The sequence below is a fragment of the Carcharodon carcharias genome, chromosome 7 (genome assembly GCF_017639515.1).
Source record: "Carcharodon carcharias isolate sCarCar2 chromosome 7, sCarCar2.pri, whole genome shotgun sequence".
NCBI classification, from domain to species: domain Eukaryota; kingdom Metazoa; phylum Chordata; class Chondrichthyes; order Lamniformes; family Lamnidae; genus Carcharodon; species Carcharodon carcharias.
The window spans coordinates 19,612,169-19,673,116 of record NC_054473.1 but is presented as its reverse complement, the minus strand read 5'-3'; the positions used below and the strand labels follow the sequence as shown (position 1 = coordinate 19,673,116).

Below are 60,948 nucleotides of genomic sequence, written 5' to 3'. Positions count from 1 at the left end.
CATAGTACGAACCCAGCATTATTGAAAGCAAAAGCACTGGCCTACTACACTTCTTAAACAGAAACTGTTGTAATTTCTTGTGCTCACATGGTTGCCAGTGCGATAAAATTAACATATGAATTAGAAGCAGGCCATTTGGCCCCTTGAGCCTGCTCCGCCATTCAGTAAGACCATGGCCGATCAGATTGTGGCCTTAACTCCACATTCAAGGCCCCGATAATCTTTAATTGACCGAAAAAGAACTTGTTTTTGTACCACATGAACATATAACCAGGAACAACTGAAAAGTGTGGCCCACACGAGTCATAAATGCATCTGCTACAAAAGTAATACAAACGGCCCCAAAACAGAACTGTATTTCTCTCAATGTTGTTGAATAGAAAGAAAGAATGTTAACCACCATTCTCATAATAAAAAGAAGAATAAAATGGGATACAAATTCAAATTTTATTTTAATTTTTATGTTGATTAAAATACATGGACAAGCTACCAATATACAAATCTTCAATGACAAAATTAGACAGTTAAGGTCATGGGAACCAGAAATTGGAGTAGAGAATAAAGATAAAAATTCATACACTTTGAGGGACTGAATAATTTGAGGGCAAACAAATGGTTATAAATTCTTAGTTTACTTTTTTCTAATGGAAGCCAAACTGTTTGTAGCAAAGCTAAAGTTGGTTTTTGTTTGTGTTAAATAACCAAGATTATGTTCTAGTCCCACTCATAACCTTGCATTTGTTACAACAGTACTAAAAAACATAAATGTGTAGATCGTATTATAACACAATGATCACAATAATTTTTTTGACTCTATTGCACGTTCAATCTAGGCACGCTATAATAGTTCCTAATAAAGCTTCCAAGAACATAGGATACTAAATTGGATACAAATACTCTCCTCTACACCCCATCAGAGCTGTCAATGATCAGATCAACAAGATAGGTGGGCAGATATCAATTCTCAGGTCTAGGTTTAAACATTATTTGGGCCATGCCACTATAAATTTCTTGGGGCATGCATAACTTGCCCAGTTTTCTCAAATGAAAAAAAAGTTACTCTCATGGTATTCTAAGAATATTTATAGTTTTGCTGTTGTGGGAGGAGGGGTGGAATAACATAAATGTTTGTACCCTCCCACCCACCTCCAAACAGTCACTGCATTGCATAATTACATTGAGTAATTTATTAAATAAATTGGGGTAATTTGAAGAGACTTAAAGTGACTGTCTTTCAAGGGCTTCCAATAACTGTGCCAGACACAACACAGTAGCCTAAACTACAATTGTTTGTGCTTCCTGATGTCCAACAGAAGCACATACAGTTCTAGGAAAAAGGATATCTGTACACCCTTTCACCATATCATAACTTCCAGTGCAATGGATCCAACAGATGAGAATTTCATGTGTAAAAAAACAGAAAAAGCTCATGAAAACCAGCAAATCCTACCAAGTGACTCACTTTTAACAGTTTCTTGATTGAGAACAATAATTATAGATCAGTGGCACATTTTTCGACTTCAGTGCCATAGGGAGGTGGGGGGGGGGGGTCGTCATGGACTGAAGTTGAGCAATATTTATAAAAGCAGAAGCACATGCACGTCTCATCAAATTTGATGTTAGAGATTAACAACTCCAAACAAGCTAAGAAAAAGAGCCACAAGAATTAGGACTCCCAAATTCCAGAAGGCCCGTATTAGTTTAGTGGGAATTAGCATTTTTGAAGTTGCTTTTCAAAACTACTAATGCCTGGCAAGAATTTTTTTTAAGCAGTATTTTTGTTCCCCCGTTTCATCCTTCTCTCCACTCCACTCCATTCCTTCAGTGACAGGAGGTTAAGTGCAAGCTCCCATTTGCAGAAAGACATCTGTTGAACACAAGATTCAATGCACTGCCAAGGACAGATGTGCCATACTGGCATCTACCACTTACAATACCACATAATACAGAGATGCACATTAAGTTTAATTAAGAATGCCTGATACTCCAAATGTCTTGCAAGTCCCCAAGTGACAGCTTGCAATATTGTACATGTACAGGTACTCACATATGCCCCCAGATTTAAAAAATTGAAAGAGGCACTTATGTCTTCAACACTAGTAAAATATCTGTATACATTCTGTTTACTGTTGGGCACACTGAGATTCAACAGTGGGCTGAGATGACACATGGATGACTGGGTGCAACTTTGGCCGTTTAACTTGCTTCTTCAGTTTCAGCTCTTTTGTTTCTTCATCCACTTCTTCCTCATCTGGCTTTTCTAGCTTCACATCAGCCCTGGATATCCTACAGGCAGAGTATTCAAATAATCTTCCGAATTAACGGTTCAAACATGAAACAGGTGGCAAAAATCAGAGATTTATCCAGCATCAATTCAGAAGCAACTAACAGCAACACGTTACATCCAACACTAGAGGTCGCATTCCACAACATTTGGGAATGTTTGAATGTTTTTAGATTAGGTGATATAAATTTCTAAAAACAAGTTAGAGAAAACACTGGATAAATCTCCAAGCCTGTATACAAAAGCAATTAAAGACAATTTTTATAGAAATTAATTATACAGTTAATGACAGTATAGTGATTTAGAAAAACAATACCATTTCATAGGTCTGCTGTAATTTCATAATTTAACTATGAACTGGAAGGTAACCTGAACTGGAAGATGACCTGGCATTCAATTTAGCCCTATAATCCAAGCACTAAACAGATGGATCTAAATCGCACAGAAATTAGAACACAAAACAGGCTGACCAATCCAGGTTGGTGGTTATCCTCTACACAAGCAATAATCCTACTCTCATTTGGATGGTCCCATATCCTTTTAACCCATTTCCCATCAACCTATCTAACCTGCTCTTAAATGTCGACATGGTTCCTGCTTCAATGATGAAATTCAGTAGTGTTTTCTACTGCCTCTTAACGCTTTACATAGAAAAAGGATTTTCCTGCTTGCTGTGTGAAATCTCTTACATGTGAGTTTATTCCATGTCCCTTTGCTGTAGGCCCCTCAAATTGCTGGAAACAATGTGTTTCTATCCATTAAATCCCACCCCATAGTTTTAAACATTTTTTTCAAATCACCCCATAATATTCTCTGCTCTAATCAAAACAGCTCCATTTTTAAAGACTTTATTCTCATGCCAGATTGCAGTTTCACCAGAATGCTCTTACCCTTTCTATTGCCTCCAAATCCTTTCTGTAGTGTATAATGGGCCCAGTCTTGAAAATACATTGTAGGATTTCAGTGGGAAAAAAAAATTCCCCTCTTTCTCTGGTTTAACAATCAATATAAGCAAAAAATAAAATGTGATACAAAATATAGCCTTATATAGTAAGGACTCAGATTAAATCATTGGCAAAAAAAAGTTACGAGTGCAATAACGTATCATATATATCCATGTGCACCGGGCCAAACACACCAGTTCAATCATTTTTCTGCAACAAAGAAAAAAGCCCTCGAGATTTTAAAAAAAGGCAACAGTAGAATAAAGTAGCAATACAAGCATGCAGACAATACACTATTTGTGTGATTGCTTTTGCATAGATGCATGAACCAACTTTAATGCTGCAATATCCATTACATGAGCCATAATTCATCACAGGGCATTAGGATTTCAAAAGACCGGAATGCGATTTTTAAAAAAAAAAATAGCAAAAGGAACTTTATTTCCCCACAAACAAGTTCAGCTTTTCAACCAGGCCATCAAATGACAGCCCCACTGTAGATTTTTTTAAAAATTGATCACTCTCTGACACACACATGCATGTGGGTATCCACTACTACAATTCTGAAGGGCTTACCAGTTGCTCAATTGGGTGTCCCAGTTTCTTGAAATCATGCACCGTACAACTATATAATCTTGTCTTTCAAGCAGAGGAGATTTTTTTCATGAAATTACAGCAGTCTACAAATCAAATTCCTTCAAAAATATATCTAAAACGACTCAAGTTCTTAAAAGTTCATAAATATAGAGCTTACAATTAAAGAGCATAGGTTTTAGTGTATAAGTTAAAAAATCTCTCTCAAACCAATAATAAAACCATTTTATGTCACGTTGACTAATTAATCCTTTGAGTACTAACATGGAATTTTAAACGTAACATGGTATTATTTATGAATTTTTTTTTTGAATCTTAAGCTTGCTGTTGCTCTGGACACACCCTGCTATAGCAATTGTAAAGAGTAAAAGGTCCACTTAGCACTCAGAGGATTAATATTAACAAGAATTGAACTATACCAGTGTCATGCCTTTGTGCAACGCCTATTAAACCATAAACAGTCGTGGCTGAACCTATATGCACATCTGGAAATCTTAGCTCCAGCTGGCATTTGCACTTGGGAAAATAGTTTACAAACCTAGTTATAATCACCCAAAAATTGCTCTCCCTTCTTGGATCACTGCTGACAAAACTAGGGGAAACAGCCATGCCGAAATCTGTAGTAATATCTACACTCTAGTTCTGAGTCTAGTTAACCAGAGACTTGGGGAGGAAATAATTAGAATTGCTGAAACCAGTAGCATAGAAGGAAGCCACTTGGCCCATTGTGTCTGTACTGGTTCTTTGAAAGAGATTTCGAATTGCTTCCATTCTCCCACTTTTTTCCCTCCCCACTGCCCCTCAATTTTTTCCCCAAGTATATAGCCAATTCCCTTTTTATTACAATCCCCAGTACCAGAGTACAAAATGAGCATTCTAAATCACCTTTAATACAACACAAGAAAGTTGTAGCTAAATTTTTCACCCATTCATAACCAGTGAGGGAATTCATGTGTTTGTGGTCTGACCATAATAGGAAGTCAAATCAGTTACAGCAAAAACTACAATGACTCAGTATGTTACAAATATTACAAGGAGATTAACTGGAAGAGAGTGGTAATAGCATATCTAGCTGCATCCTAGAAAATAAGCATATATGGTGCAACGTTAATGCCAGATCCTTTAAGTGTTAAGATGATAGTCAGAATGGGAGGTTCAGTCCATAGATATCAGGAACAACAGCTGCTTCAAAAAAGTTATTGGAATGAAAGGATTTCATCTAATGCAAATTTATTAAGAATTCACACTATTTTATTTTAAATAATGCATTACTGGGTTGCCAATGGGCTTTGTAGTAGATTTGTATGGTGCATTTTAATGTTCAGTTAGGTAAGAGTCATTATATAATTCTTTCCAATATGTAGGCACTAAACATTTGAAGGAAAAAATACTGACTGAAAAAAGCGTGATTAGAGTAGATCGCTCCATTAAGGAGCCGCTACTAGATTAGGCACAGTGGGTCAATACCTTAATTTTTGCTGAAATTTCAACAATAATAGTTAGTGCATTTATAGAAGTCATTCTATGAATCACTAATTGTTTTGAAATGAGAAAGTACTGTACAAATATCACTTTGCACCTTTCACATCAATGCAGCATAACATTTGTGCTCTGCCCCAACCAACCTTAATTTTAGAAGGCCAACCCTTGGTACATAAGTAACTTTACAATCCTCAACAAGGTAATTAAAACTTCAATATTTATTTCTTATGCCCCACCAATATGGATAAAGGGGAAAAAAGACCCAAGCTTAATGTATTTACTTTAAAATTCTTCACAGACCGGGCTTTCTTGCTCTCTACACAAACCATTCAACACATACTTTGCCTTTGCCTTTCTGTTCCTTCACCATCTGTTTCACTTGCTTCCTTGCAATCCATTAACTGCTCTATCAGTCCCATAGTTGCCTTCCTTAGCTTTCTCAGTTTTCTCTCCTTGCCATACCACACTCCATTTCTTAACTTGACTTTCTCACTCTTCACCTCACTCCTTTTTGCTTCTTTTCTAGGGTGTTTGCATTTCATTCAACAGATATTCCCTATGCCCTTTGGCTGTCTCTCATCCCCAAATAATCCTCCCTCCCTGGGTTTTCTCATCATCACCCTCCTCCTCTAGCTCTAATATTATGCCCTTCATCCTCACTGTCAATGTTCTCAATATTACAAATCTTCCACAAAAAAGTAGAAATCCTTAAGATTGTCTGATTATATACCACACTAACAAATTTCCCGTGGTGCTCAGGGCAAGTCAGAGGATATGTTTCTAATAACAATTGGAGATGTTCATACCATGGAGAGGATAACATGGGGCCCATGGATTTACAATGATTGTAAAATGTTCATTCTAATATTGTTTCAACCCTTTACCTGTTTCAAAACTGAAGTAACATGACATTAGTATACAAAAGGTTGCAGTTGATCATAGAAAAATGGTATTTAGCGGTATTGGGTAGGGGGAAGTGGTATTCAGTTGCACTGGGGGTGGACCTGCAGTTTAGTAGCACTGGGGATAGTCTTGAGCTTTGACTGCTAGTTCTTGATGGCATGAAGAGTATATTTTAGAACTAAAGTCATACGGACTCAAAGCATTAACTCTTTCTTTCTCTCCACAGATGCTGTTAGACCTGCTGAGTTTTTCCAGAATTTTTCTGTTATTGTTTAAGAGTATCTTTTGGTCTGTTAGAACTGCGGAAGGGAATGAGAGTTTTAACTAACTAGTACATCCTGCATCTCTATAAACCATGAGGGGGAAGGGTAGTAGCAGTAACTTCCCAGGTCCAGTTGCACTGGTCTGTTGCATTTAGAGATATGTACAAATCATCATTATTGATGTTTTGAGATTATTTACAAGAAGTGCAACACTTGCATATGTGAGAGGAAGGAACAGGCAATTAGAATGTTTGCATTTTCTAACAAAACGCTTGATGATTAAAGGCTATGTGTGCTTTCAAGATGAAACTAACTTGTTTTATTAAAAAAAGGCTCAATGAGAAACATCATTATCACCCAAGCTTAATAAGCTTTATATAACATTTCTGATCTGAATCGCAGTCAAAGCTACCAAATGTGAAATCGGCCAGTCTTTCACATAAGCAGACACTGAAAACAAAAAAGCATAAATTTTACCTTAAGAAAGTTTTTCAAATTTATTTTTTAGTTCTCCTTTAAACTATTTCGAAAAACATCAAAATATTTCATTATAGAATCATTCTATTGTCTCATTAGCTTACATATTCATTCTGTATTTGGGAAATTTTACAAACAATTTGCCCTTCAGTTAAGAGAACGAGGCAAAATTTCAATTCCAAGCTCAGGCTTTTGGGAAAAACAGAGGCATTTGGGAAAAAGTCTTTTAATATCTTCATAAAGTTATTAAGATTTAAATTAATTCATTTAGTCATATTACTGTGCAAAACACTTAAAAAATAAAAACTGTATTTTGGATATTAGGAAGTTCAGTGACTGAGAAAAGCAATCGGCAAATGTGAATTTTAAGTAGCAATTTTTTTAATGTTCTGACTGGTTCACCAACAAGAAACGTTAGGCAACTGTTGACATAGGGTTATGCTATTATAAAGTGTTTACACATATACATTAGGGTTATGCTATTATAAAGTGTTTACACAGGTACATTTAATGCCAAAGATAAAAATCCAAAATTCATGGTAACGTTTATGCATATTTTGTACGTAAAAAGGTGCAATTATGCAAGATTTAAAATAAATAACTTGTAAATGTTCAAGGAATGCTAGCTAGCTTTCAAACTTGCCTATTGGCAATAACATTGCATGTAATCTTGCTCAGCAAAAGTTGCTTCACCCACTATGCAGATCATGCCCATGTCCCTGGAGGGCTAACACAAGGTTGGGAGCTGTGAGAAATCTCTTTCCAAATCAGTGTTAAAATTGGACCTTCAACTCGAATCCAGCAGAGAAGAGGGGAAAAAAACAGCTGAAATATTTGTATCGTCAAATTCATTAGACTACATGCCTAATACAGGGCAGTGAAGGTTTCTTATGCAGTTATTTTAATATAGTTGCCCATCATACAAAGAAAAAACTAAATGTTATAGCATAAACTATAGGATACCACAACAGTGAATCAAGATCACAATAGGAATGGGAAAGGTAAGTATTTTATATCTGGCCAATTACAAGAGGTATATACAATATTTGTAATTTAGTTAGAAAAGTCAGTGCTTCCATAACTTTGTTCAAGTCTAATAGGAATGATTCACTCTCAGAATTAGAAAGACAATCAGGTGGCTTCTAGCGATTGGTTCCAACGCACTGTTGCCAAGATTGACCATATCCTTTATGGGACACTTACTTAATATTTAAGCATGCCATGCAAAACATTTTACATTCCTTTATGATATCGCAGCTTATTCCGAAGGGTCACTAAAAGACTAAATCCCAACTGATTCCCATTATGACCATCAGACTCAAACACCTCAGTCCACCCAAATAAATTGCAATAAATATGTCTTTAAATGTTAAAATGCATCTCAAATTTTTCTGGAGAGAAAATCTGCTTAACCCTACTTAACCAGTAGAAATGCATTCTTTGTCCAAGAAGTGGTGCTACTGCACAGACAATTTTCCTTTGAAATACATAACTCAGTATTTATATTCAGCACTGAGTGCTGACCCAGCATTTAAAGTTATATTGGCAAAAACAAAATCTAAATTTTCTGGAGGTGTGGAGCTGTTGAATGGTCAATTTTTTTCATGAAAGCAAAAGACTGAGGGAATAGGTACCTTGGAAATACTGGAATTTGTGGTTGTAAATTTGTGTTCATGATATAAAAAAGGAAACATTGTTACTTGCTTCTTTTGGAGATCTTCAATCTGCGTAATGCTTTACAAACTTAAAATACATAAGTGGAAGCAATACCGCACTCCCACCCCCCCCTTTTCTCAGGGAAGGGATGAAGTTATAAAATGCATATATTCCAGAGTATTAGGGTATAAAATATTGACCGCTTCAATGGAAATATGACAAAAACAGATCAAGTACGCTGAATAATTTCAGAGACCATATCTTTGCAACTCAATTCTGGATAACATAACCCATTTGGGACTGTTTCTGCTAAGAAGCTGCTCACAGCAGCAAGGCAGTGGAAGAAGAGTATTGCTAGTTTACGGGAAGAATTTTTCCAGTGCAGTTTTATGCACTCTGCAGCATGAAAATGCTACAAAATATTCAAACGGATATTCAAACGGAAGAGAATCAGTACTGTTCTCAGGAAGTTGGCAATGTTGCATTTATTGTCCATTCCTAGTTGCATGCAACTTCTTAGCACAGTAGAAGATAAGATAATAAAAGACAAAGAATTTAGATCTCTGGGAAAAGTTGAGAGGATGAGGGGGAAAAAAAGAGAGTGGGGGCAGGAGCAAGGGGAAGAGGTAGGGAGCAGGCCGAGAGGATCAGAAAAAAAAGGGGGTGCAGGGGACAACGAGACCCTTCAGAACTCTTGAGAATTGCAGTCCTAGTACAGACCAGAAACAGGTTACATACAGAAATTCTAGCAGTTCACACATAGTATTTTAGTGACTGAGCAAAAATGTTATTGTGGAAGCAGTCTCTTATCAGATGACCTATATTTGAAGTGCCAGTTTAGCCCGTTGGAGACAGCACCGATCTAAAGTTGTTTAAGGTAGAAGAAAAGACACAAAAAGGACAAAAAAAAGTTTTCAGAAAGTTTTCCATTGTAAGAATACATTCAAAGTGCTCATTCTAATATTTCTGCTATTAAAGTAATGAAATTGTGCACAATGCAATGATTTTGTTTGACTATTAGTGGTCTAATTATAGACAAGCTGATATCGACTGCATGCAAAGCTAGTCTATCCTTGACAATTCAAAGTTCCTTTTATACTGTGCAAAAAAAAAAATCAAATTTCCCAGCAATTTGAATTAAGCAATTTAAACATTAAGTGCTCCAACAATTCAAATTATCAGGTAATTTGAAGTTGCTTATTTTAAATTACACAAATATATTTGCCACTTGAATGATACATGGCCCCCAAATTGTGGAGTGCAGGATCCTTAAACAAGAAAATGTGATGGAATAAGAGGACGTATCAGTGCAATAAACAGACTCCTGCGGTACAGCTTTCTTCCTGTGAGCTCCTGATTGCACCAGGGTGTCAAGTGGTGTTGTAATATCACACCTATTGGTTCGATCGAGAACTGTATTGGCAAAAGAGTGGAACAGATCATCCCGCTGTTTTGGCAGCAATTGAACGAGCAAGCTAGATCTCAGGGAAGGGAGAATGTAAAATTGAAAGATAAGCCAAAATGGAATTGATCAGTGCTAACCAAATGTTGACTGCGACTTTTAACACAGAGTGCTGGGGAAGTGCAGCGTTCCAAATTAGAACAGAATTTGTGAATTGAGACAAAGATAGGTAAATGAATTAGGCATATGTTGACATTTATGTATGACACTGATTTCAGTCCAATTCTTTACACACTTATTGCATTTCAAGCACTTTCAAATACAAAAAAAAAGCTAAGCACATAGAGGGGGAAATGGAATGGAAAATAAAATTAGTTTGCATTTGCAGCATTTGTTTTTGAAGTTATAGCCAACAAAATAAATGCACGTTCTGAACCATGCTGGGCAAACAGCTTGCATTCTAAAACTGATGGTACTGCGGGTTTGCATCAAGGCAAGATAGGATTTTAAGAAAACACACTAACTAGGTCTGTCTCTTCATTAAAAGAACTCTAATCTTGTTATACAATTTTGAGAGTCCAAACTTTGGTAACACAGGGAAAATGGTGAAAATTAAACCAAAGAAACCAAGGACAAAGCACAGAGCATAGTTCATGCCGTAAATGAGGAGTGCAACAGGCCAGTGAAGAATGCTGGGCAAAAGCTGAAAACGAGGCACTGACCTTGGGGAGGGCGATGGCCTAGGGACTTCATTGTTGCTCCGTTCAGACAGAACTTGTACATCATTTGCTTCTTGCAACATCCGCACCCGCTTGCCTTCTTTAGAAGGTAGCTGTTTACAGGCAGGTTCCAGTTCTGTAATTTGTTTGTCAATGGCAGAGGCTGGCACTGTTTGAATGACTGGTTCAGAGCTTGGAGCCAAAATCTCATTACATAGCACATCAGTCTGTCCACTTGTGGTGTCAGCTGTTTTATCAGATGAGAGAGTAGCTTCAACAACAGGAGTCTTGCTGGATGCCAGCTGAGCTTCTTCGAGTACTTCAAATGGAATTTTCTCTTTCCTGCGGTTCTGTGGCCGACTCTTAACTTCTGGAATTTAAAGTTTGCGAGCCACAATATTAAAGTCAAGCACAAGCACTTTTATATTCATGTAATAACCCTGTGGTTATTGCTGCACTGCCCCAGGCAAGTTAGCCGAGGTTGGGTTATTTGAATGTAAGATGTAGAAGCAGAAATAGGCCATTTCGGCCCATCAAGTCTGCACCATCATTCAATGAGATCATGGCTGATCTGATAATCCTCAACTCCACTTTCCTGCCTTTTCCCGATAACCCTTGATTCCCTTACTGATTAAAAACCTGTCTATCTCAGCCTTGAATATACTTAATGACCCAACCTCTACCGCCCTCTACAGTAAAGAATTCCACAGATTGACTACCTCAAAGAAGAAATTCATCCTCATCTCTGCTTTAAATAGTTGGCCCCTTACTCTGAGATTATGTCCTCTGGTCCTAGACTCTACCACAGGGGGAAACAACCTCTCAGCATCTATCCTGTCAAGCCTCCTAAAATTATGTTTCAATAAGGTCACCTCTCATTCTTATAAATTCCAACGAGTACAGGCCCAACCTACTCAACCTCTTCTCATGAGAAAATCCCTCCATACCCGGAATCAACCTAGGTGAACTTTCTCTGGACTGCCTCCAATGCCAATATATCTTTCCTTAGGTAAGGGGACGAAAATTGTTTGCAGTATTCTAGGTGTGGTCTAACTAGTGCCTTGTATAGTTTTAGCAAGACTTCTCTACTTTTATACTCCATTCCCTTTGAAATAAAGGTCAACATTCCATTTGCCTTCCCTATTACCTGCTGAACTTGTATGGAATGTAAGGTAGTTCAACCTCCATATAGAAATGAATAGGTCATGTAAATGGAGAAAAATCCTCAGTGGTCAGTGACTTCCCCCAGTTTGGCACTATACAGACCTTGGGAGTATGATAGACAGCCCTACCCCACCCCCCAAACTGTACATATGCAAACTACTTTAAATTCCACTTCTTTTGAAAGTGGTAGCAGTAAAAGCTGACAAAGAACTTGTATCATATGGCCAATTTAAGCAAAAAAATCCATGCCTGGTTGAACAGAGCCAAGGGTAGGAATGGGAATTGAACAGTTAATTAAAAACAGCCCTAATTAGATTACTTATTATTCTCCTTCATTTAGATTTTTACATTTAAATGAAAAATATGTATTTTTTTTCCCAAGAAAGATTCTCAATTAGTAAACATTACTCACCTTGGACCATATCATCATATAGGAGCTGCAAGCCATTCAACCCTTCAAGCCTATTCCACCATTCAATTAGATCATGTTTGCTCTGTACCTCAAACCCCTTTTTCCTGCTTTGCTCCATATCCCTTGGCATTCCTGACCAATGTTTCTACTAAATTGTGGCTTGTATGGCCAGGCAGCAGCCTGGAAAGTACAATGCAAGCCTTATTTTGGACTAAACATAGTGTATGTGCAGCCAAGTAAAAAATTAAGAGATACTGCACATCGAAAAAATTGGATTTGCATTACAATGAGATTTTACAGCAAGCACTGCCCTTAGCTAGCAAAAACCTATCAATCTTTAGTGTTGACAATTTCAACTGACTTTGTACCCTTGAGATAAATGCACACACACAAATGGTCAGTAGATGCAAAAGCAGGACTCAGCATCCAGTTATTAATGTGAACAGAATTGAATGATATCTTGCATGGAAAGCACAAGGTGAGATTGCAAAGTATAAACATGATTCAACCTCTAAAAGACAATGGTTCCAGGGGATATGACTATATGACTCATTTATAAATAAATGTTGCAGAACCTCCTACTGGAGACAAAAGCTGCATTTAACTCAAAATGTTTAATTTGCATTCAAGGCTTACAGATCAAATTTAAGAAGTTATAAACCAGGATTACTTGTCATCTTAATACGTACCAGTCTCAAAGACATTAAGTGTTAAATAAGGAAGGTAAGTCCTCTCCATTGCATAATAAAACACGTTTTACTGTTATCTGCAGAATGCCAGTTACATAAATAGCAAAGATACTACTACTTCTAAACTTTCAGAAGTTGGCATCAATCCAGTTCAGATGATCTAAAGTCAAAAATTTCACTGACTTGTCAGTTTTAAGTAATTAAATAAAGCTACAGCATCCCATTGACCTGCCATCAGTTGTAGAGTCTTGAAGAAATTTATGACAAATCAGCTGTACCTTTCCTCTTTCTTCCAAACAACCCAACACAAATACCAGTAGAATAAACAAATGCTGCTGGGATTTCAAAAATTAGATGAATTTATAAGTTAACACAGATACCTTCAGGTTCATATTTAAGCCTCAACTCATCCAGTTTGATTCGAAGTTTCATGTTTTCACTCTGATATTGTTTCAGCTGTCTCTCATTGGCATAAAATTTACGTTCGACTTCTAAGACACGCTGACTCTCTGCAAGAGCCTTCATGCGTTGCAAAGAGAGCTCATCATTCACGGTCTTATTTTCTTTCCTAGTGTAAAAGGAAAGTTCCATTATAATCACATTTACCTATGATGTATGTTTAGAAATAGTAGAGTAGTATTAATTTAGTTGAGAATATTTTACAGCACTTATTCCTCAAAAGGCTTTTAAAGTTACTTTTACTCCTAATCTACCAATTCTGTCAATATTCAATTGAATTCAAGTTAACAGCTCAACAGTTACACCAGAAACGTGCTACAGAGCAGAGGAAAAGGAAGAGTTGAGGAAATAAGTCGCAGCTGGAAATACATAGGTAGAGACATTTACATAAGTACACATATTTAAAATGGCGCATCCAGTCATACAAGAGTTAACTGTTCCATTATCTGTGGTAGATACAGTCTTCTTTCAAATACAATTAAACATTTAAATGAAAATGAGTACACTGCTATTCAACTGTCAGGCTGCAAGCCAGCCTTTTATGTTGGTACTGAATACATTTTAAGAACAAGACAGACAGACTGTAACTATGGTAAGTAATCTACCATTAATCTTCCTTTGTTGTTCAACTTGCAGCTCCAAACAGGAACTTACTGAAATAGTGCAAAGTAAAACTGGACCGATGCATTCTCCAAGTGAGGACGGGATCAGGCTCAACCGTGATGCTCTCTAATGTTAAATAGTTGGCTAACACGCACTACTGAGGCTTACAAATGAATAATGGCCACTTGAGTAAGCCACTAGCAGACGTACAATGTATATCTGTAACTATATCCCTATGAGGGAATATGTGATGACAAAACAGGACAGTGAGGAAAACCCCCCAGATTTGATGTAAATGTGGAGCACATCTCACAAAATATCTCTCAGGTAAAGGTGACATTTATTAACAAAATGCACATAACCTCCCTTCAGACAGTGTCAGAGATCTTTTATACATTTACCAAGTAATCATACTTGAGTGGAAACAACTCCATAGCCCTCTGGAGTAGAGAATTCCAAAGATTCACTGCTCTCAGTGAAGAAATTCCTCCTCACCCTAATCTTAATGGTCTACCCCTTATCCTGATTATGGATCTTGACTAACAACATAACAGAGCAATCTAAGGTCCACAAACATCTACTTACAGTAAAACAAAGGAACAGGAGTGGGCCATTCAGTCCATTGAGCCTGCTCTGCCATTCAATTAGAGCTGATTATTTACCTCAAACCACTTTCCCACATTATCTCCATATCCCTGGATGTCATTAGTCTTCACAAACCTATCGATTTCTGTTTTGAACATGCTCAATGATTGAGCTTCCACAGCCCTCTGGAGTAGAGAATTCCAAAGATTCACTGCTCTCAGTGAAGAAATTCCTCCTCACCCTAATCTTAATGGTCTACCCCTTATCCTGAGATTATGTACCCTGGCTTTAGACTCACCAGCCAGGGCAAGCATCTTATCTATCTTTTACTTGATCCCAGTGGAATCTTCAATATACTCAAAAACTCAAACTTAAAGTTAGTTCCCGATGAAATTAGTCTCTTGTTCTCTTGGCTACAAAACTTGTAAATTATTTCTCACAATACAATCTGATACGTACTTGGCATTGTCTATTTGCAGTTTAAGCAATTCAACGTAGTATTGTCCATCACCAAAATCTGAAACATCAACTCCATTATGATTATCCCCAGCATCATAATTCATCTAAAAAATATAAATACAGGTAATAAGTACATCTCATAGATAAAATTGGGTAGGGGGAAGAGCATTGTATTATCTATTTCCTTTAACAAAGAAGTTGTGCAATGTGTACCTAGAAATTCCAAGTCTCAACTGACCATCAAGGCCAACTAGTCAAAGCAAAAGTACTGAGCTACTTTGGCAAAACCTGGGGAACATACCAAACTGCTTATTTTCCCAACTGGAGGAAAGAAAACAAGAAAAATATTCTGCACTCATAATGGTCTTGACAATAAGTTTTTAATACAAGTTATCTTTTAAAATATTAAGAAGAAACAGAATTTTAAAATAAATTGGCCTTCTAATGCCACCCTTATGTTATTAGCAAGGTTGGAGGGGGAATGAGTTTTGACACTTCACCTCATCATTTGAGTAACACCTTCCATATCCATTTGAAAACTCAGATTATTGACTGTTTTTACAGGGGCAGCAGGAGATAGTGAATGACCAGGCCTAAACCCCAAATTGTTAAGTAGCATATAGTACTACCTCCATTTTCTCTAGGCGTCGCAGTTTTACCACCAGTGCTTGAATCTCATTGTTCTTCTGTGCAAGCATCGATTGCAAGCGCTCCAGTTGTCCAGGATCTGACTGCAAGCCCTTTATTTGTAACATCGTGGCTATCTGCACCTAATAATAAAAAAATGCAAAACTATATTAAACCCTTCAGACATCATTGCAAATGTTGCTGCTGTCTTAAAACTTTTATTCAAAAGCAAATCCAAGATTGAAAGCAAAGCATATTCTATTGGAGATCTCTGAAGCTTTAAGTTATTTGCCTTCATCTTTTCTACAGTTGCCGCTACGTACAAGAGACAAATGCATAGTTTATGGCTAATGTAATGCATTGGACCCCATAAAGACTCATTTATGTTTTGGACCATTTGCACATATCCTGTCATTCCAATCATGGGCAAAACAGGAAGAGGATTGAAAGTAGAAAACAATTCACTATACTGCTCACTACTAAGTAGAGCATTTGAGCAAACAATTATTTGCCAGGCAGGAAAATTAGCATTGTGCATGTCAAGCTACAAAACTCAGAAAATCAGTCAAAAAAAAAAACCAGCTGACAACTCAAATATAACTGAAAGGTCGCTGTTTAAAAGGTAAATGAATAAATTAAAGTCTTCTGGATTTGATGATTTTTAATGTACTGAAATCATATTCCACAATTCAACTTGGGTTTCTGCAAAACTAAAACCCAGTGGCCTCATGAAGAGAGGCATGTGAAGGGACAAGAACTCATGATTTAAACGGAACTATAATATTCCATAAGTTGTATTCCAGGGACAAACTAGAGCAGCTAAACACAGTTGCTAACCATCTGTTTTTTGAGCCAACAACCTTGCTGCTGATTCACATTGCTCTTCTGGTATTTACCAAAGTATCCTTGTTGGCTCTAGTTGACTCTTGTGGATAGAGCAGGTTCTGGCACATGAGAAACTGTAAGTAATGTGAGCTCCTGTTGTTTTCCATTTTGAGCCAGAATCCTCCAATCCCATAAGGCAGGGGAAATCTATTTAATCCTGATCATAGATTTACATCACCCATCAATGCAAAGGAAAGGGGAGAAGAGAATGGGGAACTCCTGAGGATCAGGGAAGGATTAAAGGACAGTTAAAGGCAGGACAGAACAGCAAGCACATCAGACCCAGGCACACAAAGTACAAGGCAGTTACTGGGTCGCACTTTACAACGAAAGACAGCTTGATGAGAAAAGCAAACACTTTAATTTATATAGTGCTTTTCACAACCACCTCCAAGCTCTTTACGACCAGTGAGGTACTCTTGAAGTGGAGTCACTGTTGTAATGTAGGAAATGCAGCACCCAATTTGCACACAACTACCTCCCACAAACAGCAATGTGAGAATGGCCAGTTCAGTTTCTGTGATGTTGATCGAGGGATAAGTATTGGACAGGACACCAGGGATAACTCCCCTGCTCTCCTTCAAAACAATGCCATGGATCTTGTGCATCCACCTGAAAGGGCAAACTGGATCTCAGGCTAACATCTTATCCAAAAGATAACACCTCTGGCAGTGTATTGGGTACAAAGGAATTTAATAGTCTCCCCTGTAGCATGTTCGCTGACGGGCAGGGGTTGTTGGAGATGCATTTATTCAGGCAGGAGGGTAGCAGGTGGGGGACCCCACGTCTTTCCCACCTCCACCCCAATTAAGTCTATAGTGGGAAAGCTCTTGTACAGCCTTACTGCTCCATTGATAATTGAAGTCCTTAAGTGGACAATTAATGCCCACAAAGTTCAGACACTGAGTACCTATCAAGGGCATCGGCAAACCCACAGAGAGGCAACACCCTGCCCTTGCTGTTGAAACCCCCTGACCCTGCTCCTGCCATCACCCACCTGTGGCCTGGGATCCTTGCAACGATCCTAGGACATGGGTGGATATGTTACTGGCATTAGCCACTGCCCCCACCTCCCCAGTGATGCTGCCATGCAATAGAGCTGCTAACCTGGTTGGCAGCTCTCAGCAGGCGAGACTTACACATCCAGGATCCTTGATTTCAGGCAAGGCCTGCCGCTAACCAGTTATGTGCCTATGGCACTTCGGCAGGCCTTCTCTAAAGGAGGTAACAAGACAGCCCAAAATGTCTTGGGCAGAACTTTACATTCAGTCTGCGGGGGCAGGCCCGACTCAGGGAAAGTAATGTGACGGACGATAACGTTGGGCGTGCACCCCGACGTCATGGCGCTGTCTTGTGATATTTCGTGCGGTGGGTGCGCGCCAGAGTCGGCTGTGCCCCCACTGATAATTGAAAGGCCTATTAAGGCCATTAACGTACTAATTATCTCCAATGGTTGGCAGGTAGGTGAAAAGGCCAAACAGCCTTTACGTTTTTTTAGGAAACCTCATCCACAAGTGGGATGAAGTTCCTAAAGCTAATACTGATTATATAAGAACTTTATTTTGAAAATAAAAACATGTCCCATCTCACTGACACAAGTCACATAAGGGGACATGTTTCATTAAATTTTTAATGTTTTTAATAATTTCTTTAAAAAGTGTTTCAATCTGAAGCGCTCTTCTGTGTGAAAGAACGCTGGACCTGATTCTCCCTCCTCCCCCCACCCGCACAGATAGCGCTTAGTGCTACCGCTCACAATCCACGCTGGGCGGGCCTTAATTGGCCCACCCGCGTGAGATTGCGGTGCCAAGCCGATTGCGGTGGGTGGTCGGCTCTGCCACCACCCCCGCCGAGCCCGCCCAACCAATGTAAAATCCTGGCCCTTGATTCAGTATTAAATAATGCAAAATATTTTTCAAAATGTTATTTGTTATCAGGCTGAGAATCATGAGCAAAGTTACCTTTGCCAACATCTGACATAAAATTAAATATTTGCTAACGTGAACCAGAATGACACGCAGAAACACTGTTTGAGTTGTAGCACATTGGCTTATGCCCGTCATTCAGGAAGGGTGTCACTAAACTCAGATGGTAATACATAACATACAGTTTATGATATAATTATTCATAATTTATATCATGGAAGGCTCCAGAAACAGTGGAAACAGTACCTTCATTCGGTGAAGCTGTTGACGGGAGAATGCATGCTGTTTCTGCAGAGACTGGTACTGGATTCTTAAACCGATAAGCTGTCGTTCCATCATTGCTCTACGATCTTCCACCTAAACAGAAAGGAAACTGTCAATTGCAAATCTTTTCAAAACACCCTGTACTTTAGTTGCCAGTGCACTGCATAGTTCAGCCAGTCTTCAAAATAACTTAACACATTCAAATATGTACATCCCCAATTCTTCTCTTCTCAATGAACAATTCAATGAGCTTTCAAATCTAGTCCGAATGTCAAGTACAGTGACCAGGTGGAGCAGGACTGACAAAAACCTGGAAGCAGGTTGCCTAACTAGCCTCCAGTCAAAGGAATGGTATATTAAGAAATAATGCATGCATAAATTCACAGAATAAGCAACGCACAATTTTTACCCTATAGGAGGAACTTACAACTTTTATCTGGGTCTACACCATCTGACCCATGCGGAGGGAACTTTTTGTTAAAAAGCTACTCACAACCGAGTATCTGGAAATATCCAAAATGCAATACCTCAGAAAACAGCGAGTTCCCTTTACTGTTGGGGTCACGAGCCTCTTGTAGTGCCTGATCCAACTGGATTTGGAGATCCTGGTTAGCCACTCTTGCTTTCTGCATTTAGGCAGACAAGAAATTCAAGTCAGTTACAAAATTCTGAATTGCCCAAAAACTAATCATAATACTCAGGCTTATTACCAGTTTGTCTATACTAAACAAGATTACGAGGAGAAAATACTCCAGGGCATGGCCATAGTTCTTTCAAAGCCCGACACAATAATCTTAAGGTCCAATAATCATAAAACAGGGATTTTTTAAGATTGTGAAGCAGAACAACAACTTTGAACAAAAAGAATGTTAAATGCCTAGGATTATGATGCCATTAGTGTTCTTGGCCATTATGCACAAAAAAATAAGGTGAATAGTTTCTTGTCCACTGAAACTAGAACTGTATTAGTCATTTGAATGTTACACATGGACAAGTTGCTAGATTAAAAAATAAAATTTTCCAAAATCACTTGTATGCTATAGAAAATAAAAACAAGCACCCATTCAAGAGTAATTCAAAACAATTTATGGTTCTATGGTTTTAAAAACATCCATAAACCCTCCTGCACATTATGAAGAAACTCAAAGAGGACCTGAGGGCAAGGAAGACTCCAAAGCATTTCAAGCTTAAAAGTATTTCTAATCCATATGAAAGGAAATAGATTATATATGTCTTTTAGACTATTCAATAACAAGTATCCCTGACATACAGGAGTTAGCTTGATTGGTTCTAAAGAAATAAAAACAATTTAGAATCCATAGAGAGATCAAAGAAGGATGGTGCCCATGCAAAGTCTCCTAATATGATAAGTGCAATTAAATGACTTGCATCTGCCACACTGAAACTGACTAACTCCTGAACGGTCAGGATCATGTTATCCAGAGACGGTATATCAAAGATCTGATTCCATCCCACACCCAACACATATTAGAGATACTCCAAAGTAGGACAAAATTCAGGGGAAGAGCCTACAACAGTAGCTGCCAGGGCAAATCTGCCAAATACATTATGGTGGGCAGTAATTAAATTCAGATAGTATATAATAAACAAATGAGGATTATGCACCTGAGCACTCTACAACTTGAAACCTAATTGCAATAGTCCTTAGCATTCCATACTTCCAGTGAGCATCTCTTTTGTACTATATACATTAAATTATATGATTCAGTTTTTTTAAAAAAACATTGGCTTAGTGGAGCTGTCCTAGGCATGTTCAGTGCCTTCAACGTGAACTTGAATCTGTGGTGCGCTGAAACAGACTCAAGGTCAGGCTGATTAACATCTGCATCAATTAGGCGGCAGCAATTTAGCTGTGTTACATAGTGTGTCAGAATTTGGATTGCAGCCAGTTTTGGATCCAGTCCAATCTCAATATCGTTTCAGTCTGGAAGTAATAATCAGTTTTGAAACCCAAATAAATGTGACCACCTCCAATGCATTGCAGTATGAAACAGTCTCTCTCTCTTGTTCCTCGTTCTCCTCTTGTAGTCGCTCAGCCTGGCGCTGAAGATTATTATTAGCTAGTTCCAACTGTTCCTGATGGTACATCATTTCATTAAGATCTTCCTGCAGTTTCCCCTGAATGAAAGATAGTGCACTTAAAGTTTGAAATCAGAATTCTGCAACAAATTCTTATATTTGTCAGCAAGTTATAGGCAATAAGTATATTCCAGAACTGCATGTTGAGTCAGTATACCAGCACACTGTCACGCAGTGGTACAATGCAGGTTTGCACCAAGAATGGTTCAGCCATGCCGCCATTTGTGGATGCTAAGCACATATCATGGAGGGCAGCCAGTTGCACAATGAGGCTTGGGAGGTCAGTTGCTTACCCTCTCGATGTGCAGTGACGTGGATTCTAGAGAGCACAGAATGAGAGGAAAAATAGCTCAAAGCTCATCAGTACTTGTTTCATCTTGGTAATACCTAACCTATTAATCCACAAAACTGAAATGTCAAACTGTAAACTCAAATTCAGGCTTCTAGGTAGAGATGTGAAAAATATTCAGTCATAATGCAATAAAATTTTTGGAAGCAAAAAAAAAATACAAAATTGTTTCCATTTAATGTAATATTGATAGCAAGCACTTGCAACTGCATTGAGAGCAATCACTCTCATTCATAGTTTAAAATATTTTAATACTAAGCAAGTATCTCCTAGTTGTTTAGTTGCCCATTTTCTACCTTCCTCCCAAAAATGTTGACTCCTTTCTGGGGCTATTTCAAACTGTGGTGGCCCCTATTACCTCACTAGAGTGACCATTATTTCTGTCTGAGGTCTGACAGTGCTGGCAGACCATTTCCCATAGCTGAACCCAATCTGATCCTCACAAGTACAGTTTCTGCATGGGTCATCGAATGGCAATCTGGCAAAGGAACCATGTCCTAATAAGGAATGCTGAAGTTAACTTCAGGTCATTCAGCTACTCACTGCTAAAACTGCCAAGAAACCAGATTTATTTTTGCTTTCTTGATAACTACATAAAACTGCTAAAAGTACACACAGTTGACAATCTAGATAAATAGATCAGTTCAGAAATATAAAATTTGCTTAGTAATATTTTAAACCTTTAGAATGTAGATGAGATTTTTTTTCTAATTCAAAAACAAGTATTAAAACTCTCTAGAAAGTGTTTTATACTCAGGAACACATAATGGAAAGTTATGTTTGTGAATAGAAAGTTCTCTTGCTGCTGAAGTCCATGATTGGTCCAAATTTGTATAAAATCTTAGGTCAATTTACACAATTAGCCCTCACAGAATCAGATGCTATGTGTCACTCACTGTGGTGCTGAACTGTGGCAAGAACAAGAGATCAGGAATAGTTCTCTGTTAATTTGTTGCATTTCCATGGTGAAAGGTTGTTGGTAATTACCAGAGTTAGGAAAACTACTTTGTGTGCTTGCATGGAACCAGACAAGTGAAAATAAATTAAGTAGTTATTGGATTTTTAAAAAAAAAGCCAATTCTATACCTTGGCAGCTTCAAGTTCCATGTTCTCCACTTGAAGGCTCATCACTTCAGATGACATTGTTTCCTGAGCACGCTCAGATAAGTTCCTCAATTCTTCAGTCTTAGCATGAAGTAATTCGCTCTGGCGATCCAGTTTGTGTCTCAGCTGCTTCTCACAAAGCTGTGTTTCATCCAGCTCAGACTTCTGTTTATCCAACTAGTAATAAACCCAGAGATTAAAAGATGGATATTCAAAAGTAGCTCTCCCCACAATGTTTACTCTTGAAATGCAAGCCAACTATTTAAATCTCCTTTTGCTTTCATGGACAATAGGAAACTGCAATTTCATAAAAATAAATGTAGCCCAATCTCCCAATACCCTAGAGAGAGAGCAGGTGACATAATTGGTGTTATCAGTCTCAGACATCTGTTCTGCCTAGTATGATTTTGCTGCTACCTCTGCAGCTCCCCACCTTTGGCTTTGCCATGCATTGGCGGTTACCGAAGGACAAAGGCAACAGCAGGTATACTTTGAAAAGGTACGCACATGCCACTCTTCCTAAGACCTGCAACTCCAATATTGGAATTGAAAGATTCTCAGGAGATATTAACCTTCTAAAGGGACATAATTGAGATTGCTCTTAATCCATTCCACCGCCCCCCAGTCAAACCCTCTCCTTTCCAACCATAGCCTTAAAAAGACAAGTGGATCAGCCTCCTCCTATAACCTCCAGACAGTGGAAAGGGGATGAAATTTGTCTTGGGCCTAGATGCATCCAACGTCTGAAAAATAGAAAGGATATGACTTGCAACTAAAGCTATACATTTTAAATGTATTACGTTTTTACGCTCAGTAACTGCAACAGGCATAAATATGTCTTACAAGAAATTTTGCTCGATCTTCTTGAAATCTCTCATTTTCATTATGTTACCAGAGCATTTATTTTGTTCCATAAACCTTAGTGTTCACTGTTAAATAACATCACCATCATGCACCAATTAGCACCGACAGAATCGGATGCAATTTTTTACTGTGGTGCTGAATTGTGTCAAGAACAAGAGATCAGCTGTTACTCCTTCTCTGTTTCCTTGCCGCACCTGGGGTCAATTTATTCTTCAAGTGCTCGATTTGCTCAGGCGGCCTAGCTCCTTGATATGGTGATGCATTTGGGATAAAAATGGGTCGAGTTACATGGCAGTTAGTTCATCCTTACTGCTATTTTGCACTTCATATATTAGAACTGAATGGCTGGATACTTGCAGAAAGTCCCGTTTTAACAAAAACTCACATGCTTCTTAGCAAATGCTGGTTGGCCATCTCTGTTCTAGGGAATTTTTGCATCACGCCAGTGCACAGGTTTTGTGCAACCTGCTGCAAGGAAAATACAAAATTTTTATTCATTCATGGGATATGGGCTTCGCTGGTTGGGCCAACATTTATTGCCCATCCCTAATTGCCCTTGAGAAGGTGGTGGTGAGCCACCTTCTTGAACCGCTGCAGTCCATGTGCTGTAGGTGCACCCATAGTGCTTTAGGAAGGGAGATCCAGGATTTTGACCCAGCGACAGCGAAGGAACGGTGATATATTTCCAAGTCAGGATGGTTTGTGACTTGGAGGGGAACTTCCAGGTGATGGTGTTCCCATATACCTGTTGCCCTTGTCCTTCTAAATGGTAATGGTCATGGGTTTGCAAGGTGTTGCCTTAGGAGCCTTGGCGAATTCCTGCAGCGTAACTTGTAGATGGTACACACTGCTGTGCTTGGCCTGAATAGCCAAGTGGTAATGGTACTGGGTTTGTAACCCCAAGATCAAGAGTTCAAATCTCACAATGGCAAAACTATGCAACAATGTAACTTCATCTGAAACAGATGGAAATGGGTTTGTACTCGAAAGAGTTACACACTGCTGTTACTGTGCATCGGTGGTGGAGGGAGTGAATGTTTGTGGATGTGTTGCCAAACAAGCGGGCTGCTTTGTCCTGGATTGTGTCAAGCTTCTTGAATGTTGTGGGGGCTGCACTCATCCAGGCAAGTGGGGAATATTCCAACACACTCCTAACTTGTGCCTTATAGATGATGGACAGGCTTTGGGGAGTCAGGAGGCGGGTTACTCGTTGCAGGATTGCTAGCCGCTGACCTGCTCTTGTAACCACAATATTTATATGGCTAGTCCAGTTCAGTTTTTGGTCAATGGTAATCCCCAGGATGTTGATAGTGAGGGATTCAGTGATGGTAATACCATTCAACTTCAGGGGGCAATGGTTGGATTCTTTCTTGTTGGAGGTAGTCATTGCTTGACACTTGTGCGGCGCGAATGTTACTTGCCACTTGTCAGCCAAGCCTGGATATTATCCAGGTCTTGCTACATTTGGATATGGACTGCTTCAGTATGAGGCGTCATGAATGGTGCTGAACATTGTGTAATTATCAGCAAACATCCCCACTTCTGACCATATGAAGGAAGGAAGGTCATTGATGAAGCAGCTGAAGATGGTTAGGCTGAGGACACAACCCTGAGGAACTCCTGCAGTGATGATATCCTGGAGCTGAGATGACTGACCTTCAACAACTGCAGCCATCTTCCTTTGTGCTAGGTATGACTCCAACCAGCGGAGAGTTCCCCCCGATTCCCACTAACTCCAGGTTTGATGAGACACTCGGTCAAATGCGGCCTTGATGTGAAGGGCAGTCACTCTCACCTCGCCTCGGGAGTTCAGCTCTTTTGTCCATGTTTGAATCAATGCTGTAATGAGGTCAGGAGCTGAATGGCCCTGGCAGGACCCAAACTGGGCGTCAGGGAGCAGGTGATTACTAAGCAAGTGCCGCTTGATAGCATTGTTGATGACCCCTTCCATTACTTTATTAATGATCAAGAATAGACTGATGAGGCGGTAATTGCCAGGTTGGATTTGTCCTGCTTTTTGTGGACAGGACACATCTGGGCAATTTTCCAGAAAGCTGGGTAGATGCCAGTATTGTAACTGGAACAGCTTGGCTAGGGGTGTAGCAAGTTCTGGAGCACAAGTCTGCAGTACTATTGACAGAATACTGTCAGGGCCCATAGCCTTTGCGGTATCCAGTGCCTTCAGCCGTTTCTTGATATGTGGAGTGAATTGAATTGGCTGAACACTTGCACCTGTGATGCTGGGGTCTTCTGGAGGAGGCCGAGATGGATCATCCACTCTGCAGTTCTGGTTGAAGATTGTAGCAAATGCTTCAGCCTTATCTTTTGCACTGATGTGCTGAGCTCCTCCATCATTGAGGATCAGGATATTTTGTGGAACCTCCTCCTCCAGTGAGTTGTTTAATTGTCCACCGCCATTCATGAATGGATGTGGCAGGACTGCAGAGCTTAGATCTGATCGTTGGTTGAGGGGTTAAGTAGCTCTATCACTTGCTGCTTATGCTGTTTGGCATGCAAGTAGTCCTGTGTGATAGCTTCACCAGGTTGACACATTGTTTTTAGGTATGCCTGGCGCTGCTCCTGGTATGCCCTCCTGCACTCTTCATTGAACCAGGGTTGATCCCCTTGGCTTGGTAATGATAGAGTGGGGGATATGCAATGCCATGATTGTGTTCAAGTACAACTCTGCTGCTGCTGATGACCCAGTGCACCTCATGGATGCCCGGCCTTGAGTTGCTAGATCTGTTCGAAATCTATCCCATTTAGCACGGTGGTAGTGCCACACAACACGATGGAGGGTATCCTCAACGAGAAGGCAGGACTTCGTCTCCACAATGACTGTGTGGTGGTCACTCCTCCCGATACTGTCATGGGCAGATGCATCTGCAGTAGGCAAGTTGGTGAGGATGAGGTCAAGTGTGTTTTTCCCTCTTGTTGGTTCCCTCTCCACCTGCCGCAAACCCAGTCTAGCAGCTATGTTATATAAGACTCAGCCTGCTCGCTCAGTGGTGGTGCTACCGAGCCACTCTTGGTGATGGAAGTTGAAGTTCCCCACCCAGAGTACATTCTGCACCCTTGCCACCCTCAGTGCTTCCTCCAAGCGGTGTTCAACATGAAGGAGCACTGATTCATCAGCTGAGGGAGGGCAGTATGTGGTAATCTTTCCCCATGCTTGACCTGATGCCAAGAGACTTCAGGGGGTCTGGGGTCAATCATCCCACTGTGCCGCCACCTCTGCTGGGTGATGGTGGTATCTGGTACATTATCTGTAAGATATGATTCCATGAGGCTGTTACTTGACTAGTCTGAGATAGCTCTCTCAGTTTTGGCACTAGGCCCCAGATAATAGTGAGGACTGAGATTGCCGTTGTTGCTTCTGGTGCCTAGGTTGTTGCCACGTGGTCCGTCCAGTTTGATTTCTTTTCTGTGATTTCATAGTGATTTGTTACAACTGAGTGGCTTACTAGGCCATTTCAGAGGGCATTTCAAAGTCAACCACATTGCTGTGGGTTTGGAGTCACATGTAGGCCAGACCAGGTAAGGGCAACAGATTTCCTTCCCTAAAGGGAATGAGTGAACCAGATGGATTTTTAAACAACAATCGACAGTGGTTTCATGGTCATCAATAGACTTTTAATTTCAGATTTTTATTGAATTCAAATTCCACTATCTGCCGTGGCGGGATTCGAACCCAGAGCATTACGCTGGGTTTCTGGATTATTAGTCCAGCAACAATACCACTACGCCATCGCCTCCCCAACTGCATAGGACTCATCAACAAGAGCTGGAAGAGCTCGTGAAAATTAATTAGCAGATTGCTCGATTATTTCCTTATGACAGCAAGAGGTTAGGGTGTGGAATGCAATGCCTGAAAGTATAGTGAGGCAGATTCAATTTTGGCTTTTGAAAGGAAAAATGAATAATTATCTGCAGAGAAAAATTCTCAGGGCTATGGGGGCATCAAGAAATTGTGCTGGACACCTAAAGTGTAATTTTTATTTTCAAGTGCTATGAAAAGTACTTGAACACTCTACAGAGTTAAACTTAATTACATCTCATTAATTCCAATTATATCATACCTTGCTCTTCAGTTCATTGATTTCACGACCATGAACTCTTTCTAGTTGTTCCAGTTGTTGACTCAGCTGGGTTTTTTGTTGCTGTTTGATGCTCTCAATATCCGAATTCATACTGTCCATCAAACGGGTCTTGAGTTCCACCTCTCGTTGCAATGAATATTTTTCCTGCTCCAAGCGCTATTTAATGATCACAAAGAAAATTAAAATGAGAAAATTTGTGATTTTTCTATAGAAACACAAACTTATAAATTGGCTCACTCTGCAAGCAATTAATTGGTAGATTTTTTAATTAAGGGCTTGCACGAGATGATGAAAATAATAACAAACTTTATGGCAAAGTTGTAGGAAGGGGTAGGTTGGAAAAAGTTTGGCAAAATAAATTGACTAATGTAAGGTTCTGCAAAGGTATCCTGCAATTACAATTCTGATGATTTTCCCCTTTAAGCTTAAATTTAATCAGTTAGAAGAACATTCTGGAACTCTCATGATATACAATACAAGATGGGAGAGGAAAGGCAGGGGAAATAGGTGACAAAAATAACACCAAGATGCTCTCATCTTCCAGTGACTTGATTCAAGTAGCAATGGCCTGAGAACAGGTTGTGGATATGCAATCAAGAGAAAATATTTTCTTGCAGGAAATAAGCCTGAAGTTACAATGCAACAGCACATTTTAAAAATCACTTCCTCATTTAATTCACAGCATTAAATAATCTCTACACACATTACCTCTCTGACAGTAGCAAATTCATTTGTCGTTTCTGTCAATTTGCTGTCCAGCTCAGCCTCATTTTTCAGCAGCTCTAGCCCATACTGAGCTGCCTTCATCCTCTCACTTTCTGACTCCTGGAGCTGCTGCCGAAGCTGCTGGATCACCTCTTCCAACTCTGAAACAGTCGCCATTTTGGGATGCTGCAAGGTAACAACAAGGTGAGCTGGCCTTTCATTTTTGGTAATGAAGCTTTATAAAAAGTTTTTATGGACACAGGGCTAATAAGGAGAAGGGAAATGGGGGAGGAAAGTTCCACTGTAATTTTAAACTGGAACCAATATCCACAACATAAAATGCATATATCAGGTTATGAAAAACCACCATGAAGTTTTCACCTTTTAAAAGGCTTTGAAACACAGCGGATATCGATGCAAGCTAGCCTAGAGGTGCATAAATGTATAAGTAGAAATAGAATTTGGTTCATTAGCATCAGATTAAAGCTTCTCGTTGCCTCTTGAATGGAAAGAAGTGACGGCAACATGAGGAAAAACATTTTTAGGCAGCAAGTGGTTAGGGTATGGAATGCATTGCCTGGGAGTGTAGTGAGGCAGGTTCAATTTTGGCTTTTGAAAGGGAAAATAAATAATGAGCTGTGGAGAAAAATTCTCAGGGTTATGGGGGCAAAGACAGTGGGCAGAATAATCACCACAGCAACGTGGAGCCAACACGTATTCAAGGGCAGACTAATGAAGTTGGAGTGGGGAAGTCCTTCCCTCTAGAGCTGCTGGCCAGCAGCTCCATCAGTCCCAGCAAGGTGTCAGCGGCAGCTGCCAGGACTGCTACTAAAGAGAGGAGCCCAAGGCCTAGGATCCCTGGCGCAGGTAAGTCCAGGGTCTTGGGCCAGGAAGGTGTGGGTGCCTTTAAGGTAGCAAGTAGGAAGGAAAGGACTGGGGTTAGGGGTGGGGGTTCTGCCTGAGGGTGGGCCACTCTGTGATCAGCAAAGAGCAGCCCCTGAAGGGCCCTCTTCCTTTCTGCCATTTAAAAAAAAAGGGCTTCCCACTTGCTGCCCAAGCCAAAGGTATATTGGTGTGGGCAGTGCGTTCAGTTAACAAGCCTAATGGACCTTTGATTGTTCATTTAAATTTGCCAAAATCAGCAGCCTGCCCACCTATGTCCCCCCTCCAGCCCCCTGCAACTCGTTATGAGGGTGAGTGGGATAGGCACCCATCCCCACGGGAAACACACAATGTAAAATTCAGCTCAGGTGTGGAACTAGGCAAGTTGCTCTCTTAGAGAGCCGACATGGACACAACAGGCTGAATGGCGTCCTTCTGTGCTATAACCATTCTAGAATTCTATTCATGGATTGCTTTTAGACTTGTTCTGTAGCTTTAAACACTGAAATGGTTAAAAGTGGCGACTTCCCAGAATGTTTCAAGCTTTAGTATGTCAAGGTGCAACGTAGTTAACACCATTGCTTGGCTGTTGCTGAATCTGTAGAAGTTGTGTCCCTTGACTTGTTTTCATGGCCACATTGCGAAGCAGATAGCCTAGACAGTTTTAAGATAAGAGTTGAACAATGGAAGCGGGATGAAAACAAGTACGTGTGATGGTCAGTAGGCTGCAACCACACAAATTTCAAATGGTAATGTATGGTGTATGTCCAAGTTAGTTATCCCAAGGATCAGATGTTTTATTTTGAACATTATCTGTTGTATGACCAAATGCTGTCATTCCAGTGTTTTTATCATACTTCAATACCTTAACTTGTTTGTAGTAGAGTAATAGAATGCTGTTTTTAGGTACAGAACACAAATCTCTTGGACCATGTCCTTGATCTAATTTATGTCAGATTTGAGCAATATTTGTTGCATAGATAGATTTGGAACATTGAGCATGTGATTTTCTGCCCATTTGCACCGAAATTCAAGGTCTTCTTGTTTCTGTTCAGCAGCAACTCCATTCAGTTGTTCACAGGGATTTCATGACCAAGCCTGAAAAGTCACATCTCAGCAATAACATAGCGACTTTGAAAACAAGGTTAAAAAATTGGTTTAAATTCTAAAATTTGCAGCTTTGCTGCTCAGCATAACTAGTTCAATTCCTGACATTAGCTGCTTTATAACAATTTATTTACTGTATGGGACCAAGGCCAAATACACACATTTAATGCCCCCCCGCCCCCACCGCACAGGGGATCTGGGAGGCAGCTGTATATTCGAGTGGTAAGATGTAAGGTGGAGAGCTTGTCGCCTTCCCAACTCCCTGCAATTAAGTCTAAGTCTTGGGCAGGAAGGATTTTAAAAAACCTCCTGCCCAGAGACCAATTAAGACCCTTAATTGGACACTTTACAGCTTCATCCCTAAAGCCACTCTGGCTTGGCCTAAATAGCCAAGTGGTTATGGTACTGGGTTTATAACCCCAAGATCAAGAGTTCAAATCTTACAATGGCAAACTATGAAACAATGTAACTTCGTCTGAAACAGATGGAAATGGGTTTGTACTCGAAAGAGTTATGTTTTGGCTTGGCCTGAATAGCCAAGTGGTTATGGTACTGGGTTTGTAACCCCAAGATCAAGAATTCAAATCTCACAATGGCAAACTATGAAATAATGTAACTTCATCTGAAACAGATGGAAACATGTTTAGGCCTAAATGGCCAAGTGGTTATGGTACTGGGTTTGTAACCCCAAGATCAAGAGTTCAAATCTCACAATGGCAAACTATGAAACAATGTAACTTCATCTGAAACAGATGAAAACAGGTTTACTCAAAAAGAGTATCAAGAGTTCAAATCTCACAATGGCAAACTATGAAACAATGTAACTTCATCTGAAACAGATGGAACGTGTTTGTACTTGAAAGAGTTACATCATGCCAACTGAAGCCACTCTGGCTTGTTTGTCAGTGAGTGTAAATCATGTCGGGTAGAGGGAAAGGTGAGAAGGGGCTGGGCAAAGGCGGAGCCAAACGGCACCATAAAGTCCTTCGCAATAATATCTAGGGTATCACAAAGCTGGCCATCCGGAGCTTGGCCCGCTGTGGGGACGTCAAGCGCATTTCCGTTCTCATATACGAAGAGGTTTGTGGAGTCCTGAATTCTTGGAAAATGTTATCAGGGATTCTGTCACCTACACTGAACACGCCAAGCGCAAGATGGTGACGGCCATGGATGTTGTGCATGCTCTAAAGTGCCAGGGACGGACCCTGTATGGCTTCGGTGGTTAAAGATAGTTTCAGAAAGATACTGAAGCCACTCATGTCATTTGAGCACACTGCCAAGTAGACCCTGGCAGGCATGCCTGCAGCCTGGGGGGCGGGGGGGGAGGTGGTGGTTCCGGCTTCTCAGGCATCCTGTCCCTGTGCCCAGTAGAGGAATCTGCTGGCTGAAGGCAACGGACCTGCAGGAAGACACCTCGTCCTTTACAGCGACCTTCCCTCCCCACTTCACCAGGGCCTCCCTGGCTGACCCCAACAAACCTACCCCATTTACCCGAGATCCAAAGCTCCAGCGACAATACTCAGCCTTGAGTCTACTGAAGCACAGGCAGACTGTGCCTGGTGGAGGGGACAGTACGGGCGAGCTGCCAGCCTCTGACAGACCAGCAGCTCCAAAGGCAAGACACCCACATTGCAGAAGAAATTGCTGTGGGCAATTCCCCTGCAGAGGCTGGGAAACCCAATGGCAGTGGACTGCATAATTGGGATTTAGTCCCGATGCAGCTTCTGCAGCGGCAGCAGGCAGAGAAGGGGTTGATGTGCATGTGAACGTACATGGGAGCAGTCAGGTAGATCCATGTCTGGTTCCTGGGGAGCAAACGGAGGGTGGGCATGGTATGGAGAAAGGGTGAGAATGACCGAGGACAGAGGGAGGCAGGGTAGGGTGGGAGGGTGAGGGTTAGATGGTAGTGGTAGAAGGGATGATAAGGGTGCTTGGTGGGGACTCTGAGGCAGGCACAGACCCTGGGGGTGGGTAGGAGGTGGTCAGGGAGGTGAATGTGGATGGGGATGGGATGGGATATTCAGGAAGGAAGAGAATGTGCATGTTCGTCTGGACATCCCAGAAGGAAAAAGGGTTGTGACTGGTAAGTAACGGAGGGGAGGTGGAGGGTGATACCAGGGGCGGGCGGGGGTTGTTGGTGTCAACTGTGATGAGAGAGGGGAAATGGGTGACTGGGAGAGGAGAAAGGACAGGGGAGCGCACAAAAGAACCGAATCAAGACCATGCTGTCCAAATCAAAAGTGAAACGATAGTCATGGTGGGCAAGATCAGATGCTGCATGGGGGTATAATCATTGGGTGGATGGAGATGCAGGTCAGCTCAGATGGACAACTGAAAGCAAACCCCAGCAGGCAGTATTGAAAATGCTCCAGACATTAAGATGAGTGAAACGTAAAAGGATTAGTGTGCTTGAGAGTGCTTGCACGAGGCTCCGAAAGGCCCTACCACATACACTTTTCCCTCCAGAATCACTTGTGGGCCACTGCTCCCTCTGTGGTGACAGGTCTTCTGGGCTGCTCATTTTCACCTCTTCACTGCAGATGAGGATATGGATGGAGCCGAGGGACGGATTGGCTGATGGTATTGTTCACAGGGAGGTCTGCCAAGGGACCAAAGTAGAGATAAGTAGTGCATGGCAGCAGAGTCAAAAGCAGTAGCGAGAGCATGCACAGTTGCATTGAGGGAGAGATGTTGGTGGTGCAAGATCCTCAGGTGGGTGTTCGCCACTGAGCTCACCGTCACCGCAGGCACATCCTCACCAGTCAGCGCGATGGCACACTTGTCAAAGTGAGTGAGGGGCCCAATGTGGCCCACTCCACCTGCAATCTGGGACCTCCTCTTGCTGTTGTGAGCAGGCTACTCCTGAATGAAAACAGATGGAGAGAGAGTGTGAGCAGGGCACATGGAATGTTTTTGTGGTGAGTAGCGTCATGGACAGGAATGAGGACGTGAACTCGAGAGGATATGAGTCTGACGGAGATGTGAAGTGTGTGTGAAACTTAGTGGCGTTGTCCCTTGAGATGTGAGATCCCTTTGGGTGTGTGATGAGTTTGACAGCGTGAGAGTTGAGAGTGATGAGAAGAGTGAATGAGTTAACTTGGCAGAATGGATGAGACTGGCACTGGGTGGCTGTCCTCTTTTGCAGGGCATTGGCGCTGACCCCTGCCTCCCAAGCTTGTTTGGTAACTCCACTGCCCATCCTGGGGCTAGAGCGGGGATAGAGGACATTGCAGCAGGCCTCATGGCATCCAAAAGACGTTCCAGTGACCCATCATTAAAGCTTGGGGGCTGCAGTCTTTTTGCCTTTCGTGGACATCTCCCCTGCAGTAGTCATGGCCTGGAAGCACTGAGATGTGTGCGCACGGCTGGGCTTTAAATATGGCACCCAGTCTGATGAAGCAGTGAGATGATGGAATAGCAGGTGAATGACAGCCAGCCTGCCATCAAAACGGCATGTTTCCCAGAAATGCACAATGTGGCGAGATTGGGATGACACTACGTGAAAACCCGCCACCGCTACTACACATAGTGCAAATCTGGGACAATTCCACCCAATAACTATGATTCTCTCTCCACAGATGCTGCCAGACCTGCTGAGATTTTTAGCACTCTTTATTTGAAAATTTTATAGTCTGTTTCTCACAAAACATGGTGCTTGATAATTGATTATAGTATGACAAATGTAATTGCAAAATAATTTATTTTATTCAGAAGATCAGATGACTCCCTCCCCATAAGCAGTCTGAGCATTTTATCCCAAGGGTTATTGCCTAATATCTAACCACATGAGACCATCACCCATGAATAAAACAGTATTAGCCTCTTGCAATCTGAATCCGATATTCATATTTTTTGCTGATGCTTCCACGAGCACCTCTCCAATCTATTTTAAGAACTTAAGTTCCTCTATTATTTGGGGTAAATATATAGAGCCATGACTATGACCAGACTTAATCTGTAATTATCAGCTCCTTAAAAATAAGTTTTAATAAATTTAATAAACATGCCAAAGCTCTTCAAAGCTAAGCAGTACTTTCAAAGTTCAATCACTGTTGTAATGTAGGCAAACATACATGGCATCTGCCAGGCAAACCATCTCCATGACATTCAAGGGCAGTACCACTCAAATCCCTCACCATCAACACCCTGAGGATTACCATTGACCAGAAACTTTACTGGACCAGCACATAAATACAGTGGCTACAAGAGCAGATTAGAGGCTGGGAATTCTGTGGTGAGTAACTCACCTCCCAACTCCCTACAGCTGCCCACCATCTACAATGCACAAGTCAGGAGTGTGATGAAATACTCTCCACTTGCCCAGGTGAGTGCAGCTCCAACAACACACAAGCTCAATATCATTCAGGACAAAGCAGCCCACTTGACCAGCGCCTCATTCTCCATTTTAAGCAGTCATTACCCCCACCTCCAGTGCACAATGGCAGCAGTGTGTTCCATCTACAAGATGCACTGCAGCAGCCTAAAACTCCTTCGACAGCATCTTCCAAACCTGCAACCACTGTCACCTAGAAGAATTAGGGTAACAGGCAAGTTCCCCACCAGACCACAAGCCATCCTAACTTGGAACTAGATCACTGTTCTTTCACAATCACTGGGTCAAAATTCTGGAAGTTCCTCCTAAACAGCACTGTGGGTGTACCTACACTATAAGAACTTCAGCGGTTCAATATGGCAGCTCACCACCACCTTCTCAAGGGCAATAAATACTGACCTTGCCAGTGTTGCCCCATCCCATGACAAAATAAAAACATAGTGGTGAATTTGTACATATTAAGGCCTCACAAACAGCAGTGAGATAAATGACCAAATAATTTTTTTTTTTTTAAAAGTGGTTTTAGTTAAGGGATAATGCTGGCCAGGATTCTGGGAGAACTCCCAACTCTCCTTTAAGTAGTTTCATGAGATCTTTTGCATCTGCCTGAGGGGACAGAGGAGGCCTCAGTTTAACATCTCTTCTGATAGATGGCACCTCTTGAAAGTGCAGTGCTCTTTCTCAGTACTGAATTGAAGTGTCAGTGTCTGGAGTTGAAGCTGAACTCATGACCTTCTGACAAAAACAACGGTGCTACCACTGGGCCAATACTTAACAAGACTCAATATGTTGAACCCAGAATGACGCCAAACATATATACGTAACTGTGGGTGTAGATACATAAACTAGTTTGCCCAACTGGCTAGCCAGGACACTGATATTTGGAGCCACTATTGTAACTGGTAAACAATTTTTATAGACAGAACTGAATTTTCTTAACTGGAAAACTTAACTTGAGAACAACTCTCACTAATATCCCATACCTGATATTAATCTTTGCACACAGTAACATAGGAGAAAGTGTAGGCCATTCAGCTCATCACACTTGCTCTGCCATTCAATATGATCATGGCTGACCACAACTCCTATGCCTTTTTCCCCACACTATCCCCATATCCCTTTATGTCATTGACAAATTTCTAAATGCCAATCTCTGCTTTAAACATGTTCATTGACTGAGCTTCCACAGCCTCTGGGTAGAGAATTCCAGATTCACAACCCTCAGAATAAAAAAAAAATCTTATCTCGGTCCTAAGTGGCTTCCCCCATATTTTGAAATTGTGTCCCCTGGTTCTAGGCTCTCCAACCAGGGGAAACATCTTACCTGCATCTCGCATGTCTATCCCTTGAAATATTTTGTAGGTTTCAATGAGATCATCTCTTACTCTTAAAAGCTCTAGAGAATATAGGCCTAGTTTCTGGAGTCTCTCCTCAATGGACAGTCCTGCCATCCCAGGAACAATTCGTGAACCTTCGTTGCACCCCCTCTATAGCATTAATATCCTTCCTAAGGTAAGGGGAGCAAAATAGTACTCCGGATGCAGTCTATCCAAGTTTATGCAACTGAAGCAAGACTTTGCTACTCCTGTACTCAAATCCTCGTGACAATGGTCAACATACCATTAGCCTTCCTAATTTCTTGCTGCACCTGCATGTTAGCTTTCACAGCCATGAAATGTTGTAAAAACAGTTGGCCAAACCTGAAGAATGTGTGCTAGTTAGTTTCATGTGACATCTACGTATGCAAACATAACATGGCCAGCAAAGGTCAACTCCAAGACAAGCACATTGCTTTGTCATCTAGTAAATACCCTCCATTTATCTACATCACCCAAGATCAACGAATACCTTATGCAAAGAAGCAGAAAGGAAATGCTAAATATTTGGAGGGCTAGCACGGTGAGTGCAGATTGCAGAAAAGGATCTGCGAGAAAAATAATATAGGGTATCGAAAATGATCCACTCAGGTGAAATCAGGAATGTTTTGCACGCACCTTTTAGGCTTATGGGAGTTACATCAGAAACCTCAAGAGGAACTTTTAGGATTCCCAACACAGTCAATTCGACTGAAGGCAATAAATATGACCCAAGGTCAAGTCATCAGTACCTTTTGATTAAAAAGAAGCTTTTATATCACAGATATAATTTAAAAGAACTAAGAATATTTTCACTTCCTAAACAGGAAGCAAATTATTAAGTACTAGAATTATAGTATGAGAATGTGATCTAGTGATTGTAAAAGCCAGACTAGTAATTTCTTTTTGGCCAGACAGGCAGAAACATATTTGATTTCCTACATGCAGTCAACAGAAAATTTGATACTGTACTGATATACTTCTTCCTATCACGTATAAATCCAGATCAAGGAATATCCAGTTTAAAGCACATGTACAAAATATGGCAGCTCACAGCCAAATATTAGTGATGCAACCTAATTAAGCCATTAAAAATATTTTTTATATAAAATAGCATATTATTCAATGTGAGTGATTAAATGGGCTGCTGTGCAATCAAGAGTAACATCAATTATGCATGGCATCATTTCAATAAGGCTAATTTATTTATTTTTTTAATGTCAGTAGTTTTCTCTACGTAGATAGTGATTCAAGGGTAATAAGTCTCAACACATCAACCATCCAGCATGCCAGTGTTGAAAGAAAGCAAAAATTTAAAAAGTCATATTTCTGCAGACACACAATGGCAGTGCAATACAGGACTATAGTTGGAAGAATAAATCCTGTTCAATACATGTATGTGCTTCAGTAATCTTTGGAACAAGCAGTACCAAAGCTGATCAAAAGTGCTTAGTTGTTTGAGAATCTTCTTGATGCTGTCGCTGCCTGACTCAGTTGAATAGTACAAAGCATTGACGTGCACTGACTACAGCTGAGCAGCCACAGGCCTAAAAATAAATGATTCTCAGGTTTCATCTCTGTCACACACACTATCCAAACTAAAGCTATATCAATTAATTGTTCTGTCATAATAATGTCAGCAATATAATTGATGCTCATGGCCCTTCTAAAATATGTTGGTTTGTCCAGATTGTTGAGTTCAAATTCTATGCAATTAAAAAAAGAGAATGTTGAACTGCAGGCTTCTGGAATTCTTCTTGCAAGATCCAAAGTGGGTACAAGTGCTGTCTCACTGCTACAGTTCCTAAAGACAAATATATAAATGCAGACACGTATTATTCAATCTCAAACCGCTTTACTTTCAGCAAACCTATACTTTCAGTACACAACATACACCATAAATTCCAAATCAACAGCAATCTCCTGGACCATGGAGAATAACTCACCGAATGCATTTAAATGTCAATATCATACTATGCTACTAAACACAGAGCTTCTTGTGTATGCAGTTTAAAAAAAACCCAGCACTTTTGCGCTTGTATTTACATAATACAGGGCCTAGGTCACAGTGTTGTCACAGCAACCATTTGCAAAAACTCCAAGGCAGCCCATTTTCTGTCTTTCTGAAGAAATTACTGCTCCATTGATTTTTACCTACAGGAAATGAATTTTACTCACATATTTACATCATTTCCAGCTGTTCTAAATCCTAAATTATTTGCTTTAAACTAATTATAATTCATGATTATACTTAAAAGCAAGATGCAAAAAAGAATTAATACACAATGCCACCATAAAACATAAATTTACATTACAGGGGAGACACAGTTTACTTTGTTAAACTGGCAGATTAGCAACTTTACACCATTAGTTTCTGAATTTTAATTTTGAGCCCTGTAATCCATGGAACCTTTTCTGTTTGAAAAACTCCATTGCTAATAACCTCCTGTATACATCCAAGAATTAGACCTAGCCATAAAACCCAGTCCATCTAAGATTTAGGACAGCCTTAGAGACTAACTTGATTTTCTATAGGTGATTGTATTTTCATGAGAAGAAGAAGCAACAGTTCCATATCGATCTACCGCTGCAAAGTTCAGCCATTAGTTAAATGCCTAAAAGGATTAACCTTCAGCTATAACGAAATTATTTTGATGTAATTAGGAATTACCTCCTTTAATAAAATAGCACCACTTGGAAAGATTAAATATCCCATGCAACCCCCTCTATGGGTAAATACATTATCCAAGCTTGATGACTATCTTTCATGAACAGGAAACTAATTTTGATAACTGACAGAAAATACATGTATGTGCAGGACCACATCCTTGCTGGAGCTTTAATGTGACACTGCAATCGTTTACTTTAAAGAATTTTTCCCGACTACTATTCTTGTACCCTGCTAAACAATCATTTTCCACCCAAAAAAGGAGAACCAATTTACTCCTTGCACTGTGCCCTTAAAAGAAGTATCTGACCTAAACATCAAAAAATCTGTCTTCCACAGACTGGAGGTGGGTGGACATCTGAGTTGCATGGGGACATAGGAGCAGGTTTAGGTCATTTAACCCTTTGAGCATTTTCCACCTTTAATGAGATCATGGCTAATCTGCAACCTGCCTTTCCTGCACATCCCTTAATATCTTTGGCCAACAAAATCTATCAAATGTCAGAATGACAATTAATAATTGATCGAACATCAATTGTCATTTGCAGAACAGAGTTCCAAATTTCTACCATCTTTCGCATGTAAAAGTATTTCCTAACTTCATGCCTGAAAGGTCTAGCCCTAATTTTTAGACAATGATCCCCCTCCCCCACCACTACAGTCCTCAATGCCCCAACTAACAGAAATGGGGTAGATTGGAAGAAACTAATGTAACATCTTAAACTTTGACCAAAATAACCTTTAGTTATCTAAATTTCATGGAATACAACCCTAGCTTGTTTAATCTCTCCTCGTACTTTAACCCTTGGAGTCCAAGTGTCATTCCAGTAAACCTACACTGCACTCCCTTCAGGCCAATACATCCATCCTAAAGTGTGGTGCACAGAACTGCTCATAATACTCCAGGTGTGTTGTAACCAGAGCTTTGGTTAGCTGAAGCATGACACTCTGTATCATAGCCAGGGTCTGACCCAAAGTGCAGACCTGTTCTTTAACTCTGGTTGGCAGATCTACCGTGTTTCAGTGGCATAGTCTGTTTAACTTATTTAGTGTACATTAGATTTTTCTCTTCATTCATATTTGTGCTTGCATGTTCTATCTCAGCATTTGCCTCTAGTTCCATATTCTGTTGTCTTTTCAATATGTCTGTGAAATGTTCTGGATGATCTTATAATTCACATAACTGAAGTACTGAGCAGTGTGCAAACCATTTAACACATGAATTCCCTCTCCGGAATAGATGTAATTTCTGGTCTTCCCCCATTGCTGCACGGTGTACTTTCTGTTTTCCCACTCCCTTTACCCCCAAAGCCTGATGCTTCCCTTTCTAGATGCTGACTCAATGTATATTCAGCATCTTCTATTTTATTTCATACATAAAAGGAGCATTTGGAAGCACTCATAGCTAATGACCCATTGATGTTAATTTAACGCACTTCACAATTACACCCAACAAACTCCAAACCAGAAACCTCAATGATGTCATCTACACTAAACAAACCATTGAAAAATTAACAAGGAGATGAAATTAAAACATTAATCACAGCTCTTGGTGACTTTTATAATTGGTAATTGGTGAGATTGCCCTTTTATTATAACAAAACTGAGAAAGATCTGTACAGGTCAGAGACGAAATACTAATTATTTCTTACATAGAGAGCATTACATTTGCAGACCATCAGCCAAAAAGAGCAGGTAGAATTATATTTGTCTGCCATACAGGCAAATTCACTTATTTAGATGGTCCTAAGTACCTCCAAAGGCAGTTATACCATTCTATTTAATTTACAACTCCATTGGCACAGTGGACCATTTCATAACACAGAAAAGGTTCCCTGGCTGTAGTTATACGGAGCATAGAATCTGTATTAAACAGTTTAAGGCAACAATAATTTATACTGGCAAAAATATTACATATGTGTATGATTTTAAACAAGCATAAATCATGGCTAAACCATGCTCCAAAGCATGCAATCTTCACCATTAAGAAGTGGACCTATAGCTCTTTCTTTATTCTAAAAATGTGAAAGTGGATTCGGAATTTTAAGTTAAGATTAGAGAGCCAACTTTGAACCCACCACAATTATACCGCAGTCAATGTGACTTAAAGCAATATGAAACATAACAGACAAATTGTGAATACATTCTGTACAATCTAAAACACAAAGGGGTCGGGTGGTAGGTAAGGTCTGAATTATCCAAGACCTACTACAAATTTACAAGAAATTATAAACTGCTAAGTTTACAGGACAACAGAGATCGAATTCTATGTAAAATGTGAATCTCTGCCAGAACAATGCTGAAGCTAGGCGTGAATTTTTCGAGCACAGATGCCTCAGTAGCACGAGAGAACAAAAGCCTTTAAAAAAGAGATTATAATTGATAATTCCAGGCCACCCCCAGATTACTTGATTTTTTTTTTAATTCTGTAAAAAAAGCTCGAGCCACTGCATGTTAAATTTACATTGTACATTGCAGACGCCAGTAAATCTGACCCTCTAATGTTTATCTTAAGGGTTTTGCAAACAGACCTGCCAAAATTCATACGTTCACTCTTGGATTGTGAACACCCCTGGCAAGCCCAGCATTAAATTACCCATCCCTAACTGGCCTTGAGAAGGTGGTGGTGAGCCTCCTTCTTGAACCGCTGCAGTCCATGTGGTGTAAGTTTACCCACAGTTGTCAGGGAGGGAGTTCCAGGATTTTAACCAGGGACAGTGAAGGAACGGCGATAAAGTTTCAAGTCAGGATGGTGTGTAGCTTGAAGGGGAACCTCCAAGTGGTGATGTTATACACATCTGCTGTCTTTATCCATCTAAGTGGTAGAGGTCGTGGGTTTGGAAGGTGCTGTCAAAATGAGCTGCTGCAGTGCAACTTGTAAATGGTACACACTGCACATCAGTGGTGGAAGAAGACAAGTGGAGAGTATTCCATCACACTCCTGACTTGTACCGTGTAGATGGTGGACAGGTTTTGGGGAGTCAAGACGTGAGTAACTTGCCTTGGATTCCCAGTCCCTGATCTGCTCTTTTGGCCTCATTGATCCAGTTCCATTTCTGGTTAATGGTAACCCCCAGGATGTTGATGACAGGAGATTCAGCAATGGTAATGCCATTGAATGCCATGGGCAGATGGTGAGATTCTCTCTCGTTTGAGATGGACATTGCTTAGCACTGGTATTGTACAAGTGCTACTTGCACTTATTAGCTCCCAAGTCTGAATGTTGTCCAGTGTTGCGACATGCGGGCGTGGACTGCCTCAGTAATTGAGGGGTTGCAAATGATAATGAATACTGTTCAGTAATTAGCAAGCATCCCTATTCTGACCTTATAATGGAGGGAGGGTCATTGATGAAGCAGCTGAAGATGGTTGGGCCTAGGACACTACCCTGAGGAGCTCCTGTCCCGAAACTGAGATGATTGACCTCCATCAACCACAACCATTTTCCTTTGTGCTATGGTAGGACTCCAACCAGTGCAGAGATTTTCCCCAGATTCCCGTTGACCAATTTTGCCAGAGTTCTTTGAGGCTACACTCTGTTAAATGTTGCCTTGATACCAAAAGCAGTTACTCACTTCAGGCCCTGAATTCAATTGTTGGTTAATATTTGGACCAAGGCTCTAAGGTCTGGGGCCTAGTGGTCCCAACAGACCCCAACCTGAGTATCGGTAAGCAGGTTATTGCTGAATAAGTATACTATCATCTACACCTTCCATCGCTTTGTTGATGATTAAGTGTAAATTGATGGGGTGGTATGGAGTCTCCACCTCAGGTTAGTTGTTTAATTGTCCACCATCATTCACAACTGGGTGTGGCAGAACTGCATAGTTTTATTAAGGGCAAATTGTGTTTAGCTAACTTGTTTTAAATGTTTTGTTGAGGTAACAGAGAGGGTTGATGAGGATAATGTTGTTGATGTAGTTTACCAGACTTCCAAAAAGCATTTTATAAAGTGCGGCTCAAAGACTTGTGAGCTAAGTTATAGCTTGTAGAATAAAAGGGACAATAGCAACATGGATACAAAATTGGCTGAGTGGCAGGAAAGTAAGTGTAGTGGTAAGTGTCGGTTTATCAGACTTGAGGCAGGTTTATAGTGGAGTTCCCCTCGGGTCTGTGTTAGGACATCTGCTCTGCCTGATATATATTACTGACCTAGACCTTGGTGTACAGGGCACAATTTCAAAATTTTCAGATAATGCAAAACTTGGAAGTATTGTGAACCGCGAAGAGGATGCTGTAGAACTTCAAAAGGAATGGACAGGTTGGTGGAATGGATGGATGGATAAGTGGCAGGTGAAATTGAATGCAGGGAAGTGTGAAGTGATTCACTTTGGTAGGAAGAACTCAGACAACATAAAAGTAAAAGGTACAATTCTAAAGGGGGGTGCAGGAGCAGAGAGACCTGGGTGCATATGTGCATAAATCATTGAATGTGGCAGGGCTGGTTGAGAGAGCGATTAATAGAACATACGGCATCCTAGGTTTCATTAACAGGAGCAGAGGGTACAAAAGCAAGGGAGATTAAACCTGTGCAGACATTGGTTCGACCTCAACTGAGGTACTGTGTCCAGTTCTGGGCACTGCACTTTAGGATGCGAAGGCATTGTAGAGAGTGCAGAAAAGATTCACGAGAATGGCTCCAGGCACGAGAAACTTCAGTTTTGTAGGTTGATTGGACAAGTTGAAACCATTTTGCTTGGAGAAGGTGGAGAGGAGATTTGATAGAGGTATTCAAAATCATGAAGGGTCTGGACAGAGCAGATGGAAGGATCGAGAAGCTGAGGGCACAGATTTAAAGGTAACTGGCAAAAGAAGCAATGGCAACATGAGGAAGACCTTTTTCACACAGTGAGTGGCTAGGACCTGAATGCACTGCCTGAGAGTGTGTTGGAGACAGGTTCAAAGAGCGAATTGGATTTTTTTTCTTCACTGCTGGGATGTGGGCATTGTTGGCTAGGCTATCATTTATTGCCCATCCCTAATTGCCCTTGAGAAGATGGTGGTGAGCTGCCTTCTTGAACCACTGCAGTCCATGTGCTGTTGAGGGAGTTCCAGGATTTTGACCCAGCGACAGTGAAGGAAAGGCGATATATTTCCAAGTGAGGATGGTGAGTGGTTTGGTGGGGAACTTTCAGGTGGTGGTGTTCCCATGTGTCTGCTGCCCCTGTCCGTCTAGATAGTGGCAGTGGAGGGTTTGGAAGGCACTGCCTAAAGAGCCTTGGTGAGTTCCTGCAGTATACCTTGGAGATAGTACACACTGCCACCATGCGTTGGTGGTGGAGAGAGTGAATGTTTGTGGATGGAATGCCAATCAATTCTTGAGCGTTGTTGGACATCCAGGCAAGTGTAGAGTATTTCATCACACTCCTGACTTGTGCCTCGTAGATGGTGGACAGGCTTTGGGGAGTTAGACACTGCAGAATTCCTAGCCTCTGACCTGCTCTTGTAGCCACAGTTCAATTTTTAGCCAATGGCAATCCCCCCAGATGTTGATAGTGGGGTATTTAGCGACGGTAATGCCATTGAATGTTATGGTTAGATTCTCTCCTGTTCAAGATGGTCATTGCCTGGCACTTGTGTGGCATGAACTTGTCACTTGTCAGCTCAAGCCTGGGTATTGTCCAGATCTCGGTGCATTTGGACATAGACTGCTTCAGTATCAGAGTTGTTACGAATGGTGCTGAACATTGTGCAATCATCAGCAAACATCCCCATATCAGACCTTATGTTGGAAGGAAGATCATTGATGAAGTAGCTGAAGATGGTTGGCCTAGGACATTACCCTGGGGAACTCCTGCAGTGATGTCCTGGAACTAAGATGATTGGCCTGCAACAACCATAACCATCTTCCTTTGTGCTAGGTATGACTCCAACAAGTGGAGAGTTTTCTGATTCCCATTGACTCCAATTTTGCGAGGGCTCCTTGATGCCACACTCAGTCAAGTGCTGCCTTGATGTTAAGGGCAATCACTCTCATCTCACCTCAGGAGTTCAGCTCTTTTGTCCATCTTTGAACCAAGGCTGTAATGAGGTCAGGAGCTGAGTGGCCCTGGCAGAACTCAACTGAGCATCAGTGAGCAGGTTATTGCTAAGCAAGTGAGTCTTGATAGCACTGTTGATGACAGCTTACATCACTTTACTGATGATTGCTAATGAGGCAATGAAGAGCCAGGTTTGACTTGTCCTGCTTTTTGTCCACAGCACATACCCATGCAATTTTCCACATTGCCAGGTAGATGCCAGTGTTGTAGCTGTTCTGGAACAGCTTGGCTAGGAGCATGGCAAGTCTGGAGCACAAGTCTTCAGTACTATTGCCAGAATATTGTCAGGGACCATAGCCTTTGCAGTATCCAACGCCTTCAGCCGTGTCTTGATGTCACATGGAGTGAACTGAATTGCCTGAAGACTGTGATGCTGGGGACCTCTGGAGGAGGCCGAGATGGATCCTCCAATTGGCACTTTTGGCTGAAGACTACTGCAAATGCTTCAGCCTTATCTTTTGCGCTGATATGATGGGTTGCCCATTATTGAGGATGGGAATATTTAACTGAAAAGGAAGGTGGTGCAGGGCTATGGGGAGAAGGCAGCAGGGGAACGGCACTAGGTGATTGGCTACTTCAAAGACCCAGCACAGACACGACAGATGAAATGGCCTCCTGTGCTGTAACCATGCTATGATTCCACAAAAAACTGGTGGTCATCCCTATCAATACTGTCATGGACAGATGCATCAGCAACAGGTAGATTATAAGGGGGAGGCCTAGTGAGTCTCTCCCTTGTGTTAGTTCTCTCACCATCAACCATAGGCCCAGTCAGATAGATACATCCTTCAGTATTCGGCTAGGTCAATCAGTAGTGGCCCTACCGACCTGATCTAGGTGATGGGCATTGAAGTCAGACATATACAGAATGTTCTGTGTCCGTGTTACCCTCAGCGCTTTTTCCAAGCGGTGTTCACCATGGAAGAGTATGATTCATCAGCTGGTGCAAGGTAACAGGTGGTAATCAGCAGAGGTTTCCTTGCTCATGCTTGATCTGATGCCATGAGACTTCAAAGTGTCCAGAGTCAACGTTGAGGACTCCAAGGGCCACTACATCCGGACTCTAAACCACTGTGCCCTCTCTGCTGTGTGCGTCCTGCCGGTGGGACAGGACGTAACCAGGGATGACCAAGGAGAAGTCTGGGACATTGGCTGCAAGGTATGATGCAACAAGTGTGACTATGTCAGACTGTTGCTGTTGGGGGAGAAGGTTATCAGGAGGCAGCAGGTTTGTCTTAAGGGGAAAGAGGGAAGTGGAAGCAACTGAACTAATGCTGTCAATCTTCGTGACAAGCTCTTCACAGGAGTTGGAAGTCGGGGTCAGCAAAGGTGTTTAAAGAGATTGTTGATGCCATCATCTCTTTCAAGGAAAGCAAAAATTATAATCTTCGCTACATTGTAAACAGGTTTGTTCAATTTAGCTGAAGGCAATTTTTAATGAATGCCCCGATTGTGGAGGACAACCGAATAAACAAAATCACGCAGTTCCAAAATGATACGCAGACAGGCGAGCAAAAGTAGGGCAGCAAATAAGGTTACATTTTATCAGTGATCTGATTGGGTATTTGTTTGCTGAGCATGTGGGCAAATCCTTGTTGAGACAGAGAGAAAAAAAAATACGGCTGATTTACTGTCGGCTTGTGTATTAAGTTTTGTTCCTGACTCGGTGTCTCCGATGATCCGCAATGCAGTTTAATCCGACACCTTTCCAATTACAGTTTTCCATCCGGCGACCCGCGATTCCCCTCCTGTCAACCTCTAGTCGGCAGGTTGTTTCTCCCCCAAACCCCCCCCACCCAACCAACCAACCAACCAACCAACCCGTTGATTCATCGATTGCTTTTGGCAAAGAACACATCCTTGCAATGCATCCTTACAGATTGCAATTTGTTAATTTAAGAGATAAACTAGGGCGGGGGGAGGGGGGAGAAGAGCGGACGCCTTGCGTTTAATTCTGCAGTGACCGCGGACAATGGTCTGGGCCGGATGTTTTTTTAAAAAAAAGGGATTTGCTGCCCGGACTCTGCTCCCATGGCAGCGGGTTCCCTTGGCGACCCCGCCGTGCGGTATAAAAGGCCCCGGTCCGCCCTCCCCTCGGCTCAGAGCGACGGGAGCTGCGAGGTCCGAGATCGTCGAGAATTGCTACGGTCGAGGATTTCTTCCCACTCCACCCCACCCCCCTCCCAACAAAAAAAAACGCACAATTTTATATCCCGCCCCTCCCTCCGGGTTTGAGGTATGAATTCCTCTATCTTGTTTAAACTCCGATCTCTCTTTTTTACCTGTTTAGGATGCAGCTGCAGTCCCCCCACACACACACACAAACCCCACGCAGACGGACGGACGGACGAACGCTCCAACTCCTCACAGACTCACGACTCCAACCGTTCCTCCCCCTTCAGTGCAGTTTGAACTCGGCACGCGCCACATCACCAGCCAATCACCGCGCTCCAGAACCCAACTGCCACCGCCCCCAACCACCCCCCCCACCAGCCCCACCCCCAGCTCCTTCCCGAGGTCTGGCGGGAGCTGTGGTTCGCCAGTGGGATTGGCGGACGATCGCAAGAGGGAAAGAACGTATCAGTGCCGCAAATACTGTGGATGGCGGAAATCTGAAACGTTAAAGATGCTGGGCCGAGGCAATTGTTGAATCTTCGCCCATCCCCAAGGCGCATTCTTGAAGTGGCATCATCATGACGGCAGGAAAGCAGCAGCCGTTTTTCAAGAAGGGAGGAAGGGATAAACCAGGGAACCGACAGGCCAGTCAGTCTAAACTCAGTGGCGGGGAAACTGTTGGAAGCTTTTCTGAAGGACAGGATTAATCTACACATGGAGAGGCAGGGATTAATCAAGGACAGTCAGCGTGGTTTTGTTAAGGGGAGGTCATGTCCGACCGGTTTGATTGAATTTTTCAAAGAGGTGACCAGGTGTGTAGATGAGGGCGATGCACTTGACGTAGCCTACTTGGACTTCAGCAAGGCTTTTGATAAGGTCCCACATGGGAGACTGATAACGAAGGTAAGAACCCATGGGATCCAAGGCAACTTGGCAAATTGGATCCAGAATTGGCTGAGTGGCAGGAAGCAGAGGGTGATGGTCGAGGGGTGTTTTTGTGACTGGATGCCTGTGTCCAGTGGGGTTGCACAGGGATCAGTGTTGGGTCCCTTGCTGTTTGTGGTATATATAAATGATTTAGACTTGAATGTCGGAGGGTTGATCAGTAAGTTCGCGGATGACACGAAAATTGGTGGGGTGGTAAATAGTGTGGAGGATAGCCTTAGATTACAGGAGGCTATAGACGGGCTGGTCAGATGGGCTGATCAGTGGCAAATGGAATTTAATCTGGGTAAGTGTGAGGTGATGCACTTGGGCAGGACAAACGAGGCACGGGAATACACGATGAATAGTAGGACCCTGGGAAGTACTGAGGATCGGGGGACCTTGGTGTGTATGTCCACTGGTCCCTTAAGGTAGCGGGACAGGTAGATAAGGTGGTTAAGAAGGCAAATGGATACTTACCTTTATTAGCCAAGGCATAGAATATAAGAGCAGGGAAGTTATGCTGGAACTGTATAAAATGCTGGGTAGGCCACAGCTAGAGTATTGCGTGCAGTTCTGGAATCCGCATTATAGGAAGGATGTGATTGCACTAGAGAGAGTGCAGAGTAGATTTACCAGGATGTTGCCTAGGCTGGAGAGTTTTAGTTATGAGGAGAGATCGGATAGACAGGGGTTATTTTCCTTGGAGCAGAGGGGATTGAGGGTGGATGATTGAGGTGTATAAAATTTTGGGGGCATAGATAGGGTAGACAGGAAGGAACTTTTCCCCTTGGTGGAGGGATCAATAACCAGGGAGCATAGATTTAAGGTAAGGGGCAGGAGGTTTAGAGGGGATGTGAGGAAGAAAATTTTCACCCAGAGGATGGTGGGAATCTGGAACTCACTGCCTGAAAGGGTGGTAGAGACAGAAATCCTCATAACATTTAAGAAGTATTTAGATGTGTACTTGCAATGCCATGACATACAAAGCTATGGGCCTAGTGCTGGAAAATGGGATTGGAATAGTTAGGTACATGTTTGACCGATGCAGACTCGATGGGCTGAAGGGCTTTTTTCTGTGCCGTAGACCTCTATGACTCGGCCAATTTGCACACAGCAAGCTCCCACAAACAGCAATGTGTCCATGACTGGATCATCATATTGGTTAAGGGCAGTGGTGTGGGAACCAGGAGATAAAATCAGAGAAGGATACCAAAGTGTACAAAATACTGGGAGAGATAGCATGAGAATAGTAGGTTAATAGGTAGGGTCAGAGTAAGGGAAAAAGCAATAAAGTCTAAAGCAGGGTTATTGTGCCTGTATGTGAATGCACAGAGTGCAGTAAATAAGATTGGTGAGTTGCAGGTGCAGATTGCCATGTGGAAATTTGATGTTGTGGCTATAATAGAGACCTGGCTCAGGGAAGGGCATGACTGGGCATAAATATCCCTGGATACAAGGTGTTCAGGAGAGATAGGAAAGGAAGAAAAGGAGGAGGGGTGGCTATATTGTTATGATCCCCAGCTGAGGTTACCATTGGACAATCCTGATCCCAGTATTTGTTTATTTAGATACGTGGACAGGGGATATTGAACAGAGTCACCGGAGTCAGCTAATGAACTTTTAACAAAAGCATACAACATTTATTAAACAAGAAAAGATGAACTATATTACAATATCCCTTCACCCACAACTGTGTTTTTACAGATATATACAGATTTGTAAGGATAACACAAGTTACAAAGGCTATCTTATACTTTAATGTTCATGGTAAGTACATAGTCCATGTAAACCTATGGTGACCTGTGGTCAGATACACCACACTCTGAAACCAAGTGACGTATGCCACCTCAACCAGATGCTATGGACCTCCCCTCAGCTTTCCTCAGACACTTGTCACACCGTGAGCCAACAGTCTCACTGTACTCCATCTTTCACATGAGTGTTTCCAATCTTTTCCCCAAACCAATGTTTTCTCCCACATGCCATCCACAAGCGTTCACTTCGAAGGTTTCAAACTTTCCTTCCAATGTTCCTCTCCCCAGGGTCACCACATGCGCTCAAGCTTTCTTCCATGCACTCTCTCTCACTGTCTCAGCTGTCAACAGTACACCACTGCTTCACATACCCATAGCATAGAGTTACAGAGCTTCAGTTGTTTCTTTGGACCTCCTGACTTCTCAAGCCTTTATCTCTAAGCTTGAAGCTTTAATCTTGAAGCTTGGAGCCTTTCTCTGCCCTCCACTCTTAACTTCACTTAACAGGACCTTTTCCCAGGTTCCTGTCCTTCCTTTTGACTAGAAGGACTTCCTCCCATTCCACTCCTGGATTTTGGGGTATTTTCTTTAGCTTGGGACTGGCTATCTATCCCCTTTGCCCAAGTCTCTCTTGGTAGCTACTTTCAACCAACTGAACTGAAACAGCTTCGAGACTTCTACCTCGCGGAGGCTGAGCGTCAACTCGCAGACACTTCCTCCTACCTCTCCCTGGACCATGACCCCACCACTGAACATCAAGCCATTGTTTCCAGGACTGTCACTAACCTCATCTCCTCTGGGGATCTTCCTCCCACAGCTTCCAACCTGATAGTCGCCCAACCTCGGACGGCCCGCTTCTACCTCCTACCCAAAATCCACAAACAGAATTCTCCCAGTAGACCGATCGTGTCAGCTTGCTCCTGCCCCACGGAACTCATTTCTCGTTATCTTGACTCACTTCTCTCTCCCTTCCAGTCCCTTACATCCATGATTCCTCTGACACCTTACGTCACATCAACAATTTCCAGTTCCCTGGCCCCAACCGCTTCCTCTTCACCATGGACGTCCAATCCCTCTACACCTCCATCCCCCACCAGGATGGTCTGAGGGCCCTTAGCTTCTTCCTCGAACAGAGGCCCGAACAATCCCCATCCACCACTACTCTGCCGTAGACCTCTATGACTCGGCCAATTTGCACACAGCAAGCTCCCACAAACAGCAATGTGTCCATGACTGGATCATCATATTGGTTAAGGGCAGTGGTGTGGGAACCAGGAGATAAAATCAGAGAAGGATACCAAAGTGTACAAAATACTGGGAGAGATAGCTGAACTTGTTCTCTGGCTGAACTTGTTCTCACACTGAACAATTTTTCCTTCAACTCCTCTCACTTCCTCCAAATAAAAGGTGTGGCTATGGATACCCGCATGGGCCCCAGCTATGCCTGTCTCTTTATGGGGTATGTGGAACATTCCTTGTTCCAGTCCTACTCCGGCCCCCTTCCACAACTCTTTCTCTGGTACGTCGATGATTACTTCGGTGCTGCTTCATGCTCTCGTCGGGCCCTGGAAAAATTTATTAATTTTGCTTCCAATCTCCACCCCTCCATCATTTTCACGTGGTCCATCTCTGACACTTCCCTTCCCTTCCCTTCCTTGACCTCTCTGTCTCAATCTCTGGTGATAGACTGTCCACCAATATCCATTACAAGCCTACCGACTCCCACAGCTACCTCGACTACAGCTCCTCACACCCTGCTTCCTGTAAGGACTCCATCCCATTCTCTCAATTCCTTCGCCTCCGTCGCATCTGTTCCAATGATGCTACCTTCAAAAACAGTTCCTGTGAAACGTCCTCCTTCTTCCTTAACCGAGGTTGATGGCCCTCAACCGTATCAGGCCCATCTCCCGCGCATCTGCCCTCACACCTTCTCCTCCCTCCCAGAAACATGATAGGGTCCCCCTTGTCCTCACTTATCACCCCACCAGCCTCCGCATTTAAAGGATCATCCTCCGCCATTTCCGCCAACTCCAGCATGATGCGACCACCAAACACATCTTCCCTTCACCCCCCGGCGGCATTCCGTAGGGATCGTTCCCTCCAGGACACCCTCGTCCACTCCTCCATCACCCCCTACTCATCAACTCCCACCTATGGCACCTCCCCATGCCCACGCAAAAGATGTAACGCCTGCCCCTTCACTTCCTCTCTCCTCACCGTCCAAGGGCCCAAACACTCTTTTCAAGTGAAGCAGCATTTCACTTGTATTTCCCCAACTTAGTCTATTGCATTCGTTGCTCCCAATGCGGTCTCCTCTACATTGGAGAGACCAAACGTAATCTGGGCGACCGCTTTGCAGAACACCTGCAGTCTGTCTGCAAGAATGACCCAAACCTCCCTGTCGCTTGCCATTTTAACATTCCACCCTGCTCTCTTGCCCACATGTCTGTCCTTGGCTTGCTGCATTGTTCCAGTGAAGCCCAACGCAAGCTGGCGGAACTGCACCTCATCTTCCGACTAAGCACTTTACAGCCTTCCAGACTGAATATTGAATTCAACAACTTTAGGTCTTGAGCTTCCTCCTCCATCCCCACCCCCTTTCTGTTTCTTCCCCCTTCCTTTTGTTTTTTCCAATAATTTATATAGATTTTTCTTTTCCCACCTATTTCCATTATTTTTAAATCTTTTATGCCCCCCCACCCCAACTAGAGCTATACCTTGAGTGCCCTACCATCCATTCTTAATTAGCACATTCGTTTAGATAATATCACCAACTTCAACACCTCTGTGTTCTTTTGATGTTTTGTCTGTGACATCTTTTGATTATCTGCTCCTATCACTGCTTGCTTGTCCCTACAGCCACCCCCCCCCCCCCCCCCCCTTAAACCAGCTTATATTTCACCCCTCTCCTTGTAAAGAAAATTCATTTCTGTTGAAGGGTCATGAGGACTCGAAACGTCAACTCTTCTTCTCCACCGATGCTGCCAGACTTGATGAGTTTTTCCAGGTAATTCTGTTTTTGTTTTGTTTTGGATTTCCAGCATCCGAAGTTTTTTGTTTTTATATTGATATCAAGTTGCTGTTTCTAGTTTCTTCTGTGTGTGTCTGTGGGAGGGACCTGCCTCTCTGGACCCCTGCTGCTAGGCAACAGCCCAGTTTCTCTATCCTTGTTTGTTTAACGTAGCTGCAACAATCGTAGAACTCTCATTAGAAATTTTAAAGTGAAACTAAAACTCAATTTGATCTTAACCCACAAATATAGAAATACAAATCAAACTTAAACTTTAAAGCTAAAACTCATTCCTAACATCTACAAATACAAATATAACTTACTTAAACTATCTCTATTTCCTAACAGCGTTGATTAAGGAGACCATTACAGTGCTGAAGAAAGAGGATGCCCCATAGGGGTAGAGGACAGAATGGATTTGGCTAGAGCTAAGGAACAAAAAAGGTGCAATTACATTACTCAGTATAATTTAGAGGCCACCAACTAGTGGGAAGGATGTAAAGGAATAGATTTGCAAGAAAATTATGGAGAGGTGCAAAAATTATAGCGTAGTTATATAATGGGGACTTTAATTATCCAAATATAGACTGGGAAAATAGTAGCGTAAAAGGCAGAGGGGGCAAGAGTTCCTAGGTGTGTCCAGGAGAATTTTCTACAACAGTATGTGTCCAGTCCAATGACAGAGGAGGCACTGCTCGACCTGGATCTTGGGAATGAGATGGGCCTAGTTAATCAAGTGTCAGTGTGAGGACATTTAGGGGACAGTAATCATTCATTGTATTACAAAGTCTAGAAAAGGACAATGATCAATCCAGAGTAAAATAATTAACTGGGGGAAGCCAACTTCAATGGTGTAAGAACGGATCTGGGCTGAATATATTGGAACCAAAGGTTGGTAGGAAAAACGGTAATTGAACATTTAGCTACCTTCAAAGAAGAAATGGTTCGGCACAGCCGTGGTATATTCCCTCGAAAGGGAAAGGTTGGGTAAATAAATCCAGAGCTCCCTAGACTACTAAAGAGGTAGAAATTATAAAGAAAAGAAAAGTGTGCTAATGACAGAAAATACAATTGAGAACGAGGCAGATTACAGAATGTTCAGAGGGGAGGTGAAAAAGTAAATAAGAGAAGCAAAGAGGGAAATGAAAAGAGACAGGCAGCTAACATAAAATGGAATCCCAGAATTTTCTATTGGATTCAGCACGGATTTCTTAAGAGAAAATCATATTTAACTAACTTGCTGTCTTTTTTTGAAGAGATAACAGAGGGTTGATGAGGGTGATGCTGTTGATGTGGTCCATGTGGACTTCCAAAAGGTATTTGATACAGTGCCGCATAACAGACTTGTGAGCAAAGTTAGAGCTCATGGAACAAAAGGTACAGTGCCAACATGGATACAAAATTAGCTGAGTGACAGGAGACAGAATAATAGTAAAAGGGTGGTAAAAGGAGCAGTAGGGCTGATTAGGCACCAATAAAAGGGATTTACATATGGAGTCGGGGGCATGGCTGAGGTATTGAATGAATACTTTGCATCTCTCTTTACCAAGGAAGAAGATGCTACCCAGGCCATGGTGAAAGAGGAGGAAATTCAGCCACCAGAAGGGTTTAAATTTGATAAGGAGAAGGTATTGGATAGGCTGTCTGTACTTAAAGTTGACAAGGCACCAGGACTGGATGAGATGCATCCAAGGATACTGAGGGAAGTGAAAGTGGAAATCAGAGGTGCTGGTTATAATTTTTCAACCTTCCTTAGACTCAGGGGTGGTTCCAGAGGAAGGGTGTAAGGATAAGCCCAGCAAATAGAGGTCATTTAGTTTAACTTCTGTGGTGGGGAAACTTCTAGAAACAATAATTCGGGATAAAATTAATAGTCACGTGGACAAATGTGGGTTAATTATGGAGACCCAGCTTGGATTTCTTAAGGAAAAATTGTGTATACTTAACTTGCTGGAGTTTTTTGATGAGGGCGATTCTACTGATGTGATGTAGATGGACTTTCAAAAGGCATTTGATATAGTGCTGCACAACAGACTTGTGAGAAAAGTTATAGCTCATGGAATAAAAGGGACAGTAGCAACATGGATACGAAATTAGCTGATTCCTTTTGGATTTGAGGAAGGTTTGTAGTGGAGTTCCCCAGCAGCCAGTTTTTAACCTTGCTTTTCCTGATTTATATTAATGATCTAGACCCTTGTGTACAGGGCAGAATTTCAAAATTTGCAGACAATACAAAACTTGGAAGCATTGTGAACTGTGAGAATGACAGTATAGAACTTCAAAAGGACTGAGACAAGTTGATGGAATGTGCAGATAGGTGGCAGATGAAGTTTAATGTGGAAAAATGTGAGGTGATACATATGTTGGAAGAACATGGAGAGACAATATAAAATAAAGGGTACAACTCTAAAGAGGGTTCAGGAGCAGAAGGACCTGGGTGTATTTGTGCATAAGTCATTGAAGGTGGTAGGACAGGTTGAAAGAGCAATTAATAAAGCATATAGTATCAGAGGCTTTATAAATAGGGGCATTGAGTACAAGAGTTAGGAGGTTACATTTTTTTAATTCATTCATGAGACATGGGCGTCACTGGCTAAGCCAGCATTTATTGCCCATCTGGGGGAGATGGTGACATAGTGGCAATGTCATTGGACTAGTCATCCAGAAGCCCAGACTAATGCTCTAGGGACACAGGTACAAATCCCACCGAGGCAGCTGGTGGAATTTAAATTCAATTAATAAAATCTGGAATTAAAAGCTCGACTCAGTAATGGGTGACCATGAAACCATTGTCGACTGCTGTAGAAACCCATTAGATTCAATAATGTCCTTTAATGAAGGAAATCTGCCATCCTTACCTGGTCTGGCCTGCATGTGACTCTAGACCCACAGCAATGTCGTTGACTCTTAACTGCCCTCTGGTGTGGTGTGGCAAGCCACTCAGTTCAGGGCAGCTAGGGATGGGCAACAAATGCTGGCCTTGTATAAGGCACTATTCAGCCTCAGCTGGTGTATTGTGTCCAGTTCTGGGCACCACACTTTAGGAAGGATGTGAAGGCATTGGAGAGAATGCAGGAGATGTATACAATAATGGTTCCAGGGATGAAGAACTTCAGCTGTGAAGACAGATTGGAGAAGTTGGGACTGTTTTCCTTGGAGAAGAGAAGGCTGAGAGTAGTCAAGAGTGGTCTGGACAGAGTAAATAGGAAGAAACTGTTCCCACTTGTGAGAGAACCAAGAACAAGAGGGTATGGATTTAAAATAATTGGCAAAAGAAGCAAAAGCAATATGAGAAGAAACTTCATCACACAGCGAGTGGTTAGGGTCTGGATTGCATTGCCTGAGGGTGTGGTGGTGGCAGGTTCAATCAAGGCATTTAATGAGGAATTAGACGGTTTTTTGAAAAGGGACAATGTTCAGGTTTACGGGGAGAAGGCAGGAGAACAGCACTAAGTGAAATGCTCATTCAGCGAGATCGTTAAGACACAATGGGCCAAATAACCTCCTTCTGCATTATAACAATTCTGTAATTCTGGATGGATATTGGCTGATAAATGATAAATGTTACTATGTTCAGTTCCATTTGCAACTCATCAGATAATCGAAGCAGTCCATGCCCTGACACAGCAAGGTCTGGACAACATTCTAGTCTGGGCTGATAAGTGGCAAGTAACATGGCAAGCAATGTCCCAGGACTGAGATGATTGACTTCCAACAACCGCAGCCATGTTCCTTTGGGCGAGGTATGACTCCAAGCAGTGGAGAGTTTTCCTCCTAATTCCATTGACTCCAGTTTTCCTAGGGTTATTTGATGCCACATTCTGTCAAATGCTGCCTTGATGCCAAGGGCAGTCACTTTGAAGTTCCTCATTCCTGGAACCATTGTCATGAATCTTTTCTGCACTCTCGCTAAGGTCTTCACAATCTCCTTAGTGTGTCACTCAGAACTGGGTGCAATACTCTACTGTTTTGTACAAGTTTAACATAACTTCCTTGCCTCTATACTCCATGTCCCTATTTATAAAGCCTGGGATGCTGTATCATTTAATAACCGCGCTCTCAAATTGTCTTGCTACGTACAATGATTTGTTTTCTATTCTTTCATGGGCCCTGGGCATTGCTGGCTAGGCCAGTATTTATTGCCCATCCCTAATTGGCCTTGAGAAGGTGGTGATGAGCCACCTCCTTGAACTGCTACAGTCCCTGTGTTGTAGGTACACCCACAGTGCTGTTAGGGAGGGAGTTCCAGGATTTTGACCCAGCGACAGTGAAAGAATGGTGATATAGTTCCAAGTCCGGATGGGCTGCTCTGCCCTGGAGCTTCTTGAGTGTTGATTTACCTCTCCATCACGCTCCTGACTTGTGCCTTGTAGATGGTGGCAGGAATTTGGGAGTATGGAGTTGAGGTATTCATCGCAGAATTCCCAACCTCTGAGTTGCTCTTTTAGCCATACTATTTATATGCCTAGTACAATTCAGTTTATGGTCAATGATAACCCCCAGGATGTTGATAGTGAGGGATTCAGCAATGGTAATGCCAATGAATGTCAAGGGGAGATGGTTGGATTCTGTCTTATTGGAGAAGATTTATGAAGAATGATTTATGCAGTTATACATCCAGATGTCTCTCCTGTGCACCCTCTTTAGAATTGTACCCATTATTTTAGGTTGTCTCTCCATGTTTTTTCTACCAAATGAATCACTTCACACTTCTCTGCATTGAGTTCCATTTGCCATTTGTCCACCCATTCCACCAACCTGTGTATGCACTTTTGAAGTTCTACACTATCCGTCTCACAGCTCACAATACTTCCTGCAGTTCAGGACTAGATTTTCTACTTATGTCTCTGCAATCTACCTTGAACCCACAGCCTCCTGTCTCAGTGGCAAGTCTGCCACAAGCAAGACAGCAGAGGGAAAAAGGCATAAGAAAATAGATGAGGATATGGAAAAGAACATGAAACTCTCAGTCCTGTAACTAATCTGCTGACTTTACAATTCATATAACTCCAATATACCAGGATTCCAACTCACTTATTTAATTCCCTGCATAAATTGTATCCGGATTTCTTTTTTGTCTCCCAGAAGTCAATTTTAAGAAGTCCATGATTAGTAACGCAAAGGTGTAATTGAGCCATAGGAATTAGGAAGGTCCCAGGTTTAATTCTGATTCTACCTACTTTAGCTAGGGTTGGGAGTGGGGTACTACAATTGGCCTTAGCTCCCCTAAATGGGAGTATAGGGTCAGGCTTAGTTGTGGTACCAGTTGCAATCAGCTGCCTGCTGACTCTGTTGGCTTACACATTAGAAATTGGGTAAGGTACATGAGAGCACATGCTGCTTGTAGAACCACAGATCACAGCAGACTTGTCCAAATTAAAAAGGCTGCTCATACCTACATTTTTGCCATTCAGGATTTCAAAGATCTGTTTCATTATGCTTTTAGTCTTTCTCTTGAATAAGAATAAATTTAGCTCTGAATCTCTGTGAACTTGGAGCCTTGAATCCTAGAATTACTATTGTCTTTCTTCTGTAAACCCTTTAAAGACATCAATGTGCACTTTCTGGTGGTGAACCAAACATTACAGCAAGCAACTGGAAATGTGTTTTTTTATTCATTCTTGGAATGTGGGCATCACTGGCTAGGCCAGCATTTATTGCCCATCCCTAATTGCCCTTGAGAAGGTGGTGGTAAGCTGCCTTCTTGAACTACTGCTGTCCATGTGGCCTCATCAGTGACCTACATGGATGTCAGGCATCCCAAATAGACTAAATTAAGCTCTTCTAGGACTCTGGGAGGCAATCACTCCAGAAGCTCAGGGCATACGATAAGAATATGGAAGGATTTGCTTTTAAGCAAAACAGATATGCATAAAAACTGTTTTCAAGCAACCATGACGAGTTGAAGAAAGTAACATATCATACAGTCTTCCATCACACTGCTTGGTCCTCCTGTGATCACCAGAAGTGTCACAGCAATTTTACAAAAGGACACACTGTGTATGATGTACAGGATTTGCTTCTAGATACATGTCCCCCAGCAAATGTTGATTGTTGACATGGTGCTTTTTGAAGTGGATATTTTTGTTTCATATTTTGATATTGTTATGACCGATCCCCAGGCGAGGCTCCCCAGTTTGTTAACTTCCCGAACGGGACACAATTTTGTTATGCTCGCGGGTGAGCTGTTGGTCACAACAATGTCAATTTAAAAGGGATCCCTTCCCCTGTGGATACCTTTCGCCAGTCCAAATATATTTATTTTTTTAGAAGGAGCCAATTTAACCAGGCTTTCTTGAGTCAAAGAAAGAGTACATTTATTAGTTACTAAAGCATTTAAAAAAATGCAACACATATACACACAGATCAGAAATGAAAAGTTAAGAGTCCAAATAAAAGTTTAAAAAAAGTATTCGAATCAGTCTTTGGCTTGTCCATGAGGCATAGATGGTGGTACGTTGTGGCCATAAGTTGAGTGATTCCCGTAGAGCTGACTTTGGCAGTTTCGCAGTTAGTTTGGAGTCACTTGGTTCTGCAGGGTGTCTGGAAGGCTGACCTATTTCCTTTAGATTGTGCCTTCTGCTGAGTTTTGCCTCCAGCAACAGAGAGAGAGAGAAAGAGAGATCCTTTGCCTGCAAGCTGCAGAAAGGGTGACTGGCTTGTTCTTCTGCTTGCTGTCGCAAACTGTCACACACTAGCACACCAGCTTTTTAACTGATATTTCCCTGTGTATTCTGGAAGGGAAGAAACTATGACTCGCGCCCAGAGTCCATCAGCGGAATTTTCCACACCCACCTACCGCCGTGATTTTCTGGTCCTGCTGCAAGTTAATGGACTTCTGGCTGGGGCGCCGCCTCACGTGTGGCGGGTCCCACCTATGACAAGGCTGGAAAATCACAACCCATGTTCTTTTCATCTCAGACTATTTACATGTTCTGAGATATTATTCACAGGCAATGGATTTCGGATGTCTGTTGAGATGTGCAAATCACTTTTTTTTCTCCGCAACCACAGGAGATTAAAGTTCATTCTTTTGTATCTTTCTTATCTCCCTTTCAAGTGTCTCTGTTTGAAGAAGACCATGACACCTTTCAGGTTTAACATTCCATGTCCTCTCAGGACCAGACGTACAATCCACATAGGAGTTTTCCAGGAAGTGGTTACTTTACATTATCAGCCATCTTTTGCTCAGTGTCTTTACTTGTATTTTTTTTTTTAAAAACACACGTCTTCCTTAATAAGTTCAAATTGCCCATAAGTGATTGGTACTGTTGGGCCACGTCATCATACTTCCCCTGCACCACGAATGAAATGAGATTCATCCTCATTTCATTACAAAGGAAAAGAAATATACAACAAATACACGCACACATACACACACTCACACACATTCATTCTCTTGGTCTCACACATACACATTCATTCTCCTGGCCTTGGTCAATATTATCTCTTAAGTTTTATCCGGGTCTCTTTAAGTCCTGGATAGGGCATGTGCAATCACATTTGATTTCCCATCAATGTGGCTGATTTTTAGGTGGTACAGGCTGGAGAAACAAACTCCAAAGGAATAACCTGGCATTGTGTTTTAAACTTTTCCACAAAGGTTAAAGGATTGTGCTCAGTATATGTTTCCATTTCGGACATATATCTCAAAGTGTTTGAGAGCCAGTAATAAACCAAGGATTTTCTTCTCCACTGTGGAGTACCATTTCTGATGCTTGTTTAGTATTTTTGGAAAAGTTCCCGATTGGTTTCCCTATCCCTGATTTGTCTTCCTGGAAGAGGACCAACCCCTACCATGATGTCACTCGCATCGATGGCTACTTTAAATGCTTGGTTAAATCCAGAGCTGCAAGCTCAGGCTCGCCTATTAAAATGGCTTCCAACTTTTCAAAAGCTCTCTGGCATTTCTCAGTCCGTACTACCTTTGCTTTTTTCTGTAGTAGGTCCGTCACCAGGTCGGCTACTGTGCTGAAGTTCGGGGCGAGCTTGCAGTAGGACCCACACATCCCCAAGAACCTCATGATTTCCCAATTGTTGTGAGAATGGGGAATTGTGCCACTGCTTGTAGCTTTACAGCCCTGGGCTGGACTTGTCCTTGACCCGCTATGTATCCTAGATACATAGGTCACCTGAGCATTAGTGAACTTGCTTTTTGCGAGATTGACCACTAGGTCAGCTGACTGTACTTTCTGGAAAAGGGCTTCCAGTTGTTCTAAGTGAGTTTCCCAGGTGTCGCTGTACACTAGAAGGTCGTCTAGGTACATACATAACTGGATAAGCCTGCCACTACCTGGTTCATCAGTCTTTGAAAGGTGACTGGGGCATTTCGGAGTCGAAATGGCATGACTCGACACTGGTATAACCCATCCGGAGTTACGAGTACGATTACGATATGGAGTAGATTTCCTTTGCGAGGGAAGTCAAGGGAACCTGCCAGTATCCCTCGAGTAAATTTATCTTTGTAATGTAGACTGCTTTACCTAACCTATCTATGTGAGGTATCGGGTAGGAGCCAGCTTTAGTCACTACATTGACTTTTTGGTCGTCGAGCCCACCGGCTTGGGCGTGAGCGCAGCTGGGAAGCTCCAGCTACTGCTGCTAAGTTCTATTAGTTGGTGCTCCAGCATGTAGTTAATTTCCTCCTGAACCTGGGCCAGCTTTTATGGACCTAAATGATAGGGTTGTTGCCTTACAGGAGGGGCCTCTCCCACATCCACATCATGTAGAGCTAATGT

General features: G+C 41.9%; 1 protein-coding gene across 2 annotated transcripts; it reads right to left on the bottom strand.

Annotated features, from left to right (window-relative positions):
* Positions 1-428: 428 nt before the first annotated feature.
* spdl1 (spindle apparatus coiled-coil protein 1) lies at positions 429-46,801 on the bottom strand. 2 transcript variants are annotated; one of them, XM_041191761.1, is made up of 12 exons: positions 46,687-46,801; positions 28,022-28,204; positions 27,293-27,469; positions 22,332-22,526; positions 20,786-20,935; positions 19,324-19,422; positions 18,779-18,889; positions 15,725-15,865; positions 15,096-15,199; positions 13,370-13,557; positions 10,728-11,094; positions 429-2,286 (listed from the first exon to the last, which is right to left on the bottom strand). In XM_041191761.1, exons 2-12 carry the CDS (start codon positions 28,193-28,195, stop codon positions 2,124-2,126), a joined length of 1,869 nt encoding a protein of 622 aa, XP_041047695.1. In that variant the 5' UTR covers positions 28,196-28,204; positions 46,687-46,801; the 3' UTR covers positions 429-2,123. The 2 variants fall into 2 exon arrangements, with proteins under 2 accessions (XP_041047695.1, XP_041047696.1); XM_041191762.1 differs by lacking the exon at positions 429-2,286 and adding an exon at positions 7,311-9,465.
* Positions 46,802-60,948: the final 14,147 nt, after the last annotated feature.

What these genes read in the sequence shown, in the direction of transcription:
- spdl1 (XM_041191761.1), bottom strand. Translation starts at nt 28,195, where the DNA reads ATGGCGACTGTTTCAGAGTTGGAAGAGGTGATCCAGCAGCTTCGGCAG. An exon ending in GCTTAAATATGAACCTGAAG is followed by an intron (nt 11,095 to 13,369) that starts GTATCTGTGTTA and finishes TTTAAATTCCAG; the next exon opens with AAGTTAAGAGTCGGCCACAG. An exon ending in AGGCCATCGCCCTCCCCAAG is followed by an intron (nt 2,287 to 10,727) that starts GTCAGTGCCTCG and finishes CTCTGCCTGTAG; the next exon opens with GATATCCAGGGCTGATGTGA.